General features: G+C 40.4%; 5 protein-coding genes across 7 annotated transcripts; 3 read left to right on the forward strand and 2 right to left on the reverse strand.

Moving 5' to 3' along the window:
- Positions 1-1,255: 1,255 nt before the first annotated feature.
- Positions 1,256-18,675, forward strand: gys2 (glycogen synthase 2). The gene is made up of 16 exons (XM_084573090.1): positions 1,256-1,811; positions 6,178-6,359; positions 7,827-8,018; positions 8,115-8,300; positions 9,925-10,069; positions 10,328-10,445; positions 10,549-10,669; positions 10,773-10,879; positions 11,557-11,616; positions 11,754-11,832; positions 14,784-14,897; positions 15,107-15,233; positions 15,799-15,894; positions 15,994-16,157; positions 16,272-16,352; positions 18,227-18,675. Exons 1-16 carry the CDS (start codon positions 1,688-1,690, stop codon positions 18,443-18,445), a joined length of 2,115 nt encoding a protein of 704 aa, XP_084429216.1. The 5' UTR covers positions 1,256-1,687; the 3' UTR covers positions 18,446-18,675.
- Positions 18,676-20,073: 1,398 nt separating this feature from the next.
- spx (spexin hormone) lies at positions 20,074-22,212 on the reverse strand (the record flags this gene model as incomplete). The annotated part of the gene is made up of 6 exons (XM_084573845.1): positions 20,074-20,138; positions 20,888-20,974; positions 21,086-21,148; positions 21,405-21,462; positions 21,633-21,716; positions 22,207-22,212. 6 exons carry the CDS (start codon positions 22,210-22,212, stop codon positions 20,074-20,076), a joined length of 363 nt encoding a protein of 120 aa, XP_084429971.1.
- A 6,680-nt stretch (positions 22,213-28,892) lies between these two features.
- On the reverse strand, positions 28,893-33,644 carry golt1ba (golgi transport 1Ba). The gene is made up of 5 exons (XM_084573038.1): positions 33,496-33,644; positions 32,948-33,039; positions 32,438-32,616; positions 31,937-32,018; positions 28,893-29,799 (listed from the first exon to the last, which is right to left on the reverse strand). The coding sequence occupies exons 1-5, from the start codon at positions 33,518-33,520 to the stop codon at positions 29,761-29,763; spliced, it is 417 nt and encodes a 138-aa protein (XP_084429164.1). The 5' UTR covers positions 33,521-33,644; the 3' UTR covers positions 28,893-29,760.
- Positions 33,645-33,799: 155 nt separating this feature from the next.
- recql (RecQ helicase-like) lies at positions 33,800-44,818 on the forward strand. 3 transcript variants are annotated; one of them, XM_084573111.1, is made up of 16 exons: positions 33,800-34,217; positions 34,693-34,776; positions 37,215-37,451; positions 37,650-37,829; positions 37,975-38,081; positions 38,718-38,916; positions 39,025-39,191; positions 39,608-39,689; positions 39,777-39,925; positions 40,328-40,445; positions 40,545-40,683; positions 40,768-40,859; positions 40,959-41,175; positions 41,492-41,621; positions 43,272-43,412; positions 44,678-44,818. In XM_084573111.1, exons 2-15 carry the CDS (start codon positions 34,752-34,754, stop codon positions 43,374-43,376), a joined length of 1,947 nt encoding a protein of 648 aa, XP_084429237.1. In that variant the 5' UTR covers positions 33,800-34,217; positions 34,693-34,751; the 3' UTR covers positions 43,377-43,412; positions 44,678-44,818. The 3 variants fall into 3 exon arrangements, with proteins under 3 accessions (XP_084429237.1, XP_084429235.1, XP_084429236.1); XM_084573109.1 differs by lacking the exon at positions 44,678-44,818 and having other exon boundaries at positions 41,492-43,371; XM_084573110.1 differs by lacking the exons at positions 33,800-34,217; positions 44,678-44,818 and having other exon boundaries at positions 34,572-34,776; positions 41,492-43,371.
- LOC311508855 (uncharacterized protein) lies at positions 43,677-46,231 on the forward strand (the record flags this gene model as incomplete). Its single annotated transcript, XM_084573846.1, has 2 exons — positions 43,677-43,721; positions 44,678-46,231. The coding sequence occupies 2 exons, from the start codon at positions 43,677-43,679 to the stop codon at positions 45,377-45,379; spliced, it is 747 nt and encodes a 248-aa protein (XP_084429972.1). The 3' UTR covers positions 45,380-46,231.
- Between the last annotated feature and the right edge of the window lie 25,523 nt (positions 46,232-71,754).

Raw genomic sequence — 71,754 nt, forward strand, 5'->3', positions numbered from 1 at the left:
AGTTCAAGCAGCAGACACATCGACCTTTAGAGAAAAATGTGTAAATCAAGCCTTCACGGTGGAACTGTGGCAAAGAAACCACTACTGAGGGAGGCAATAAGAAGAGGAAGAGTAATGGACATTAGACAGGTGAAGAAAACGTGTGCAAGGCTGTTATTGGAGCAAAAGGTGGCTACTTGAACCTAAAACTAAAAAAGAACAGAGAAAGAAAGAGGGTAAGGACACACTTTTAAGTAAGTGCAGGAAATAGAATGATATGGGGTGTGGTCTAGTTCCTGAACTTAAGTTATAACAACTTAATTTAATGTCACCTAGCGATAGCTGTAACAGTGATAATCTGGTGAAATAAGATGACCAATGACCAATTTCCGATTTGTCGTGGGGGTGTACACACCTGTCTTTTACGTGATCGGATCGCCCAGATCAGATCTTAATGCAACGTCTGAACAGGCCCATAGAGGCAGAAGGATTAGTGCAATCTGTGACTTGTGACGGTGTGTGTCTTGGTGTTACAGCATTCCAAGTCTGGTGCTGACCGTCTTGCTTAGGGACACCTCGGCAACTGAGCCACAACCACCCCAAAACGCAATGACAGAACTCAATGATTCTGTCTTTGTTGATACAGCCTGCCTCACAATGTTTGTCTTGCACTTCCACTGCTTTGGCATATTGGGCAAAAACAACATTATACCATTTTTAATTAACTGTTTCATGTGGGTTTGAAGTTAGTTAGAATGCAATGGATCAAAATAAACAAGATTAACTGCTCCTTCAGATTATATAGACTGTTTACATGATATACAAAGTGACTGTGACAAGTTGACTGCATCAGTAGTTAGAGAAGGTTGTCCACAAACCAGAGGGATAGTGGTTTGATCTCATGGACCACATGCTGAAGTAGCACTGGTGAGTAAATGTGTTAATGAATGGGTAGATGAGTCAATGTGACTGTAAAATGCTTTGAGTACCATTACGCACAAAAGCACTAAAGCGCAAAATACAGTTATTTACCATTAACATAAAACCATATGTACAATATGACACAAACTAGACAAAAAGGAAACTGAAACTTTCTTATCTGAAAATCGTTCAGTTTGTGAAATTGCTTAGACTGCTGTCTTCCCTATGTATCCATGATATGGCCTTTACAAGGTCTGTGAAAAACACCCGTGCCTTGTAGAATCCAGGTTTTTGGAAAGATTCCTTTAGAGTAAATCGCACTTTGTTTCTCAGTAACGATTGTCCCTGTCAAATATACCAAATAGACTATGTCAAAGCTAATAATCTCTGAAAAGAAGCACAAAATCCTTGACTGGGCCCACTGAATAGTTCATGAATATTCTGGGATTGTCTGACAGGCGGGAGTGTCTGACCATGTCCTGTGGGCAGGACTGCTTTCATTCATTTGCATTTCACAATCACATTCAGGTGATCACACAACTCTTCACCCTGAAATGTGTGTTAGCATGGAAGGTAAACGTCCCCTTCTACTGACTAGAGGTCAACCTCAGTAGGCGGGGTGGAAGCTTTTTGCCCTTCTGACTCCCTTTTATCTTGTCCTGTCCCCAATGAGAGGACAGTCTTCTCTGAGTCCAGGACCCCCACCCAGAGACCAGAGTGAAGGACTTCTGTTTAGCAGAGCTGCTTCGTTTTTAGAGGTGACTGTTGGACCTCCTGAAACTGTAGGATGCCGCTGTCTCGTTCCCTGTCCATGTCGTCCCTGAGTGGGGTCCTGCCAGCCTGGGAAGAGGACGAGCTGCCCAAGGATGACCTGCTGCTCTTTGAGGTGGCCTGGGAGGTCACCAACAAAGGTCAGTCTGACTAGAAATCTGTGATTTATCATGTGTCAAGTGTATTCATTCTTTCAATAAGATGCATGTTTCAGCTGATCTATCTACGCATTGAAACTCTGATCACCTGCTGGTGGATATTTTCATAATTTCAAGCGTTTGTATAGAGATTTAATTTTGATCAAAGTGAAGTGAAAACATCGTTGACATTATCAGAAAAACCTCTTCACAGACCATTTTAATGGAAAGAATGGAATAAATTAAAGTCAGTCAAATAAATGAAAGACCACACAGAACTTTGAAAGCACGTCTGCTTGACTGTATTTAGTAATTTTGCGTAAACCTGACTCTTTGCCCCTTCAGAGTAAATATTGAAATCCAGCATGCACGGAGACAGAGTTAAACATTAAGCTGCAGATAAGTGGTGGAGGTGGCACAGACATCTGATGCTCATGTGTAAATTTAGAATCCAAGGCAAAACTCCAAACTATTATAAACAAATCAGATGAGAGCAATCCTGTCCAGTGGACCGGAGGAATGAACATGTGCTATAAAGTGTTACTGATAGTGCCAACCTGCGTCTCCCTTTGTGATGAAATATTCAGAAACATGGATCGTGGCTTCAGCCTTGACTCTTAGATAAACTGCCGAGACACTGAGGTCACGAGCTCTGAGTCTGGAGACAGGAAATTTTTTTCAACCACAAACTCAAAAAAATCTATCAAACAAACATGCAAGGGAGACAGTATATATATAAATATATATGTTTCAGAGAAGCTGGGACATGGACGTGTTTACCACTGTGTTACATCACCTTTCTTTGTAACAACACTTTTGGGCACTGAGGACACTAATTGTTGAAGCTTTGTAGGCGAAATTCTTTCCCATTCTTGTTAGATATACAACTGCAGTTGTTCTACAGGCCGGGTCATGATGCCCCACATATTTTCAATGGGAGGTCTGGACTGCAGGCAGGCCAGTCTAGCACCCCCACTCTTCTACTACGAAGCCACACTGTTGTACGTGCAGAATGTGTCCGGGCACTTGTGGATGTGTTAGTTGACAATGGTTTTCCGAAGTGTTCCCGAGCCCACGTGGTAACATCCTTTACAGAATGATATCAGTTATTAATACAGAGGGGTCAAAGGTCACGGACATTCAATGTTGGTTTTTGGCCTTGCCGCTTAGGTACAGAGATTTTTCCAGATCCTCTGAACCTGTCGATGATATTGTGGACTGTAGATGATGAAATCCCTAAATTCCTTGCAATTGTACGTTGAGAAACATTGCTCTTAAACTGTTGGACTATTTGCTCACGCAGTTGTTCACAGACTGGTGAACCTCACCCCATCCTTGTTTGTGAATGATTGAGCCTTTTGGGGATATTCATTTTATACCTAATCGTGACACTCACCTGCGTTTTTTGAGAATTCCTCAACTTTCCCAGTCTTTGTTTCACCTTCTTTGGAACGTGCTGCAGGCATCAAATTCAAAATGAATGAATATTTACAAAAAAACAACAACATAGTTTATCAGTTTGAACATTAGATATCTTGTCTTTGTAGTGTATTCAACCGAATATAGGTTGAAAAGCATTCACAAATGTTTTACAAAACATCCCAACTTCATTGGAATTGGGGTTTGTAGATGAAATGTAGATTTTTGTCTTATTATGCAACATAGGCCTGAAATCCCTTTTCAGTGGTGGGAGAGAGGAAGGTGGTCACAGATAGCCTACCACATGTCAAATTTACTGGTGTCAAAGTTTCTGATGCTTTTACAAACATGGGGCAAAAAGATATAGGAAACGTTTCAGTGTAACAAGCACCATGGTAGAAAACTGTACAGGTTTTAATGGAATCAACATCATTTCAAATTCATTCATTCATTCATTTTCTGTAACCGCTTGTCCTCTGGAGGGCTGCGGGGAGGGTTGAGGTGGGGTACACCCTGGACAGGTCACCAGTCTATCACAGGGTTACCACAGAGAGACAGACAACCATTCACACACACACCTACGGCCAATTTAGAATCACCAATGAACCTAACGAGCATGTCTTTGGATGGTGGGAGGAAGCCGGAGTACCTGGAGAGAACCCACGCAGACACAGGGAGAACATGCAAACTCTGCACATTTCAGGTTTATTCAACTTAAAATAACCAGTGATATCGTCCCATGACTTCAGGACTAAGAAACAGGGCTAGCGTGTTAGCAGACTTCCCAGCATGCACTATTTCACACATAAAACTACTAAGAGTTCTTCTTATTAATCATGTTTTTTCTTTTTTAAATTATTCATAATGGAAACACACTGTACAATACACACATTTGTTCTTTACATAGCAATGAAAATAGAGTTATACAATGATGAAGGTTAGTAGTAAATTCAGTCTTTTCAGTATGTACATTTAACATATATCGACTTTGGACCGACTCTGGTCTCAAAAAATCTCCAGCAGCAACAGCTGGAAACCCAATGAAGAACTGTGTCTTCACATAAAGTGAAGCAAGACTTTCTGTCTCAAGATGCTGTACACAACCCATAAAGTTACATAAAGTAGCACAAGCAGTGACAGTAGCAGTTCTATTACAGGTGAGATGGCTGACTGGTATCATGTATGAATATATGAGGTATCATACCTCAACTGAGTCCAGGACCACAGATGAGAAACATGAAGCTCTGCAGATCACAAACACGCAGCTCCAGGCTGAAGGCACTCATAGAAAGACAAGGGGAGGGGAGACAGACAGAGGGACACAGAGATTGTGACATGCCATACAATAGTAGAATAGTACAAGATCAAGGGTAACCAGGTTAGTTCTGTTAGTTTAAAGGTTAATTCTGCTTGATTTCAATACAGCTGCACATTTACACATTTGTAATAAACTGATATTATCCCCAGCTAAGTTTGTTTTACATTTCAAATCTCTCAGGCAGCAGAGATTCTTGTTTCAGAATCACCTACATCACTTTCAGAAAGGAAGAATGTGCAACAGTGTGAACTGCACGTGATAGCATAAGATTCTAAAGGGTCATATTAAGATGTTGATGTGAGCTATCAGTGTTATACGTAGTAATGTCTTTCTTTTCTTCTGATTTTGACTCGACAGCGACTGCAACACTTTTTTTAACATCTGTATTTGTTTGCTTTTAATGCTGCACATGGCACTGCACACAAACAGCTCAGAGGTTATTGGTCATTGTGCTGTTTTCTCTGCCTTCACCTCTTATATAACCGCTGTGCTTTGATGCAGTTTAGACGTCATTATGCGGTCACTGATTGTTGATGGTCGGTCATATCAGTATTTGTCTTTTTGCTGGCGAGTGAGATACTGGGAAAAACATCCGCTTTAACAGAATTGAATACTGTGTCTGTGTTTGTCTGGATCACACACAAAATATTGCAGTCCACGGTATGACTATATCTGTTCACGATTACTAAAAGTTAGAATTTATTAAAAGGTATTTCAACACTGAACAACTGTCTAATGACTGACCCTGAACAACTAAAGCCTTCTTTTCATGCACTGTTCGGTTTGAAAACTGAAATGGCATAACTTGATCATAAGATCACACAGTATTTATTAGTTGTTCTTTTACTTTGCCTTTTCACTTGAATTTACTTTGATTATACCTGTGTTGACCTTAATTTCATGGCTTCATTTTCCCTCTCAGTTGCAGTTATTTACAAAGGGGAATTGAAGGTCTAAGGATAAACCTTTAAAGTCTGCTATACCGATTCGTAAATCTTTTAAAGAACATTGCGCGTTGTTTAATATTGGTCTGTATTTGTCTGAATCAACCTGAACTGACTTCAGAAATACCTTTCAGTTGACTGTTGGTCAGAGTAAAGGAAGACATTTCAATGAGTTACTGAATATTTATGATTATGATAGTCAATTGATTATTAAAGAATGATGTTGGATTTTATGATGGGTTAGTAGGTTTCAACTTTCAATTCAATTCAGTTCAATTCAGTTCACAAATTTCCATTCAATTAAATTCAGTTCAATTCAATTCAATTCAATTAATCTGTTTATGTAGTGTCAATAACAATACGAATTGTCTAAAGACGCGCTATAGAACCGGAAACCCCCAGAACTACAGTCACAAAAAAGAAGATTACATAAAAACAATTGAAAGCCAGACCTTTAGACAAATTGAGAAGAAGGAAGAATGGACATGGTTGATAATTAACTTCAGAAGTTCACATTTCTATTGCATCATATTATAGAGATAGTATAGGGACCAGAGGTACTGATGTTGATGATGGTGTTTTACTGAACCTGATAATAATAATAATATAATATAATATAATATAATATAATAAGTTAAACAGCTTTCAATGACTTTCTATCTTTTTCTTTCACTGTGTGTTCCTGCAGTTGGAGGAATCTACACAGTGATCCAGACCAAGGCTAAGATCACGGTGGATGAATGGGGGGAGAACTTCTACATGATGGGGCCCTACTTCGAACACAACTTTAAGACTCAAGTGGAGGGCTGTGAGCCACCCAACCCCGCCATCAAGAAGGCCATGGACGCGCTCATCCACAACGGCTGCCAGGTGGGAGAACGGGACTGTGTGAAGTTTGTTTGAGTATGTGAGTGTTTGTCTGATCGGGGCGGGAGGTAAAAAGCCTGTGTCCTTACTGTTGGCGGAAGTAGTAAGTTGTAAGTTAGCAAGTAGTGTTTATACTGTACATGCTCTAACAAGTAAGAACAAGTTACCAAATGAAAACCCAATGATTTCAGTGGTGCTCATTTGAAAGATCTGTAAAGCAATATTACATATATGATGCTTTTAACATAAGCACACAGATATATTTGTTTTTGAAGTTGCCTTTTCTGACCAGTTTTATTGTGACTTTATTTGTCCATTTGTATTTTAACCTTGCAATAGACAGGCAAGCTACAGACCATGCCCTGCAAAATGCATGAACAGGAGAGGACCTTTAGAAAATGGATTGATAATAATGACTCTTTATCTGTATCGTTGAATGGTGCTCACAGTGGAGCCAGAAAGGCCCAACACAGGTAGTTTAACCACTAGATGGTGTGCATGCACTGATTATCCAAGGGGAGGGACGCATCCTATTGTCCATGATTAGTGGACCAAGTGTACGTACAACTGTGACTTGCCTGGTCAGTTAGAATAAATAGATGCTGTTTTAGGGAATGTATTTCTTATACAGAAGTAGAAATGGTGTACAGGTACTGTACTTTTTATACAGTATTGGATTGCTGTACAACATCTGGCACTCTTTTAATCTACACGTATGAATGAATTGTTTGAAACAAATGTGTCACGTAAATATTAAATAACTTGAAATCTTTATATTGTACGCTGATATTTTTGTACCAGCTCATTTCATTACACATATAAACCACGGTATAAAAACAGTAGGTGTAGTGGTTAGCACTGACGCCTCACGGCAAGAAGGTTCTGACTTCCTCCCACAGTCCAAAGACCTGCTTCTTAGGCTGACTGCTGCTGACTGGCATTAGGTGTGCGTGTGAGTGTGAACGGCCCTATGACGGACTGGCGACCCGTCCAGGGTGTACCCGCCTCTCCCCGCCAATGACAGCTGGGATAGGCTCCTGCCTCCCTGCAGTCCTCTGGAGGATAAACACTGATAGATAATGGATGAATGAATGAATAAACAACCAGCATTGCTTGAACAGTTATCATTAAAAAGCACGGTAGCTGTGAAATGACCATGATGCCTAATAGTTGCTTGTCTGCAGTTTAACACTGTATTTGAAATAAAACATTTGTACTCTCCTTCATTTGAATTGTGGATATGGATGTAAAGTTCTCAAATGGTTCTTGTTCTTTGCGGAAAGAGTCCCTTTGGTGGAAATGTGAGATATACATAAGCCTCATCTAAAATCCTCATCTAAAATCACTACCATTTGCATCAAAGACTTTTCTTCCCGCACGGAGAGTAAATCTTTTGCACGAGAATGTCATTATTGAATTTTCATTTAAAAATTAGCTCATTGTCACTGATGGACAATGTTGATGCTGCAGGTTCATTTTGGCCGCTGGTTGATCGAGGGCAGCCCCTATGTCATCCTGTTCGACATCGGCTCCGCAGCCTGGAATCTGGACCGCTGGAAGGGGGATCTGTGGCAGACTTGCAACATCGGCCTGCCTTTCGATGACCGAGAGGCCAACGACTCACTCATCCTGGGCTCCCTGATTGCTTGGTTCTTCAAAGAGGTCAGCTCGCAGATCGGCAAAGTTGCTAATGTTCAGACCTTCCACCTCCTGCTGCCTATTGTGAAAACACAGTTCATTTCCTCTTTTGTTTTCCAGTTAACAGACAACCTCGGAGACAAGCCCAATGTCATCGCCCATTTCCATGAGTGGCAGGCAGGTGCTGGGCTTATTCTCGCTCGGTCCCGCAAGATTCCCATGGCAACAGTATTCACCACACATGCCACCCTGCTGGGAAGGTACCTCTGTGCTGGGAATGCAGATTTTTACAACAACCTGGACAAGGTGAGAAGTCAGCAGCCTTCGGCATAAATATGGCCACTGAATAATAACATAGCTCTGGCACAATATCTTAATCCAAAACACCCTTAATTGTGTAATTTGATATTACATTTACATGGTACAGACTTGTAAATTTTCCCTGTCTAGTTAAATTACTACAAACCATGCAATGTCCAGTTAATTTCTGAGGAAATACAGTGACTCTGGCACATGTTGTATGATTTAAATTGTACTTAAGGAGTATTTTAGGGTGGCAGGATAGACGTGCAAGTCATCTAAAGATGGTGAGTGTCAACTGGAGTCTGTAGCCTTTTTTATTTATTTTTGCACTCCAAACTCTGCAAACCCAACAAGTGTTTTTCTGGAGAAATTCTGGGGTTCGTGTCCTCTCCGTTTTTACTGGAGAAAGAGAATATTGCAAAATCTGAATATGAAAAACTGAGACAAAAGAGATATTGTGTCTTAGACCAAAGAAGTTGGGATCGGGATTGGCGAACCCTATGGTCAAGACACTACTCGATGTTTCCAGTGTCATCAGTTTTTCTATGTACTGCTATGTACCCAGCTGTGGAGAAGAAATTTGATACTGTAAGATTCTGCAGAGCCACAGATGTTTATAAAATTATTATTTCTACAATAACTGGAAAACTGGACAAAGTAAATATAGGGGTGAAGAATACTACATCAACAAACAAAGACAAAACATGGAACTCCTCCACATATAATAATTGCATCATTGTTACTGAACATGAAACTATTTAAATTTTATTTGCAAAAATCCCCCCAAAGCCTTTATACAAAAGCCCCACGGCTGCTGTCAAATTTATTTTCACAGTCAAAGGTTCGGTGCAAAAATCGTACCTTTTTACAGCCGCTTAGAACATCATTACCGATGCTGAACTGTGTGTGGAAGGTGGGATGCTTGTAATTGGCCTTGCTCTGCTCATATCCTAAAGGTCAGCGTGGAGCTAAATGTCGCTCACCGGCCGAATAATTAATTGACAGATGACCATCTGCGTCAAAAGGAAGTCCGGAGGACTTACACCGCTTCTATTGATGCACTCATATCAATATGCATTTTAAGGATTTATGAACTATGAGATGTGGTGCCATTAGCGTGGATACACAAAGCAGAAACATGAACACTCTGTGAGGTTTGCAGCTGTAAAACTACATACTGTTACGTAAATTGGAAACATTATGTTAAATAAAACTATTTGAATAACCTAAAATAATCAGAATCTACATGTTCCATGTAACATGTAGGTAGATGCCTCTATTTTCATGCTCATAGAGTCCCGAAACCATACTTGATAACACAGAGCAGGTTTGTTCACATTGATCATTAGCATTGTAAACTGCAGGGTTTTTGATTGTTTAACTAATTAACATTCACTGTGGATGGCTTTGATTTCTGGCATGTTTCCAAGGCAGGACAACAAAAACAGGGTTGAAACGAGCAACAGAATAGAATATGAACATAGAGTACAGTGATGTAAAGTTTAATAAAATACTTTAAACCTTTAAAGAAGCCACTCTTATACAAAACGACTGAATGTAGAAGTTTAAAAATCAAAACCCATGAAATGATTGCCTCTTTATCCGTTTCTATGTGTGTGCGTTGTAGTTCAACATTGACAAAGAGGCCGGTGAGAGGCAGATCTACCATCGATACTGCCTGGAGAGAGCAGCGGTCCACTGTGCTCACGTCTTCACCACAGTCTCCCAGATCACTGCTGTGGAGGCCAACCACATGGTGCACAGGAAGCCAGGTGGAAAAGATTGTCACTGCTGAAAGTTTCGACAGAAACTTTTGTTTTGTTTAATGATGGTGATGTTTGTCAGTTTGTTGGTTTGTCTCGCCATCCATCACATGGATCATAAGCAGATATCTATAAATTCCTTGGCCTTATTCACATGAAAGTCTGTATCAAGCCTCTTATCATTCTTTTATTGCCTTCATCAGGACACATTTAGGACATGTCTAACTGTCCAGCCGTTAAATCTATCCTTTTGCTCTGTTGGTGCAGATGTGGTTACCCCAAATGGGCTAAATGTGAAGAAATTCTCAGCCATGCATGAGTTTCAGAACCTGCACTCCACCAGCAAGGCGCGCATTCAGGAGTTTGTCAGAGGACACTTCTATGGGTGGGTGGGCTTGATTAATTATTTAGTTTTAAATCCATCTCATTACACTAGAGACAACACAGCGATCGTAATCATTATCATTTTATCTTTATCATGCTGACAGTCATCTGGACTTCGACGTGGAGAAAACCCTCTTCTTCTTCATCGCTGGACGCTATGAATTCTCCAACAAGGGAGCTGATATTTTCCTCGAATCACTCTCCAGACTCAACTACCTGCTCAGGGTGAAAACCTTTTGATTCTGTGAATTTAATAATGCTCTGCTGTAGGCATTAAAATCAACCAAAGCCGAAGTAAATAAAAATGCTTTCTCACTATCTCTCACAGGTCCACAGGAATGATGTGACTGTGGTGGTTTTCTTCATCATGCCGGCTAAAACCAACAATTTCAATGTGGAGTCGCTAAAGGGGCAGGCAGTGCGCAAACAGCTCTGGTATGACCTGCTGTGGCTGATAAATGATACTCTGCATGAAATATATGCACTTTTTCATCATATATGCATTCATTTCACTCTGTGACCCAGAACCATGTACATCCTCTGGACTCCTTGCAAACATTATGACTCTGTAAACTCTGTAAGACCTCCAAAGGTGCCCTATGTTATCTGCCAGCACTCCACTAGGAGTTTGTTCTCCCTGACACACTTGTCGTTATCAAACTCTAAAAACAGTGGTTATGTGATAAAAAATGGTCCTTTCTCAGAGGCAGTGGTAGCATAAAGTCACTTCCATGAAAGAGCCACAAAAAAATCCAGGGGAGACAAGGTTTGACAAAGCGTGTGTATGTGAAACATTCATTTCCTATTCCATACCAACGGTCAACACTGATTTAACCCTAACCTTAACCTCGAACAAGCATTTTTCTTCTGCAACTAAACATCATCAACCATAACAGTGGCAGGTCTGAAAACAAATATGAATCATTTTTGGTTCCTAGTGATTTGCATTGGATTTAGAGTGCACTGCCAAATGTTGCCAAGTAAAGCTTCACATTGTATAATGCTCAAATTAGTGACTGTCAATGGCAACAATACGCATTTGGAGGACATCTTTTTCATTGTTCTGTAATGAGTCTCAGCTACGTTTCTAATTACTTATGTTTGTCTCACAGGGATACAGCTCACAATGTAAAGGAGAAGTTTGGTAAAAAGCTGTATGAGGCTTTGTTAAAGTAAGTGCGTGGCCACTGTGAGTGAACCTGTAATATCGTTGATTTTGATGTCAAATTCCTGCATAAATGAGCACTGGCCCTCTGTGAGGAATACGATCATGTCGTGTCTGTTGAGTGATGCTGTTCTCTATCCTTAGAGGGCAAATCCCAGATATGAACACCATTCTGGACCGGGATGACTTCACTCTTATGAAGCGAGCCATCTACGCCACTCAGGTACCGTAGTTTTATATGTTTGAGATATTAGCTAACTGGGGACCCGTCACTGGAACACATACAGTAACTCAATGTAAAGAATTGACGTGAGGGTGCTGTTATATTGTATTATATTTATTCATGTGATGCATCAGCTTGTCTGATTGTTCAGGCATATGGAGTTATCATATGCCTAATTTTTTTCCCTCAATTTTATTGGCAACATTAGGAGAACATGACCAAGACGCACCAACACGGACCCAGTGTTATCACTGTTGCTACCCTCATTAGTTTTGTTTATCTTTTCACACACTTAGTTTTCAATGGCTGTAGTTTTGCTACCTCCATGTTTTAGCTCCACCTGGAAACTCGTTCCATCACGAGAGAGGGACACACGGCAGTTAACATGCTACACAGTAGTAGGACATAATTACATGAGTAGTAACAGACAAAAAATCAGATAAGAAATTAGAGGACAGGAGCTTGGTGCTAAAGAAAAGAAATTAGAGGACAGTAGCTCTGTGCGATAGAGAAGGGGGCACAGGATGAGTGCTTAGTGCATCATCCACCAGTAGCCTGGATTATAGCAGTGCAACTAAGGGATGGTTCGCTGTCACCTGGGCCAGCCCTAACTATAAGCTTTATCAAAAAGAAAAGTCTTAAGCCTTACCTTAAAAGTAGAGAGGGTGTCTGCCTCCCAAATCCAAACAGGGAGATGGTTCCACAGGAGAAGGGCCTGATAGCTGAAGGCTATACCTCCCATTCTACGTTCTGAAACTAGGAACCTCAAGTAAGCCTGCATTTTAAAATTGAACTGATCTATTGGGATGATATGGTACCATGAGGTCTTGGAGATAGAATGGAGCTAGGCCTTTAAGGAGGATTTGAAATTCTATTCCGGATTTGACAGGGAGCCAGTTAAGAGAAGCTAAAACTTTAGTAATATGACCTCTCTTGCTGATTCCCGTCAAGGCTCTTGCTACAGCTTGTTACATGAACATTGTAATTCTGATTGGGCCACGATAAGGATTATTTGTGGAATACTAATAATCCTTTTCATATACTATAAACGCAGCAAGTGAAATATGTTCACAAGGGTCTTTTTTTTGGTTTTACTTGTGTCTAATAAAAATTTGCACTATACATTATACTACATTAAATCCTAAACAGCAATGTAAAAATATTTTACAGAGAGAAAAACAATGAAAAGAGGATAAATCCCTGTTGGCATACTCTCATATCCTCAGCTCTGTTTTTGTGAATGGATATAGCTTTTCACCAGGAGCAATCAATGTGAGCGATGGCCACTGCCAGACATGAAATATAAGCGGACATGAGGGGGATTCCCCTGAGCGAAAAACATGAATGAACGTCAGTGCCGTAACCAAGTCAAGCGTGGGTTAATTACCTCCCTCCACTCCACACCGCAGGTCAATAGACAGGCTGTGTCAGGCGTGATGTATGTTAGAGCTCGGTGTTAGCAAAGGGTCTATAAAAAGGTCTTTCACAATGAAATTAATGTATGTCGACGTCAATATTTCAGTGGTTGGAAATGGAGTGCGAGTCATATTGACCATAAATGTGTAGAGAGTGATGGAATGGAGTCTCCTGATTGGTGATTGGAGGAAGTGCTGTTGTGATTATTTGTCTCTTTGTCATTTTTCATGTGTAACATCCCCCATTTCTTTCCCAACCCCACCATTCAATTACAGATTTGTTTACGTGTGTGAGCTCATCCAAAATAAGAAATAAATAAATGTACTTTCTTAAGTCAAGCTCAATCTAGCTATAGGTTTTTGTACATTTTCAGTGAAAATAACGAAGTAATTCAGAATGCCTGCTGGATTTTAGCCCCCAACACACAAGCTGGTATTAGCAGTGAGGTCAGATTTATTATTGTCATGTGTTTAATTAGAATAAGAAATGGTACTTTACCTATCTAAACTGCAAATTGTTTATGTACTTTCTTTTTCTACACTGGACCTTATGTGGAACTATCAACCATGACTCTATTTTGTTCACCCAGTATAAGTGAATCATGTATGCTGGAGGTGTGTCAGTGTATTATAGATGGTGTTGTACTGTTGTGACAAATGTACCAAATATGAGTCTCAAATTGTTGAGTTATAACACTATTATAGGTGCTATGGCAACTAAAGAAATACCTCTTAGGGTGCCCATACCAATGATTGTGTAAAAATAGCCCAAAATACCCAACAAGTATAACAATGCTGTTTTTGAAATATCATTCAAGAACTACTTCAGTTAAAAAGAGATGATTTTTTTTCTCTCCTTTCCATTTATCCATAATAAAACACACAGCCTTTCACATTAGCTTTAATTGCTAATTAATTGGAAGAGTAGCAGTTGATCATTGTCACAGTTCCATATTATTAGCACTTTTTAGGTGTAGTTCTTCTCAGATGCCTTCCTATGAGTTTATACCTCCTTTTCATGAAACGACAGGACACAATGTCTTCCAATAAATAGGGTTTACTGTTTTTTATTTGTGATTTGTCACGTGGTGTGAAGCAGTAATCAGATATCATTATCCCACGCTTTAGCTGATGATCAATACCTCTCAGAATCACCCTCTGAAAGGTTAGCAGTTGTGGACCACTGACTCTAAAACCCATCATGCCATGGCTTTAGGCACATGATGCATAGTACATGAATGCAGCACCATGACATTTATGGGAATTCAGTTTACATCCTCTTCTACAGAGTGTGCATATATACAGTACAGTACTGAAACCCAGACATGTTACTACCTCAGCTACATGAATTATCTGTCCAGTGTTTGTAGTAGCTTCTTTCAGTAGTGTGGGCACAAGCTAACAATCAGTTTTAAAATACTCTTGTTAGTAAGTAGTAACTGCTTTCAAAAGCAATTTGGGGAAACTTAAGAATAAACTGCTCACCCTGTTTCTGTCTCTCATTTGTTTTACTGTCTCAATCACATATGTCAGCAGAGACACAGCCTCCCTCCGGTGACCACTCATAACATGCTGGACGACTCCACAGATCCCATCCTGTCGAATGTCAGGCGCATCGGCCTCTTTAACTCCAGGAATGACCGCGTCAAGGTAGATAACACATCCTGTATGTTTACTTCAGGTACCTCAGATCATCAGATGATTGCATACTGTAGTTTAAGGTGACACTGTGGGTGTCCTACTGTGTCTTCATTGAGGGTAAAAGGAAGCATCCCCTTGAAATTATTATCATACAACTAATCTACTATGTGTGAGTGAATAAATGGCGTATTCTCATTATGCACGTGTCCACCTCTCAGATTATCTTCCACCCTGAGTTCCTCTCCTCCACCAGTCCTCTGTTGCCGATGGACTATGACGACTTCGTCCGTGGCTGTAACCTTGGAGTGTTCCCTTCCTACTATGAACCATGGGGATACACACCTGGTAATCTTTGACCCTCACATTGTACTGCATACACTGTGCTGAACATAAAATTCTGCAACAATTCTAGCATGATCATCAGTATTTTGTGTATCCAGTTAATGCAGAATTAACGGGCTTGTTTTATAATCGTTAGAAATAAAAAGTTCCTTGAATTTTCTGAAAGCAACACAAAGCAACATGTTAAGACATGTTTTAAACAACACTTTCCTGTAAGAGAAACTGGTTTGTCCAAGGGGCGATCACCAAGATGTGACGTACTCTTTGCCTGTTAGGGAATATATTCTGGAATATAATTTTTTTAAATCACCCAAAGATTGCCGTGATCCACCAAGTCATCGAGGCTCTTGTTCCTTCATGATGCTAGCAGCAGATCCTTTAAGCCTTGCAAGTTGGAGCTTCCATGGTCCAGACTGTCCCTCCTTGAATTGTTGCTCAGTTACTAGCACTTACCTTCTAATACATCCTAGGACCATTGTGCTGTTGTTACCAGATAATTATTACTTGCTGTCAGAGGTTAATCACAAACATAGTGCATTTCTGAGGTGTGTTGTCCTGTATTCTCCAGGTGAATGTACTGTGATGGGCATTCCCAGTGTGACCACCAATCTGTCCGGTTTCGGCTGCTTCATGGAGGAGCACGTCTCGGACCCTGCCGCCTATGGTGCGCAAACAGACACACACTTTGAGGTATCACATGCGTGTTCTTCCTTTGGGACTGTATATATTTGTTCTTCTTCTGGCCCTCTCTCTTCACTCTCAGGTATCTACATTGTGGACCGACGGTTCCGTTCCCCCGAGGAGTCCTGCAACCAGCTGACCCAGTTCATGTTCAGCTTCTGCCAGCAGTCCCGACGTCAGCGCATCATCCAGAGGAACCGGACTGAGAGGCTGTCTGACCTGCTGGACTGGAGATACCTTGGACGGGTCTGTAGCTATTTGATTGGAGGGAGGATAGAACATATGTAACAAATCTCAAAACTAAGAAGAAACCTGCAACGTGCTTGGTAAATGTTGTTGTCTCTGACTTTTGATTGACAGTTCTACATACATGCCCGGCATATGGCCCTTAGCAGAGCTTTCCCAGAAAAGTTCAAGGTGGACCCTATGGCCCCTCTGAAGGTAAGGAATGCTGCACAAGGGATTTTTATTTGTCATCACTATTATTTTATGTGCAGTAGTTCATGCATGTTTGTATCAAGTAATCTTTTTTTTGCTGTAATCCCACTGGTTTCCAAACTTCACTGGGAAACCGTCCGTTCCCCAGCCTTCCACTAACTGCACATGAATGTTCATGAGAATCACACTCATCCGCAGACTGACACACCGAGCGCCTACTGTTGGATTTCACTCACATTTGTCAAGTTTTAATTGACAGCCTAACATTTGGATGAATGACAAGACATCGTCAGAGAGTTTGTTGATTCCAACCCCTTCCTCATTTTGCTCCTCCTCCTCCTCCTCCTCCCATCATAACACTCTGGACTATTTTCACACTATTTCCAGCTGCATTTAAATATGGATTTCAAATTCACAGTGTGAATACACTGTGGTTAGTTCATTATAGATATTGACTCCCTCATATAAATACACCATGTATTTATATAAGAGAGTCATTATCCTGTTTGATATGGAGGAAAAGAAAAAATGTCCATGCAGAAAGGAAAGAAATGAAAGAAGGAAGGAAAGATGGAAAAATGAAACATGGACAAGAAAGAGGGAGGTAGGGGTATATAGGACACAAGATGGGAAAAAAATAGGCAAGAGGTGAGACAAAAAAATGGAATGCAAGAAGGGATAAAATAGAGGAATAAATGATGGTGTAGCAGCTTATTGGATATAGTGAGGTAAAAATGTATTAAAAAATAGACACAAAAAATACACAAAATTACAAATTTACAAAGATATATGTATATGTACACTATATACATGGACATATACATGAACTATACAAGGATATGTAAATATGAGATCATGTAAAATGTAGAAATGCTGTATACAGTATATAATTCATTCATTCATTCATTCATGCATTCATCTTCTGTACACGCTTATTCCTGTTAATGGTCGCGGTGGTCTGCTGGAGCCTATCCCAGCTGTCATCGGGCGAAAGGCGGGGGTACACCCTGGACAGGTCGCCAGTCCATCGCAGGGCTACAGTTTATAATGATATAATATATATACAATATGTAAGAGTATAAAGTATAGAGTGGAAATGAGATGTATGTAGATAAATATGTCTGATATAAAGAGTTACATACAAATAGTTTGTTGCTTTAGTAGAGCGTATATGAAACTGCTTCTGAATTCAACCCCACGGTACTGAGAGTTCATCTCTTGAGCTGTGGTTTTCGTTGAAGGAAAAAGAACTTGTTGATGAGAGAAGGACTTTTTGGAACTGACAGAAAGGCTACGGTCCTACAGTCCTTATAGCTGTGCTGTGTAGAAAAGCATCTGAGACATACAGCACAGTCTAGAGGGCACAGACTCACCAAAGGCTGGACATTTGAAGACCGACAAAATGTACTCTAATCTGATTCATCTCTATTTCTGCAGATGGTAGGGTCAAAATCTGATGTCAACAGCTTGAATACATGAACCTAACCTGCTGCTGGTCATATAACTGTGTGGGAATGTTTTGTTGGTGCACTTTGGATCTTTTAATGCTGCTTTCTTCTAATGGCACCTTCCAGCATGATATGGCACCATGTTACAAAAACTGAAGTTGTCTCAAACTGTTCAGTTCAGTGGACTGCTGTGGACTGCCCAGTCACCAGAACCGAATATGAAACTCCTTTGGGATGTGTCAGAACTGGAATGTGCAGACAAATCTTCTATTTTCTACTGTTTAACCTTTAATTTTAGTTCTTTCAAACATTTAGCCATTTAAAACTTTCTCACAATTACTTTGATCAAATTGTGATTCTTTTACACTTTCCCAACACCTGGTTGGTGATATGTGATTTACAATAACAGGAACTCCCTCGTCTCCACAGACAGAGGGCTTCCGGTACCCTCGGCCGTATTCGGTGCCTCCATCTCCATCTGCCTCCGTCCACTCCACCCCCCACCATAGCGATGAGGAGGACGATGACGACGAACCGTATGATGAAGATGAAGAGGCCGAGAGGGATCGGCTAAACATCAAGTCTCCTTTTGTGCTAGGAGGCGTGCCAAAGGGCAAGAAGAAACAACCGGGAGAGTCGGGAAACTGAAATGTATTAACTGCAGGTCATGCACAGGTTTAACCAATCGGCCCTTGCTTCTGTTGAATACCCAACAGCAAAATCACCTCCTGATTAACGGATGCACCCTACACAAGTGACAGATGCCATCATCTCCACCTTGAAAGTGCCTTGACATACTATATACAGGTCCTAATAAAGAAAAACAAGGTTTTAATGAAAGTTGGTAAAACTGTTTTTACAAAGACCCTCTCGTGTGTTGAAACTAGCATTAATGGGTCACTGTAAATCATTTCAAACTGTTTCAACATAATCTCCTCTGCTGCCCTAAAAAAACGGGAGTAACTGAATGCTTTTGGAAACATTCGGGTAGCTGAACATGAGAAAATTAATGAAATAAACATCAAGTAGAGTCAACAACTGTCTCTGACGTTTCTGATCTCTGTTTATATTTTCACAGTTTGAAGTTTCAAACCTAAAGAAACTTTGTACTTTTGCACTTTGTGCCAGAGTCAGTAAAAGGATAACACGCAAAGCTCTCAGAGACTGAAACCTCAATGGGGTTTACATTGCTTTCATTATTGTTAATCTCCTCCTCTGTCGTGGTGATAGTAATTACACACATTGTCAGCACATGCATATGAGGTATATCTACAGTCCCTCAGTTCCTTTTCTTGTTCCTTCTAATTATTTCTCTTTTTGTTTAGCTAGATCATTAGAAACTTATCTAGGACACTTCCTAGAGTCAGTATCATACTTCCTGACCGCCACATAAATCTTTATGTATAGACGTATTTAAAGTGGTATCCAGTACTGTAAATTACTGCATATTATTAAAATGATGCAATTTTTAGACCTTTTTTACCCCACTTAACTTAAGTTAGACCTATAGATAAATGTCCGGGTGATAGCTACTTCCCTAAATTCCCACTATGTGGACATTAATATGGTGTTACTATAAGAGTCAATCATCCAATCATCCAATGCTAAATTTAATTTCCACCCAAACATCTAGCCTTACAATATAACGACATACACCGACTGCAGCAGCTACAGCGAGCCAAAACACATCTCCAGGCTCGGTAAGGGCTAAGAAGCTGAATGATGGATTACTGCAGCAGATGTCTCCACAATCACTGACCTAAACTGAGCTGAGATAGTTTGGGATGAGTTGGACCAGAGAGTGAAGGGCAGGCAGCCCAGAAAATGTTCTTTGTTAGAAAAGCTCTAGGTGATGTGCGCATGAAGCAGGTTCAGAGAATAAAATGTGTGCAAAGTTTTTGTCAAAGCTAAAGGAGGCTACTAACACTCCCCCCCCACACACACTAAAAACATCTAAATGTGTCATATTGTTATTCTGATTTCCTCCATTACCCTGTTATTTAAGTGCTCACATCATGAAGCGCAGAGTACTTGATACAACAACAATGCTGTTTATGTAACGACACTGTGATCATAGTAAATAGAAAGTTGAAAACCTCAGACAATCCAAAACGGGTGGTGCTATGGATTCAACTCTTTTTATTAAAACATCCAATCTCAAACATTGTCAAAGAATTTCATTTCATATTTACAAAACAGCTGTTCCTCTCCCTCGCACAGAACGGAACATTCCAAAACAAAGACGATGTTCTCGGCAGCTTTACAAAAACAAAAAATCAGAAGTATTCTCTCTTCCACACTGGCAGCTCCTGGAAATACACTTCATCTGGGTTCTCATCAGCTAGAAGAAAGAGAGATGAAATGAATGAGAAATTATCAACATAATATATATATATTTGTAAAACGTTAAAAGTCCATGAATTAGATGGAAGGATTGTGTGCTGACTGTGAGAGGCTTATAATGATTCTGGAGGATGTTGCATCAAAACAGGTATTTAAGCTAGTATTTGGTGGCGGTATTTCACGTCATCACTGGAAGATTTGAAGTGGAAATTAGATCTGACCCTGCCAGTTTACTTGAATTTCACGTTCAGTTTGGTGAGATCCTTCTGTTTTATGCCCTGGAGATTGTGACTTCCACTTGCATCTAAACTTTTTCTCAAGATCCTTAGCAAGCAGGCTGTACGTTTCTGTGTTTAAAGAAAATCGCAAAAAAAAAAAAAAAAAAAAAAAACGGACAAGAAAGAAACGGACGATAATAGCTATCCAGAAAGATCCATATCAATTTCTCATTGTGGTAGTGGGGACAAATTTCGTGGCCTTTTTTCTTTTTTTTTTCTTTTTTTACAGTTTCTGGTTATTAAAATTCAGAAAAAGTTGGACTGTTGCCAAGATTTTGTCTTTAAGGGCCGTAAAACAAAAACAAAAAACATTATTTAAGATTAGCCTCTTAATAATATAATGTGCAGTTTCACAAGACTGACTTAAATATACTATGCATTTCTACGTACAAAAAAAAAGGATTTATGGATGTAGGCTATATTGGACTTTTGTGTGCCCCATCTCTTTTAAAACCAAACAGGTCCTCACCCCCCTCTCTGGCACGCTGCAGAAAGTTGAGCAGGACGGTGGCTGCCTGGTCCACACTCAGCTTCTCTGTGTTCTGACTGCGAGTCTCTGACAGGGAACAGACACCGCGCACAGATTATCCGCATGTCCCGAAGCTGAATCCAGCTCTAAGACTGCTGTTTCCCCACTGTGGGATAAATAAAATGAACTTCAATGTACCCAAGTGTAGCGTGTCATAGACATCTCCTTCTTTTCGGTCTTCTGAGATGAACCTGCGTCCCTCTGAAAGAAAAAGACATTCTTGTCACGGTTTTATCCAATCAGTAACAGTGACCTGGATTGTTCCCTTTACTCTTCCTTCATATACATGTCATAAAATGAATCAGGAAATAAAAACAGACACCTTGTAACTTTTGAAGAAAGGTGCTACGGTCTAATACAATTGTTCTGTATACTACAAGTGTTGCTGGAGTCTTGACCTTTTTATAATTAGCTATTTAATACTGAACATGCGATCATTTGTCCGCTAAATACATACGCGTGCCCTTGAGGTACAGCATAGCCTGCGGGGTCCAGTTTCTCCGCTGGAACGAACCCTTCATGAGGAAACAAAGAAAACATTTGGTCCATTTTGGAACTGCATGAATTGTGTGTTCCCGATTTGTGAGTCTTCTGTTAGCTTAATCAGTTTCAGAATACAATCAATTACCTTCAGTTAAATACGGTAACTAAATAAACTAAACCTAAACCAGCTTTAGAAGGCTACCTTCGGTGCGCCCCACGACTGTGAGATGAACGTAGTGAGCAGTAAAATGGTGAGCACATAAGTTAACGTGACGATCCTCAATCCCTGCGGGAGACACAGGGGACATGGAACAAATTCATTATTCAAAATTTGAAACAGAGCAACGTGCTTCTTGGATAACTCACTCGCTCAGGTGTTTGGGCTATTGGTGACTCTTTGATAGGACAGAATAATGTCACCAGGCCTTGAATTCATTGAATAACTTTTAAATGTAAGTGCAAAATAATCAATGAATATATCAGTCAATATGAATTACATTTAGATTTGCACATTTCCATGCACTGCATTTGAGAAAATAAGATTAAAAAACGGCACAATATCATATTGACTTAAAATGTCCTAAAAACTGCAGCTCATATAAGTCAATAGACTACTGTACAGTTTATTTTCTTTACAGCAGATATCTTAAATATCTGTATTTTACTTTTTAGGCTGCAAACCAAGCTTGATGATTACCTTCAGAAACATCCAAGCTCAAAAAAATAATGTTCTAAATCAGATTTTAATAGCAATAGTAAAATTTTCATGAACTTACCTTCATGGTGTCAGGGGTCCTGTGCGCCTGGATGACAGTGAGACAGTAAAGGGTTCGGGGTAATAGTTTGCGTCTTCCCTCTCCCTGTATTTATATCCTCCGGGGCGGGGGAGCCCTCTGTGCTCCGCGCTCTTTCATGATGCCAGCAGTGATAGGTCAAGCCAATTTGATGGAACGGGGGCGGTCAGGATGGAGAGTGAACAGAGGGCCCGATCAATTATGCTCCTTTCATTGAGGTTTGTGGTATACTGTAAATATTTCTGAATTAAAACAGCTGCCATAAGCCCTTTCAGTTCCCGGTGTAGTTTTTCAGAATTAGTCACGTTGGAGCTGCAGGCCGTTAATGTAAATTGTAGTCTGGCGCGGTGGGATGTCAATGCTGATAAGAGCAGCAATATTTTCCCTCTGTGGGGATATTGATATGTTTGCACCTTGCTCACTGGTGCAGAAGATGAAGATGGGAGCTGGATTTTATGAATCAAGAAGCAACAACTCCAGTAATGAAAGGGAGAATCCAAAGCCTGCAGGACTGAGTTATTGATCACTGCCATTGATGTAGGAATATCTTTAACTGCATGGCATTTACAGACACTAAGACAGGGCCACACCTAGGAACTTTACATAACATATTGTAGGTTGCTGAGGTTATGAGTTAAAGAATCCCCCCTCCCATTACCAGCAGCAAGACATACAGTAAGCCAGGGGTCTGATGAGTAAAATGAAGCACAGAGAGCGTGTTTTGACTCAACCCACTGGGATGTAGACCACTCTCTTAGGCTGTGCCATCAGAGAACGAGTTTGTCACCAATTGTGTTTGGCAACCAGACAATCAATCACCATCTATAGTGTGCAGCAACATTTCACCCACAGCACCAGTTCCACCCACCGCACCAGTTCCACCCACCATTCTGGTAGGTATAGGAAAACCCTTCACTGAGTGCTCACCAATTCATCTTCTAAGAACAACAAATGTTCATGTGGACATCTTCAGCCTGAGTAGGCATCTTCCTTCCTTTCCATTTGATCATTGGTTTGGCACATGCCCTTTCATGGTGATGATTGCATCATTGTTCCCGTTAGGATTCAATTGGCATCAAATTCAGTTGAGTGCACAACTGCATTTGTGAACTCAAACCAAACTGGTTCATGTATCACAGACAATATGAGAAGAAAACATTACACCCACAAGGACTGTATGGTTGTTTTCAACAGCAAGACCTCAGACCTACACTCCACCATACTAGGGGTACAGGCAATCTAGCTGACAACCTGCAGGAGACATACAGTGCATGGCCAAATGACCCGAATACTGTTCTGACCTGGCATCTGCTCCACCTACATGTCCATCCCATCACACTGCTCTCCCCATCTTCTGTATATTGCCCCAGTGATTTAATTACACCGCCAAGACCACAGCTACTCTGCCCATTAGTGCTGACTACTGCATCTCCTGTGCAGAATCCCATTCACCCAAACACATCAACCAGTCATCATCCCCTTGCCAGTCCCTGGTCCTCTTAACAGAAAGTGCATGAAGGTGAAGAAGGCCGGATGGCCTCAGCTACAGGATTCTCATGTCCTGAACAGAACAGCTGTACGGGATATCCAGTCCATTTCCACCTGAGTCTGAAAGGTATGCAAGTGCTGGTCTTGTGGAACACTTTCTGCATGTTCCCAAAGCAACCACAGCTAGGTACAGGTGAATTGCAGTCGGCCTGAGAGGCTTGTTTTGCCCTACCTCTGTTATCTTCTGCTCCCTTTGACTAACTGAATGTAGCTTGCATTAAAGACAGGCATCAGTGTAGACAACAGTGTCATCATCTGTGTCTTCAGCACAGGGACTCCACAGGGGGCTGTCCTGGCCCCTTTCCTTTTTACCCTCTACAATACAGATTTAACTGTAATTCAACAAAGTATTCAATTCAGTTCAAGTTCAATTTTACAGAGGCAGTTCCCATCAAAATCTTGAGCAGAAACTGGCTGATGCGGCAAGACAGAAAAAGTGGGAGGTGGAACAAAAGAGAAGGGAGGAGAGAAGAGAATGAGAAGTGTACATACAGCATAAGCTGTATATACGATGCTATATACAGTGTGCTCCTGAAGTTACTGTTAATAGAATAAACAGGAGCACCAAGGCACAAAACGTCAGTGTTTTCAAGAGTTACTTACATTAGAGGTGAGCAGCATAATTATGAATGTAAGAATTATCATAAGCAGACCAGACAAGTGTCTGCTTATGATAACCTAGGTCTATGGCAGCATAATTAAGGGATGGTTCAGGGTCACTATTCAGCTCTAAATGCAAGCTTCAACAAAAAGAAAAGTTTTAATCCTAACCTTTAGCATAGAGAGGATGTCTATGTAGCTTAAGATTCTGCCTCCAAAACAAAACAAAGCTTCATGACAAAAGTACCTGAAACAGCAGAATATCGGCTTTCGATATACAGTATGCAGACCATTTCCCACAGGGAGAACACCTACTGACTATTGCTTAAGATGGTTGACTATGAAATGGCATCCCAGAATACACTGAGAGAGGCATTGGTACAGAGTTTTTGTCAAAGAAATTTCAAACATATTCTAAAGAAAAGGGCATTAGTCATTGGTTTGTTACAATATAGTGACCTACCTACTAGTCAGGTTACTGCTGCTGGCCTAACTGAAGTCCTTCTCTTTTAGCACATAGCAGGCTCTAAGCACCATTTGAACGAAACCTAGATACTATCCTGAACTGAAAAGTGTATCCAGTCAATATTGAAAAAGATGGCAGCTAGACGAGGCGTCATGTGTTTTGTGTGAACTTGGGACAGCAACGATCAGTATCGAGTGAACATCTAATATGTAAGTGAACATCTTCAGGTGAAAGCCAGCACTTTACATGCCTGAACTTCAAAAGGAAGGAGGTTGTCTTCAGGTCCTGTTTCTCTAAGCAAGAAAAGTCTTAAAGGGGAATTACCGTTTTTTACAACCTGGACCTTATTTCTGGCATAAAATAAGATCATTTACTCACCCATATAACTTTGGTGTCATTTGGAGTCATTTGGACGATATTTAGATCCGCATGTATCCATATAGTGGGAGTGACTGGGGCACCGAAACGCAGCCTCTAAATAACGCGTCATTTGCCACGAAACCCGTTCATTTCACCAATATTTTGTTATGATACACTAGTGCTATTCCCTGTTGAGTCCAGAGTTACCGGTTATCATCATCCGGGGTCTGTAGATTGACCTAACCTCTGACCTGGATGACGTCATCTCTGAGCACTACTGCTAGTTTTTTGCAACATGGCTAAATATTTTTCCGATACTGAGGTTGTGAATGACGACTTTGTTTATGATGGACGTCCTTACCATTCTGAGCCAGAGTATATGGATGAGGAGCTCATTAAAAGGAGGATGCAGGAGCAGAGAGAGGAACAGCTGGCCAAAGAACAACAAACCGCTGCACGTCTGCGAATAGATAACAGGTAACTCCACACTCAACAGGGAATGGCACTAGCGTATCATAACATAATATTGGTGAAATGAACGAGTTTCGAGGCAGATAATGCGTTATTTAGAGGCCGCGTTTCGGTGCCCCAGTCACTCCCACTACAGTTGAGGCCGAAATTATTAGCCCCCCTATGAAATTAAATTTTTTTTCAAAATTTTCCCAAGTGCTTTTTTAGTAGAGCATGGAATTTTCAACATAGCATTTCTAAACATACTAGTTTTCTTTAGAAAGCATAAATTACTTCAATTTGCACACAATAACAGAATTGTTCAAAAAAATAAAAAATTACCACGGTCAATATTATTAGCCCCCTTAAGAACTGACCATTTTATTTAGCCATAGCACAAACCACTGTTGTGCAATGATGTGCTTTGACTTTGTAATGCTCAAAGCTTGTAAAATCAAGTTAAAATTAAGAGTTATCACCCAATTTACACACAGTATAAATCCTCCAGTAAGGGTTTTGGCTGGCACTTGAGGAAGCATCGTGCCAAAAACAAAATAAATCAGTTTAGACTTGCGAAAGAGAATTGTTGATGCTCACAAAGCAGGAGAAGGATACACAAAGTTATCACAGCGTTTCCAAGTGTCAAGAAGTGGAGTGAGAACCATCATCAAGAAATTAAAAGAGAGCCACATTGTACGGAACAAGCCTGGCAGAGGTAGGAAGCGAAGTATTTCAAAGACCCTGGAAAGAAAGATGTGCCTAAAGACCCCAGAACAACCACCAAGACACTAGGGAATGACTTAGCCTTGTTGGGAATTGTAGTCTCAAAGAAGACAATCACTAGAGTTCTGCACAGGAATGGACTGCGAGGTTGCAGACCAAGAAAAACTCCACTTCTGCAGAAGAGATGATGCATACTGGAAGCATGTCCTTTGGTCAGATGAGACGAAACGAGAGCTCTTTGGCCACAGAGACATTGCTTATGTTTGGAGAAAGAAGGGTGAGGCGTATAACCAACAGAACACCATCCCCACAGTGAAACACGGTGGAAGGAGTATTATCCTGTGGGGATGCTTTAGTGCATCTGGAACTGGGAATCTGGTCAAGGTGGAAGGAATCATGAAGAAAGAAGGATATGTGAAGATTTTTAAAGAAAATGTCAAGCAGTCAGCAGCAAAACTGGGTCTGGGTCATCGCTTTGTCTTCCAACACGACAACGACCCAAAACACACGTCACTCCTGGTGAAGAACTACCTCCAGAAGACCAAAGTGAATTTTATTGAATGGCCTGCACAAAGCCCTGACTTGAATCCTGTAGAAAATTTGTGGGGTGAACTAAAGACCAAGGTCCATGCCAGAATGCCATCAAATCTGGAAGAGCTTCAGAGATTTGCCAAAGAAGAATGGGCTGGTATTCCTCAGGAGACGTGTCAGGGACTTGTTTAAAACTACAACAAACAACTACAGGCTGTTATCCAGCAAAAAGGATACACAATTGACAATTAACATCAGGGGGGCTAATAATTTTGACCCTGGTAATTTTTGTTTTTTGTGAAATAATTTCATTTCTGTGTGGAAATTAAAATAATGTAAGCATCCAAAATAAAAGGCGGATGTTTGAAAGACGTGTGTTAAAAATTGTTTGCTCTGTTTAACAGCACTTGGGAAATATTTTCAAAAGAATCAAATTTCCATAGGGGGGCTAATAATTTCGGCCTCAACTGTATATATCTAACCATCGTCTGAACAATTCCAAATGACACCAAAGTTATATGGGTAAGTAAACGATCATATTATATGCCAGAAATAAGGTCCAGGTTGTAAAAAACGGTAATTCCCCTTTAGTTAAAGTTAAAGTTTTGTTTGTGCAATCCCACCCAACAATTTTACTAATTAATTGCAGGGCTGAATGGTAGGAATAGCTGTATATAAAATGAAGTTGATGAGACAAAACTAGTTTGTCTTTATACTGTATGCAAAGAAATACAAGAAAAAACATGGCGGTTTTGAAGCTAAATTACATCGTATATTTACAAAAGTGTCATACAGCAAAACATTGTCAATTCACAGGTAGCTTCGGTTTGGTGGAGAAAACGCCAAAACTGAAGAATCGTCTGGTGGTGGTGGCATATGTTGATGAATAATTATCTCAACAATTGCAAACAGGAGACTTTAAAAACCTGCGTGAAAAGAAATTAAAGGCTCTGGACAAATTAATGAACCAAAATTTCAGGAGTGCATATCGTCAGAAGGTGGAATCTGATGAAAGTGACGCTATCCCTGCTTTTCATTTTTCATACAACTCGTTATGCAACAGGCTGAGACAGGCTAACACTCAAATAACCTATTCAGTTCTTCAAATGCTGATCTTAAGGACAATAACAGTGTTTCCCATGTTTTCGTCCACTTTCATCCACTTTTGGATAAGTTTTAACAGTTCTTGCCTAATGTTGAAATAAAGCAAATGGTGTGGACTGATCATTTTTTCAAAGCATGTCCTGATTTTTCAGAGGGGTTTTCTACATTCCAGGCAGACGATGGTTCCAGTTAACTTCTGCATGTTGTTTTTGGGTGAAATACAGATTTGGATTGCAGAATAAAGATTAGAACCCTCAACCTCTAAAGTCCACCAAGAACCAAGAAAACCAAGAACCAAGAAATGCGCTAAAAATACTAAAAACATATTTCTTTAGGCGTACCTGCTGCAGCACATTTTAATGTTCTCTCAAATTGTAGTATACTAAATGAAACCAGTGGCTGCATGGGAGACAGGAAGTCCAAAGAAAACACAAATCGGCCTGGTCACACCAGTTTTTAAAAAGGCAGAAAATTCGAGAGAACTCAGATTGTTGCAAATGTATCACCATTTGTAGCCCTGCTCCCAGGGGTAAAGCCTGTCTGCGTAAAGTTACCATATACAGTGGAGTGATGTACAAGCACATTCATACAAGTTGTTATTAACCTATTTTATGTGTTGTACCGTCAAACCCTATCTCCAAGAAAAGATGTTCAGCTAAATGAAATTTCTAATAACACTGCTGATTGGATTATGTTCAAGGGAAACATTGCCACATCCTTCAAACGTTAAAACAAATTCGCTCAGTATAACTTATTTGTGACTTATTTGTGGCAGTTTCAGGTCATTACATTAAAAGAAAATATAATCTTGTTGCAAACAGCACAAATCATCTTTAACTTTTCAGAACTAAAACTATGTATACACATTCATGAGACAACGATATGATGCATTTTCAACAAACTTATTTATGTACTTATAGTGTCTTTGGGTGAACAACTTCACTACTTGTTTTGCCATTGGCAGTTTGCAAATGAGAGCTTTTGTGACCGACAGGAACATGTTCTTGGCTGTTTAGCACATTCTGGTGTGACCAGACTTTAATATTTCTCACATTTAGAAGTTTAGGGGAAAACATAACAAATACTAGAATGATCCTACAGCATCTCACTGAAGTCAAGCATTGGTCATTTAAAAAAAATATATTTATACCGAAACACTCCTAGCCGATCATAAACAGTAATGGCAATGTAACTAGGTAAATATTACAATAGCCATACTTGGTATTCAAATAGCTGAGAGACAAAAAGGAAACGAAGTGTCACAGAATAAATGCAAAGGGACAAAATGCTGGACTTTTGTCCAAATAAAGTTAAAGCACAGGCACAGAAATGAGACAACATGGCAAGCCGTCGGCCCACTTCTCATCATTGAGGAAGGGGGTCCGTTTTGTCTGTTAGTTCCACAGGGTGAGAAAGTCATGTAGACAGAGTCAGTGAGGCCTTGAGGGTTCTGCCATCCTTCCATCCAGTCTTCCATCCTCCATTTTCATGGCAGATGCACTCAACGGTGAAGTAATCAATAGCATCAACAGCAAATATTTATTGTGGTGACCTTCGTAACTTCATCCTTAAACAGACAGGATCGGTAGCCCTGACCAGTAAATTTACACAGGCAGAAAACAGTCTTTGCCTGCCGGAGGGGCAAATCTGAACATTTAAAATTAGCTGCTTTAAATCAGAGCCATTGGAGATTGTGTTGCTTTATAAAACCTGTGGTACTCAAAAGAGCCTTCTCTTGATACGAAAAGTCACTGTTATACCATGGTGTTGCTCTCGCCCACTTTGTCCACATACTGAAAAAAAAAAGAAAGAACTGTGTTAAGCATCATCTGGTTTCAGCCCTTGTGTAAAGCACGAGCTGACACACAAATGCAGAGGCTTTCAATGAAATGAACAAAATGTTAGTGGGATTAAAACAATGGTGGGACTTCACAGCATGGCCACTTTCCCGCAGCATTTTAAAATGCAACATGCATGACTTACAGGGATACACCACAGGTGAACAGGACAAACAGTACTGGATCCCGACATTTCTGGTGATGCCGTTTTTTACCAAATTTTAGATGCATCATTTGCCTAGCTAGCATGCTAATCTGTCAGCAGGTTCACTGCCAGCTGACCTTACAATGTTGTTTTAACAATAGCAGTGTGTCTGATGGGGTTTTAAGATATTTTTTCTTTACTATTTTGGGTTCAGAATGCTCAGTTTAAAAGGTAATGAGTTCAGTCATTTTGCTGTGTAATATATAATGCACTGCACCTGCTGTCTGAATTCTAGGTGTGTAAATTGGTTCACAAATATAGGACCCTCAAAAACTCCATGGAATGACAAGAGTAGGACAAAGGGATATTTAATCGTGATGAATGCAAATCAATCAGACTTTTGAAAAAATCTGTTTTAAAGAACCTACACCTTGAGATTTTCAAAATGTCTGCATAAAAATGACTAAAACACAGAAAGTAGATAAAGATATCAAGCAAATGAAAGAGAAATATTACACTTGCATTTATTCCTTCATGAAAATGAATAATTTGTACATATCTGTGAGTGGTAAGTGAACCCTTGTTTTCAGGATCTGGTGTGATTCTCTTGTGTAGCAATAACAGCAACTAAACGTTTACGGTAACTGCTGATCAGTCGTCTACAGCGGCTTGGATAACCGCCTCAGGTCTGAGATGTTTCCTCACATGAACTGTTTGCTTCAGGTCCTTCCACAACATTCGTATTTAATTAAGGTCGGGACTTTGACTTGACCATTCCAAATCATTCGTTCAGTTCTTCATCACACTTTTCAAAAATCTGTTTTAAACATACTTGACATCCTATTAGCAGAGAGACCAGGCCGAGGTAATAGCAAAAAACTAGTTGTATCACATCATCTACTTTAATACAGAGTAACTGCTCAGCCAGAGTATTCAGCTTCATCAAAGAGACATTATTTGATTTCAGCTGTGAGACAAGAGTTTGAGGTGCCAGTATGTCATTTTAATAAACTTTTGTCTTGTTAGCAAGCTTTTGGGTTATTTGATGGTATCTCACAAGCAAGCAACCATTTTACTTGTCAAGATGATGAAAGTGTCATTTTAGGCAATAACCTGTATACTTGTTGCACTTGCCTTTAAACCTCGTCTTACAGTAAAATTCTACATTGTCCTCTAAATGAAAAACAGGATTTATCAAGGTGCAATTCTCAAGTCACCAATTTCACCTGCGGTGTGTGCCTCTAAAATCAGATACACAAATTAAAATATAAGGTTATAAAGACATTTTCCTCTCAAAACACTAAAACATATGATTCCTCTCCACGATGACACTCATCTTCTGAATATTGTGAAGCTGTGTTAGGTATGTTAGCATGCAAGGGAAAATCGGCAGTGACTGACCACGACTGCTGATTGTCCTCAGAGCCTTACGAAGGCTTAAAAAACAAAAACACACACACACACTGAGACATTCACCTCAAAGCAAAGTTTCCCACACAACAGTATGGTAGAACAGGTAAATCAGCCACAAAATTAGAACTAATTCTAGACTGAACAGGGAGAGTCCCCGCTTGATGCCTCGTACTGCATGTTTTAAAGACTGGAGGCAAAGCCCTGGTGATCCTGACACCATTTCATTTTCAAAACTGCCTTTTAATGGTTGAAATACTGCCATGTTTTCACTGTGTATGCAGAGATCTTGTGTCAAATTCATGTGTAGCTCAATAATGTGGGCTAACCTCCAAGTGGATTACTACCACAGGCAAACTGAAAGAACTGTTTTATCAAGTGAGGTGCAAGTTCGAAGCTGTATTTTGATTGTTGCAGTTAGACTAATCTGTTGTGGTTGAGGTGTTGGAACAGGGTGATCAATGATCAAGAAAAGAGCCATGCTGCATGTAAACATAGCAGAGCTGTAGGGCTGCAGCAGAGCTGGGTAATACTCACTGCACTGATGAAGGGAAGGTTTAAGATGGAGCCAAGGACTGGTATTCTTCTGATAAAGCCTACAATTACTGGGAAGAAACCCCTGCATATAAAGACAGTAAAGAGTGTGTGACAATGGGGAAGACACAAATGTGACCGTATAACCTCTAAACATGAATAATCCCAAGGAAGCTGAAGATAATTCAGTACAATGTATATGACACATGGTGTTGACGGGTGATTATTTTTTACTTCCACTGATGGGCAAGGGATTAAAGCAAAATTGATAGTTTTATTAATGTCTGAGACACTGCAGCCCTCTTTCAGTAAGTGTACTCATGCTAGCTTGTCTGAATCAACTCAACATCAGCATGATTCTGGAACCTAAAACATATGGAACAAACCGCTCTACCTACTGAGCCACAGCCACCCCATATTACATCATAACATGTCACATGGGATCTTCACACACGCCTGCCAGTCTGCTCTGTGCCGATCTTTGTCAGCTTTCCTTTATCTTACCTGAATAAGAGAAAAAAGCCGTAGACCTCCAGCACGACTCCGATGATGGGCCAGCCAATCAGCACCACAAACACTCCCCCAAGGAAGAAACTTGTGGCCTTCATCTTATGCTTCTGGAAGAAGAAGCGGAAAGTCCTCTCCAGTCCGATGACAAAGGCGAGCCCAGCAACGAATAAGATCTGCATTGGAAAAGGAGCGTGTGGAAGAGTCGTTCACTACCTCAAGAACACAGAAATCTCTTCCTACAACTTGAATGAGTCTATTTTTCTAATCAGCATCCTATGAACAACTGGTGGTGTGAAGTCTATTAAGTATAAAAAGAACTTGTAATTAAACAAACACTGAAGGAATGACAAGCCGTTTAGCAAATTCTTTTATGGCATGGATACATTACATGTTCCACAAAAGATTACATGTGACACAGAATGTAATGTCATCAGCAGCTAAGGAAGTAGCATCTGTACATTTCCCAGCATTACTGGTGCGATCAATTCAAGCAGCACTACTCACATTTCCAATAGCCAGAAGTGCTTTGTCAAAGAACAGGATCATCCCGAAGAAGAGGAAAAACACGCCGAAGCCTGTTAATCCCATTCCAATCTCTGCAGAGCACAGATAGATAGCAGAAAGGTTAAAATATTAATACTTCTCATCTCAACTTGAGTGTTTGGCTCTAAAGCACTCACGCTGAAGCCACTTAAAACGAGATTTGAATTGTTACATAATTAAGTAAAAGTTATTGACAGTGAGAGATGCTATGGCACCATAATTCATTCTGAATGTAAAGCTTGGCCAATCGTTTCACATACAGAATTACAACATCAATTTTATTTTACACTAAGGCCATATGCCCTCTATGATATACTAAGTTTAAGTAAATCTGCTGTAACTGTTGGGGATTTGTATCAATGTATGGTAAGCCATGAGGGAACATTTTAAGCTAACTTTCTTAGCACTCAATGCTACATGCTAGTTAGCCAGTTGCTGTAGTTCAGATGAAGCCGGTTTGACAGAGATGGCACCAACTTACAATGAGGGTCAAATAACAAAGGTCTTACTTTGGGAATCCGTTAGCGAAATCATCTTGACGCCAAATAAACTGCTGGAGATAAAACAGGAGCAGGTGAAGACTTATACGGAGTCCTCAAGTATTCTTTTAAGAATATGTTGGATGACAGCTGCCACTGCAGCAACAGCCACGTCTTCCGGAAACACACCTTCTCGCGATGTCATCTTCCGGAACAGCACCATGTCGCGTTCAACGCAGCAACTTTCGTTTTTAATTATTGATATTATTGCAAGTACCAATATGGCATATATATCTTATATTTATTTTACGTGTTTATTACACATATACTTAATTGCACAATAGACGAGTATTTGTCAAAAAGTAAAATATTTTAAAGTATAACGACAATCTCTACCGAATATGATTCTTGAATGCATCACATGTTGGCTTGGTGCTATTTTTTCCTGGTTTTGATCTATCAGGCAGCAGTGATGTGGAGATAGGATAGCGTGTTAATTTTAAACGTTGACTTCGTAAGCTTAATTTGTGGAATGCATTAAAGCGATTGATTGTCAATGAGATGTGGTATGTCTCGAGCTGGCGAAGGCGTTTGTAGGTAGCCTGGTAGACTAAACCCAGGGCAAATATTCATACAATTTTCAGCGGACGTACTTTTTTTTTTTCTTTTCTCTTGCCGGGCGGTTCGCCTGCTATAGCAACCGTGAAGTGGATTCAGCAACAAGGAGGGGCTTTGGACGGAGTTATTCAGTGGTTAGTTTTGTATTTATATATATATATTTTAAAAGTCTTACAAAGTTAATTCAGCTGAAGCTTACATATTTAGCAATAGAGGACGACAAGGGGATAAGTCTGCTTAGACTCAATGTCCAAATGAACAATTTGGTGAAAATATCCATCACTAGCTACTAGCTAACGGCGATTTGCTGCTCCTGCTTTGACGAAACAGGTGCACCATTCTCGAGTCTAGCTGAGTTAGCTTACCTTAAGATACATTTAATGTAACTGGCTATGAGGCTTGATGCTAATAGAAAAACTTGATTTTGGCCTTGTCACGGTAGCCTAAACTGTAGTAACTTTTTAAAAGACTGCGCATGTACAGTGAAGTAGTTGTTTCCGTATTATCGTTCTAATGATAACCTGTTCAAGAGTACAGTATTTATTTACAAAAATAAAATACTTAAAAGTACCAGCGGCTCTTAAACACAGCATGTTTTTTATCAAACAGGAAATCAGCATCTGACAGACTGAAAACTGTCTTTCTTTTGAAAAAATCAGTCTGGGAAAATGGATGTAGGCGGTGGAACTAATGGTGAGTTTTTCAGATACTATATTTAGTCACTGAACTGTTTGCATCACCGTTATTTGCATAAGAAATGAGCAAGGCTTCATTAAAAACCAAATAGTGCAACAGAGATGTAAACACTCACAGGACTGTCTATGCCAATCCTGCGAGTTTCTGGTATTGAGGAGGATGTTGACATCATGGGGACTGACAGCAGGTAACACTGCCACTGCTCCAGAGGGATGCAGGGACAAGGAATGACATCATTAGCTGTGGAGGTGTGATCCTCAGAGGACTGGTACCCATGCATGTGTGAGACTTGATAGTCAAAACAGTCAACTGAGAGGACATTTTGCTCTACTGTAATATTGTCTACAACTACTGTACCCTGATTTAATAATACTTCTGCTATACTTCACATGAAATTATCTTTAGTCACCGCAGGAACAAATCATGCTCTTTGTGGGAAATTGAAATGATTGGATGTATTGTATAAAGTCACACACCTGTGTGTGGAAAAGCTTCTATAGCTGGTGAGGCATATCTTGGGGATAATTTCTAAAGCTTTAAACGTTCTCAGAAGCACATTGTTCAATAATCGGACATCTTCTTAGAGTTGTCTGTCTGACCAAACTGAGTAAAAGAGCGAGATGGGCCTTAGTCATAGAGGTGTCCAAGAACCCAACAGAACTGCAGAAGTCCTCTGCAAGCAGAGGTGGCAAAAGTACTCACATTCTGTACTTAAGTAAAAGTATGGATACTTGTGTAAAAAAATACTCTCGTAAAAGTAAAAGTACTGATTCAACTCCTTTACTCAAGTAAAAGTAAGAAAGTACAGGCTCTGAAATGTACTTAAGTAAAAAGTAAAAAATTTTGCCAGATTTTGCATCCGTTGATAATTTTGCAAAATGAAAAAGTTCTGGCAGAATAATCTAGACTTAATTGATCAGAGGTCCTGCATGAGCATCCGGAATAATTTTTAATAATAAATTGAGGGTTACTGAGTTGTTTTAAACCGCTAGCTAGTGTTAGCTATACTATCAAAACGGTGTGTTCCCATAGCATTGCTAACGTTGTAAACTAGCTTCCAAAAAATCCTCAAAAAGCTAATGATAGCAACAGAAACCACACCATACCAGACCAGTACTTCTCAAATAGTGGGGTCAGGTGGACTTTCAGTATTAGTGTCTTTATTGATGCTTGAACGATAAACAAGCCTCCAGTCACTAGGTGGCAGCAGAGCTCAAACTAACCAACAGACTGCCTGTTCAAAACAGTAGAAGAAGAACACAGGAAGCGCATCGTCGACTTTCCTTCTCTATTCCGATGCTCTAGTCATGTCCGATCATGTCACGTCTTTTATGTCTTGTCATCCGTGGAGGTTAAAAAAGTAACGAGACTGTTTTTCAAATGTAAGGAGTAGAAAGTACAGATATTTGTGTACAAATGTAGGGAGTAAAAGTAAAAAGTCGTCAGAAAAAGAAATACTCAAGTAAAGTACAGATACCTGAAAAATCTACTTAAGTACAGTAACGAAGTATTTGTACTTCGTTACTTGACACCTCTGTCTGCAAGATGGGAGAATCCGCCGCCAGGTGGACAACTGCTTTAGGTCTAATACCTACGTCTTCTACCTAAAGCACCTACTGTAATGTAGTATGTTCTGTATCATAGATACAGGGACTGTCACGATTTCAGAATTTGGACATGAACTTGGTCCTTCTGACATCCGTAAACAAGATCAGAGTGGCCTCAGGATAGGTGGTGACCCCACCAAATCCATACTTTAACGTCATAGTACATCCAAGCAATAAATGCTTGCAAAGGTGTTCCTCTAAGTACTGTTCAATGATCAAATACTTTTGTAAATGACAGAATTATGTTTTTTATCTTTAATAAACTGGCAAAAAATCTAAAGAGATGTTTATGGAATTTAGATTAATTTGGAAAATTTCAATTTTATGCATTTCAAATAAATCTATAACGTATAATATTAAAAACAATATGGGCTCTAATTTTGATTAGATACATACAGTTTGATACATTTGTTTTTATATGTCTCTATGATGTACATGGGCACTCATTTGCCACTCTTCCTAGAGGACAAATATAAAAAAAACTAAACGATATCTATTCCAAAACACTGGCATCAGTTGTTAGAAATTTAACATCTCTTCAGTGCAGCCACTGGATTCCTGTTTATTGTGCAATTATGTTTCCTATGCAGGAAAACAAAGGTAAAGTACGGGTATTTCATAATTTTGAAAAGAAAAACAGTTGTGTTTACATTTTAACAACTAAATCAACCACTGAAAAAACATATTTGTCAGTTTTGTTTATTTCTATCAAAATAGAAAGCACCACAGTAGTGGTTAAGTTTAATGCACTATCTTCCAAAGAGCGTCTCTGCCACTTGTAAGAGACTGCAGATGACCTCTTGCAGTGTTTCTGGTGTTTTTGTTCAGATGTGCAGGCAGAGCTGGACTCAGTGGAGGCTGAGCTGGAGTTGGTGGAGCTGGAGCTCACAGAGCTCCTGGAGAAGCAGGCCAAGCTGACCTCTCGGAAGAATGAACTGTTGCAGCAGCTGGAGGAGGCCTGTGAATCTGCGCAGCCATCATCTTCTTCGTCCTTGTCTTCTTCGAAGTCATCTGGAGGTGAACCACTGATGAGCAAGCAGGAGATGCAGCGCTATGATGGCACAGGTACAGGGAAGACACGGCTACACAACTAGTTATTAAAATAAAATGTGACCAAGCATTCAGTTATGAAGGAAGGCTAGTGTTTATTTGCTGCAAAGTTTGTATTTACCTCAAATATGTAATTTGATTGTGACGGTGACTGTTGCATAGAATGGCAATAGTTCCTGTTTTTGACCTGCGTTATCTGCTAATCCTGGATAGATTTCCCATGGTCTAAAGAAGTGGAGCAGCACCTGAAGGACTCATTCCATCTCTCCAAATTCAGACCACTGCAACTGAGAGCTGTCAACCTAACCCTAACAGGCAAAGATCTGTTCCTGGTGATGCCTACAGGAAGAGGAAAAAGTCTCTGCTACCAGCTGCCGGCTGTCTGCTCCAAGGGTACACTGAGACACAGACACATTATTTTAGAGTGAAACCTCTGTCCTCCCACTGTCCACTAATGCTCTCTGACTAGACGGTTTAATCTATTAACTGCGTAAGCACATTCACATTTGACTCATTTGTCTTGCTGTAATCGTGTCAGGTTTCACACTTGTTGTCACTCCCCTGGTGTCCCTGATGGAAGACCAAATCATGTACCTGAAGTCCATCAGCGTGTCAGCAGTCATGCTAAATGCATCCAGCACCAAGGTATAACACATTTTTGGCTTTAAAATCTTCCCCCTGTAGGCCCTCTGTTCCTCTGGTATTTCATCACCACAACCCTGGTTTGCTGATGTTTGCTCAGTGTCATTGCTATGGGGTGGGGGTGCCTGGTCTGGTCTAGGTGGGTGGTACATGTCTGAGTAACATCCACACGGACCACACAGGTCCAGACGTTTTCCAGCTGAACATTGCATTGTCATAAGATGGTCAATGCTATTTACTTCTCCTCTCAGTGGTCATAATGTTATGTCTGATCGATGTATGTCAGTACATACAGTGGCATCCATTTTTTACCTTTAATTCAGTACACATGAGTCTGGAAAAATCCAGTCACTTCAGTTTTAGTTCAGTAATAGCTATTTCTGTTCTTGGTAATATAGGATAGTAGTGAGTCAAAAAGTATTTTAATTTCGTTGTACTTGTGACAATGACAATAAAGGCCTGTTCTATTCTATAGCCGAGGGGCCCTTGATCATTTGGATCACATAAAAGGCAAGAAAATAATTGTATGGTGGTGACAACAGGTTGTTTTTATCAAAACAGTTCAATAAAAAAAAAAAAAAAAAAGAGCGTTCTTAGTGTTATATTGTTTTTATCAAGTATTTTTTAATGTGATTACAGGAGCATGCCAAGACAGTCATGGCTGGAATGATGGATGCAAAGGCCCCTTTCAAACTGGTGTATGTGACTCCAGAGAAGATTGCTAAAAGCAAGCTGCTTATGTCTCGTCTGGAGAAAGCCTACAACACAAACTTGCTGAGTCGTATTGCTGTGGATGAGGTGCACTGCTGCAGCCAGTGGGGACATGACTTCAGACCAGGTGAGGGCTTCCCTAACCAGACCTCAAATCATCTTCTTTCAGGCAAGAACAAGCTGATTTCGAAGGGTTTGGTCTTAATATGCTGCATTTTTCTTTACTGTTATGTAGATTATAAGCTTCTGGGTATCTTGAAGAGACAGTTCCCCAAAGTTCCCCTGCTGGGCCTCACAGCCACGGCAACCAGCAGCGTCCTGAAGGACTGTGAGAAAATCCTATGTGTGCAACAGCCAATCACACTCACTGCCTCCTTCAATCGAACCAACCTCTACTACGAGGTATCCATGGCCACCACACACACACGCACACACACTTTCAGCCATCTGCTTCATACACACAACAGACTGAATGTTTCTCTGTCAAGCCACCTTTTAAATGCTCAGAACACTCTTCTGAGCATCAACTTGTGTAATGTTAAAAGAACCCTACTGGTATTTGTTTTGTTTTAGCCCATTACTACAAACTGCATGTTCTTTTGACTGGTTATATATCTGTGAGTGTTATTAAATTTGTTATTAAATAATTGTCTGTATAAAGTTGAAGCCTTGAAATACTCAAATCATTTTGATAGCTGATGCCTGTAGCTGATGCATGTTGCATTGTTGAAAACCAGCTTGTGACTTTACAAGTACAAACATGAAAAGAACTTGTGTACTCTTGATACTCACTAACAACTGTAACGTTTTTCCCTCAGGTCCGTATTAAACCTGCTGACAATGAGGCCTCAATAAGTGACATTACCTCTCTGATCAAGAGCAGATACAAGGACCAGTCAGGTACTGTGATAAATAAGGCTTGGATAAGTTTATTTTAGATCTGCCTGAACAGATTGCAAACACTCTCTGTATGTTTGTATGCCACAGGGATCGTGTATGTGTTCTCCCAGAAGGATGCAGAGTTGGTGTCATCTGAACTCCAGAAGAGAGACATAATGGCGTATCCTTACCACGCTAACATGGACCCTGAAGACAAGTCCCGGGTTCACCGCAAATGGACCTCTAACAAAATCCAGGTAGTGATTCTGAACACACACTGGTTGTGTTTCTGGTATGGGTTTCTAGAATATCTAGGTCTCGATTTGCTTTGTAGCTTGGTTTATGGTGGTTAAAGTGATCCCGATAGAGAAAGATGTTTCCTCTGATCATGAAATGTTTAGCAAAACTAAGTTAATTGCTGCTTTATATATACATATTTATATTATCTATTTATATATTCTGCTTTATAATCGAATTGTTCTTTCAGTTTACCATTACTTCCCTTTAAACTATATGAAGTAACTGCAAGAGGGAGCTAAAAACCCAACCAAATATGAAAACAGGCTATACATCTCCTGGCTTGTATAAAAACGTCAGGGTAAAACATAAGTACTGCTGTCGCATTTATCATATTTGTATATGATTGTGTTGTCCTGTAGGTGGTGGTCGCCACAGTGGCGTTCGGCATGGGAATTGACAAGCCTGACGTCAGGTTTGTCATCCACCACACCATCAGCAAGTCCATTGAGAACTACTATCAAGAGAGTGGACGTGCAGGTAGACACCCATAATTTTTATCAAGACACAAGTACTTGAAGCATTATTATATTATTGCAAATACATTTAATTCATTCTGTTTATGTCTTGTGTCTCTAGGTCGAGATGACAAGCCAGCAGATTGCATTGTCTACTTTGGCTTTGCTGACATCTTCAGGATAAGCACCATGGTGGTGATGGAGAATGTTGGTCAGCAGAAATTGCTCCAGATGGTTGACTACTGCCAAAATGTTGACAGGTAACAGGCAATGTGATATACAGTACTACTGCTTACACACCAGAAGCCGAATGTCCCTTGAGTCTGATGTCTTTTCATGTGAAGGTGTCGGCGCTCTCTCATGGCTGTTCACTTTGATGAGGTGTGGGATGATGAAGGATGCAGCCAGATGTGTGATACTTGCCGCAATGCAAAAGGTGTGTATGTTGTATGTCAGAATTCATGGCTTCATGTGTGCCATGTAGGCCACATTCTCTAAAGTAAAGTTAGTGATCATATGACCTCTGCGTCTTCAGACTACACCACTGTGGACATTACCCAACATGCCAGGGAGGTGGTGCAGATTATGGAGGTAGCAGCATCCATGGATGAGAAACTTACTCCGCTAAAGCTGGTGGAGGCATGGATGGGTAAAGGTCCAGCCAAGCGGAGGAAGATGATCCAGACCACTACATTGTCTCGGCTCCAGGCTGAAGCTGTGATTGTCCGCCTGCTGCTGCAGGGATATCTCAGGTGACTACTGATATATTTCAGTTTTCCGTCTGTTGTTGATTTTTTCCACTGTCTGTTAAGGCTGTTTCATGCTCCATGAGAAGTTTGTTCTCGCAGCCCTCGTTTGGGAGTCCTCATCAGCTTTACACTTATTAGAACGTTTTTTTCTGATAATTATTAAGTATGTAAAGATTATTTGGGCTGCTCCCAGTAGATATATAAATACAGACACAAAGTTATGCTATTGAAGAACACAGTTGAGACAGCTGAGGCTGTCTGACACTAGTAAATGATTCTTGGCTATCTGCTCTTTCGGCTTTCCCTGTGTTGATCTCAGGGAGGATTTCAGCTTTACTCCATACACCACCTACTTCTACATGAAGCTTGGGCGCAAGGCCCCTCTGCTGAAGAGCCAAACACATACACTCAGCATGAAGATGAGGACAACAGGAACCGGAGCTGCTGCGGTGAGTAAATGTCACAAGACAGTGAAACAAATGTTCTTCTGTGCCTGTGCACTGTATGTGTTGTATGCTGTCAATAATAATAATAACTATTATTATTATTATTGTGCACAAGTCAGGTAAAGCTAGCAAAAAAGGTGACTTATATAAGATTTCACATCTGTAGACGTAATAATACGTGTATTATTCCTTAACCATTTGTTATAGGAAATCTTGTTTGACACTTGTGTAAGTTTTATCAATTACCTACAAATTTTAGTAAAATAAGATGACTGTGTCCTCATTAGTGACAACAAGAGAGAAAGACAGTGTTACTGTATGACATATCCTGCTAAACATGTCTGGCCCAAGGACCAAATCCAGACATCTGCATCTAAATTAGTTTGAAAGAAAATGGAGATATAATTTTGAATTGGAGATATACTGCTCATATAATCACAAATGATCAAATATTTATTCAGTCATGTAGGTATCAGAAAACAAAACCTTTAAAAAATACACAGTCACTGTACAAGGCGACACAGAAATGTAATTATTTAACACTTTTCAGTTCATTTTTGATTATTAATTATTATAGAACTACAACAATAATATCCTGTTATTCAGTAAATATGTTGAAATAACACAGGTATATGTAGCACCTGTCTTGTAATGGTCATTCTTTCTGTATCTCCTGTATTTGTGTATTAACGTGATATATCTTCCAATCTTGTGTGTTCTCTGTGAAACCTCTCTAACCTGTTTCTTCTTCTTCCAATGTGTCTCTCCTGTGTCCTTCCACCATGTCACTTTAAAATGTTTTCGCACATTTTCTTACTGTTTGTATTTTTGTAAAGGTAAGTGAGAACTCAAGTCAGATTTTCCCTTTGGTTGGTCGTCAGTACAGAATCTTGTTTGTCCACATAAGGATGAGTGGATCTTTGTGTTTTTAATCTGTTAAGTAGAAATAATCCTTACCTCACACAGCTTCTGACTCGTTGCCATCAATACACTAACTTGAAAAATCATTGATGAAATCTTTGTAGTTCCACTTCTGTTCTGCAACTAAAATATTTTGTACGTTATTTTTCCACTGTGATTAACATCTGTTTTTAACGGATAAGGTAAAGGTATGACTGGCTGAAAGAGTAATGACTAATAGCCACTCCCTTGATTTATTTACCAAATACATTTCTGCCATTGAATGCCTCTTAAGCTTATGGAAGTGTTTGGTGATTTCATTGAAAGTTAATTGTTAAGAATAGTGTGAAAATAAAAACTTGGTGGTTGAAAGTTTCGCGCATAGATAATTACCTAAACTACTTAGATCAAATAATGTTTCAACGTTAGCTGATTCCAGCTGCAGGTCGATTGATTTGCTGCTCTTATTTTATAAATAAAATTATGCTATCATGCAAATTGTTGAATAATAATTAGTGTTAATAATATTAGTGTTGAAATCCTTACGATGATGGCAGCAGTGATCTCAGCACAATGAGCATTTTGGGGTCCCCATCATGGGCTGTTGTGGTGTTAAAATGGATGAATGAATGCTTTGGTTTACATTCCTGTCCAGACTTGTCCCATGTCCTCCCCTCTAGTGTTCCCTCGTCCACTCCATGTACTGTAGCTGTGAACCCTCTCAGGTAAAAGACCTTTGTTGATGACCTGCAGGTAAAAGCTGCGAGTTGCCAGGGCAAAGCCAAAGAAGGAAAAAGATCAGTTCAAAGCGCTGGAGATGCCCCTGTGTCCAAGAAAGTCAAGAAAGACCTTCCCTAGCCCCCTCCCTCCCCACCCAGAAGACAAGTTGACAAAGTACAGTCCATCATTCTTTACTCTGTTCACCTCTGCTTCTGTTGGCATGTCCAGACTTTTACTTCATGCTTCATATTGGATCAGACGAATGTTGGAACATGATTAAGCTTTAAATCCACTTTTTATTTATATGTGCAGATGGAAAAACAAAACAAAACTTTATCCACAAATTCTTCATTGTGTTCTGTACAAAGTGCAGTCATTCATGGCTTATCGTGTAACTTGGAGTTATGGTTCAAATTTTTATTTAATTTTGACAGTATAATGGAAAAGGAAAAAGCCAAAACAGCCAAACTAGTTAATGAGGGAGTAAGTGATTACATTTCAGACAACAATGCAGGCCTTAAGAATATTTGTTCATTTACCAGATAGTACAGCTATACATCAGTCAAAATCATGAGAAGGTATTAGGGTTTAGATTTAATGTAATCAATATGAGCTTCTATAGAAGTGTCTGTATAGGAATGTCAGATGTGCTGTAACTTGCATGAGAAAATGTAATGAAGGCAAGGATACAGTGAGTTACACTGTGGGCTGGATTTTATATTTATATACAGTTTGGCTTACTAATTGCCCTGCATCGGCTGTTAACAATTTCTTATAGCTGCGTTTCATTGGCTGCACTGAACTGTTCTTTTCCTTTGTGAATTCATAGTAATTGCTTAAATATTAAACCACTTTAATGAATGGATGCTCTTGGATGCTCAACCAGCTGTACCTTTGTCTACGATTTCTCCAAATACTTTGTCCAGAGAGGTGCCAGGATTATATACTACTGACAGGAAGACGACATGCAATAGATCACAGTGGCCTTAGACTTTATGAATATTCAGAAATCTACTGTATTTTGAAGCAAACACATTATTACATTTGGAACAGTAGTTTGAATTTCATTTCATTAGAAATTCTTAAATTGCCCACCAGGGACAAATAAAGTTTTCTGAATCTGAATCTGTCTCAAAGTTTGAGTTCCACCCAAGTCAGTTGCTCATTGTCTTTGGTGCCAGTGTCCACGCTCAGCAGCATGCTTCAACTAATCATCACTAACATTTCATCACACTCTGCTAACATGGTCGAGGTTTTCTCACTGACTGCATGGAGAGGTTAACTATCACTCTCTCTACTTTTGCCACGTGTTAAAAGCAACACGGTAATTGAGCCGTGTGATTTGCTGATCTATATGTGCACATCTTCTGTGTTATTCCAGAACGAATATTCAGTTCTTTACTGCTGATGTTAACTAACTCTGGATTTCATTGTTACAGGACACTGTTGACGCCAAAGACGAAGAAGTCAATATAACTTTTGACCCCGTTGTCATGGAGAACGGCTGCCCACCACAACCAAAACAGAAACTATTTAAGCAACAGAGAAACCTGTCCAGGAAACAAGACTTGAAGCCATTTAGCCAGATAGACAGACAAACAGAGAGAGTAAATAAACAGCTGGTAGACAAATATGGAGAGGAAGAAGAGAAGAGGAGACCTATCCTGTCCCACCATGTAGTTGAAGTTAATGTTGAAATTAATAGAGTAGATAGCATCTGTAATGAGAGTCAGAAAACACCATCACACCCAGTTAAAACTTGTTCCAAACGTAAATCCCCTGCCTCTCAGAGAGTGAGGAAAAAAACCCCGGACAATGTAACAGCAGCAGGTGTTGGCGCTCCGCCCCCAGGCTCTGACACCTTCACAACTTCTGTGCCCAGCTCTCCATCTCAGGTGTCTATCATCTCTGATACGGCAGTCGAGGAGCTCTGTGACCTCAGGAACTACTACAGCAAACAGCTGAAAAGAATAAACTACATTTCCCATGAGTACCTGGGGCAGCCTGCAGAGCCAGGTGTCCTGGCATGTATCTGGGAGCCCCTGAAGAGCCTCCGCCTTCCCCGCCGGGTGACCATCGCCCAGACGGCCCGTAGCTTGTGGACGCGTGTCAGTGGCAGAAGGAAACTTGTCCACCGCTGATGTTTCATGTTCTGCTCTCTATGTTAAAGAAGCCACTATGTGTAGGATTTAAAAATATGACTTTGGAGCTACCTGGTGCTTCAGTGGAAAACATTCATGCTGCCAACCACCAAATCCCTACACACATCTGAGTTTGGAAACAATGGTTGAATGAAAGCAACATAGTATTGTTTTCTTTCACTATCACTATTTGAATGATGCTGCAAGAGAAAGTGCACAGCTCTAGAACAAATCAGAGGAAATTAACAAAACAGTACAAGTTGGGAGAATAAAAATAGTAAAGGAACTCATGATTATGGACGTGATGTTTAGAAACAACTCAAAAAATCCGTGAAGAACAGCACAAGGTGTTGACCAGGCCTCTGTGGGTCTACAGAGCCCCCTCCCCTCAGCCCATAGGACCCAAAGGCCCCCACTAACATTCTGTTGAAGGCCCTTGTCCATTCTCTGATGAGTCACAACTGTTTTGGCAGCAAAATGGAGACCTACAGGTCATAATGTTATGTCTGTTCAGTATAAAAAGTATATACAGCCCTGTTAAAACAGAGTGTTTTTGTGATATATTTCTATATTAAAAAAAAATCAGACAAAGCTATCATAACTTTTTGTGTCTTTATTTCAAAATTTACAACCTATGCAATGAAACCAATGTGAAACATCTCTGCATAAATAGGTGCACTCCTTACCTAAAACTTGGTTGAAGCACACAGCCTGTCTGGACTACAAGTCTAGAGTCTATCTGCTTGGGAATATTTTCCCACTTGTCTTTTTAAAAATGTTGCAGATCTGTCACATTATCAGGGCATCTCTTGTACACTGTGTAGGATTCAGATCTGGGCGCTGGATTGGCCATTCCAAAACCACATTCTTTCTTTCTCTTCTTTCCACCAAACATACCTTTTGCAATATTGGAGTATATCTATCGATCTGTCTAGTGTATTTATATGTGCATTCACATTTTTGATATTCATCTGTTTCATATTTTAAGATTATTTTTTTTTATGTCACAAACCTGTCGTTACAGACTTTTTATACTCGCTGTACTTTCCCACAATTTTACACAAATTTCACACTGAGATGATGAAACACAAGAAAAGGACAGAAAACGTTCCTAGGGCAGTAATATGAATCTCAAAGCTCCAGATAAGATTTAAATTACAGAATGAGCGGTGACTTTGCTAAATAAGGAACTTTCAGCAGTAATTATATCAGTGGAGGGGTTGGAAAACCACATACACCCCCCAGACTGGATTTAACTTTAAGATGTTGCCAAGTCCTAATCTTTTATATGTAAAGCACACTTTTCAACTTTGGATTGTGTGAGGTTTATGTGTTTCAGGCATTAGTTTAACATAACAAAACTTGCTAGTTAACAATGTCAGAATATGGAAGAATATTGTTTACAGACTGAGACAGATTTAGAGTAATTAAATTAATGTTTTATTTTATCTTTCAGGATAGAGATGCGCTCTGTAGATTATGTGCCCTAGACTGTCCTGTGGTGAGGGAAAGAAATTGGAACCCAGAGGAAGGTACTGTATGTTCATGATGGGGCCACCTGTTCATATGTTAACTAGAAATGTGGATGGCTCTCTGTCCACATGGATCTAGAATTTCTTTTCACATACTAACAAACACTTCCTTATACTGTAAATCTACCCAGCTTGCAGCAGTAACATCACCTTTCTGTGACTGTAAAGTGTTTTGAGTAGCAATTCACACACAGGCCTCTAAATATAAGTGCATAACTAATGGTTTTACTGCCATCAAGTGGCTGGACCATAGCTGGATGTCTTAAAGGTTCATATTTGAACTTGTAGTGGGATAATGTTATCTTTATAGTGATACCTGGTGGAGAATCAAACTGTGGGGAAACACATGGGCTTTATAGTCATTATTACCACATTTGTAATTAATAATGGCCATTTAGGAAGCATCCAGGAGACTTCAAATCCATGATCAATAATCGCCTCAAATGATGTCAGGTACTGTAGCCGAGGTGACATGATTTTCACTGGGTGATTTTGCCAGGATTAAAAGCCTGTCTGTAATGATAAATACAAATTGAAACACAGTAACGGAAACTACTTGTCAATATGTTTGTATGGTTAGCAGCTCTGCCTGACAACCTGAGAGGTCCAAAATGTTCAGATAGTGGACGATAACTCCTGAAGAGGGGAGAGTTTGAGGAATGCCCAACTTGAATTAAAGTGAAAAATCGCCAGTGCACACAGCCTCAGTTGGTTAATTAATTCAATGACACTTCTGTTATCAGATCATCACAAGGATTAAAATGGATACTATTCATGATAAACACAATAAGTTATAAGGAACACACTGTTTCCTCATACATAAAAGGTACACTAACATTATCACACATTACATTATATTATTACATTTGTGATTAATTAAACATTAATGAAAACTCAGAAAAGTTCTACCATTGTATGCATTTAAATGCATATTTTGCAAGTGCATGAACCCACTGGTCTCTCACTCTGAAAACCCAGGCTCTGTTGATTTCTGAGTATAGGCCCCTCAAAATGATGCTGATACAAAAATGATGATATAAAAAACATTTTAAATTAGTAGTAATTTCATTTCTCATTTTCCTGTCTTTTGTTCTAACTGAAAGTCACTGGCGCCCCCTCCTGTTAGGCTTGTGTATCTGCAGTCTTCCCGTGGTCTCTCTGAGCCCTGTCCTGACAGAGAAATAAGCTGAAGTTGGAGTGGCTGCGGGGAATCTGCAGTTACATGTAATACTCTCCCAGCTGATCGTAAAAAAAAAAACGTCTAAAGTGTCAAAACGGACCTTATGCAACTCTGTGGCGCTCTGTGAGGTGAGCTGCGAAGTGTCCTTGTTTGGCTTTGATGGCAGCTTTGAACGCTATCCATTCTCTCAGCCAGCTTCACGAGGTAGTCACTTGGAGCTTTTCATCAGTGTTGAAGGCGTTCCCCTATATGCTGAGCATGTGGGGGCTTCTTTTCCTTTCTATGCAGTCCAGCTTATCTCAGTAAACCATCTCAGTAGGGTTTCAGGTCAGGTGCTTGCATCCAGGTCATCTAATGCAGCACCCCATGCTTGGTAAGTGGTTTCTTTAACCCTAAGATACTGTTCACATTTAATGCCTTCAAAGTAGGTCAAGAATTCTGTTTCGAATGTCCAAATTGCCTATGTGCCATGAGTAAATGTTTCAGAGAGCAGGGAGAAATTGATTCAAATGAATAAGTACAGTGTATAATCCAACACAGGAACAGGTAGACTTTATGGATCTACCTTTGGGGAAATTTAAATTAACACAACACCACACATACACACACACACACACACACAGGTTGAGCCACAGTAATTTCATCTATTCACCTCTGAACTTATTTGCATTTATACATAATCACTGAGCTCAACCCACGTGTAACTAACTTCCCACACACTTTCCTAATTGTTTTTTGTACCACTTTATTGCTCATATTTATTCACACACAACAGTACACAAGGCAATTCCCCAAACTGTATTTAGAGTAGATGGTGCATTCGGCATAAAGCTTCCAATGAATAACTAATGAGATGGATTTTGGTATCAGCTTCAAAGAGAACCACCTAGAGAGCAGGAGCAAACACTCTCCCCAGAGTGTGTTTTATAATCAGCTCGAAGAACACCTGCTAACACGTTTCATGTCTGTCTGTCTCAAGCGGCAGTTTTATATATCTGATAAAATGCGTATGATATACTATCAGCAAGCCATTCATTTTATGTCTCTTTAATATAAGTTCATTGGAAATTTTTAAAAGTACAACTTACAAAGAAGAATAAGTATTTACTCACTCTAAATGCATAGCAGATTTTATTATTCCAACAATTTCACTGCTGGAGTTTGTGTTTAGCCACCCTACAGTTAGTTGTAAGTAAATCCCTTTCTGCAACACACCACTAGTGTCTGTATTCTTTACAGTACTCGTTACATTGTCTGGTCTCCAGTCCATCGCAGGGCTAACACAGAGAGACAGACAACCTTTCACACTCACATGCACAATTCAGAATCAACCTAACAGGCATCTCTTTGGACAGTTGGAGGAAGCCGGAGTACCCGGAGAGAACCCACGCAGACACAGGGAGAACATGCAAACTCCACACAGAAAGGCCAAGTCGGCCCATGGATTCTTGCTGTGAGGCATCAGCGCTAACGCCACTGTGCCGCCCGTGAGTTTCACTATGTATGAGGTAAACTGCAGGCTTGTGCACAATTCAGAATTGAATTGAGAATGACTCCTAAATTCCAATTCAATTCTTGAATTTGAATTGAATTTGAATTGATGTCAAAAACAGGATCTAGAATTACAATTCGAATTTGAATTAAAGGAAGCAGAATTGCAATTCAATACAAATTCAAAGAAATTCATATACATAAGTGAAGTGTTTAACAATGAAGCTTTACAATATACAGCTCTGGAAAAAATTAAGAGACCACTGCAAAATTATCAGTTACTCTGATTTTACTACTTATAGGTATGTGTTTGAGTAAAATGAACATTTTTGTTTCATTCTATAAACTACTGACAACATTTCTCCCAAATTCCAAATAAAAATATTGTCATTTAGAGCATTTATTTGCAGAAAATGACAAATGGTCAAAATAACAAAAAAGATGCAATGTTTTCAGACCTCAAATAATGCGAAGAAAACAAGATTATATTCATTTTAAAACAACACAATAGTAATGTTTTAACTTAGGAAGAGTTCAGAAATCAATATTTGGTGGAATAACCCTGATTTTTAATCACAGCTGTCATGCGTCTTGGCATGCTCTCCACCAGTCTTTCACATTGTTCTTGGGTGACTTTATTCCACTCCTGGCGCAAGAATTCAAGTAGCTCAGCTTTGTTTGACGGCTTGTGACCTTCCATCTTCCTCTTGATCACATTCCAGAGGTTTTCAATGGGGTTCAGGTCTGGAGATTGGACTGGCCATGACAGGGTCTTGAGCTGGTGGTCCTTCATCCACACCTTGATTGGCCCAGCTGTGTGGCATGGAGCATTGTCCTGCTGGAAAAACCAATCCTCAGAGTTGGGGAACATTGTCAGAGCAGAAGGAAGCAAGTTTTCTTTCAAGATAACTTTGTATGTGGCTTGATTCATGCGTCCTTCGCAAAGACGAATCTGCCCAATTCCAGCCTTGCTGAAGCACCCCCAGATCATCACCGATCCTCCGCCAAATTTCACAGTAGGTGCAAGACACTGTGGCTTGTAGGCCTCTTCAGGTCTCTGTCTAACCATTAGACGACCAGGCGTTGGGCAAAGCTGAAAATTGGACTCATCAGAGAAGATGACCTTACTCAGTCCTCGACGGTCCAATCCTTATGGTCTTTTGCAAACCTCAGCCTGGCTCTTCTTTGCTTCTCATTGATGAAGGGCTTTTTTCTAGCTTTACACGACTTGAGCCCTGCCCCTAGGAGACTGTTTCCAACCGTTCTTGCTGTGCACTTCACCCAAGCTGCCATTTGCCATTCTTTTTGTAGGTCACTTGATGTCATCCTACGGTTTCTGAATGACATTCGAATGAGTTGACGGTCATCCCGGTCAGTGGAGAGTCGTTTCCGCCCCCTGCCACTCTGTAGCTTTGTTGTCCCCAGTGTCTGCTGCTTGACCTTGTTCTTATGAACAGCCGTCTTAGAAATTTTAAGGATGGAAGCAACCTGACGCTCACTGTATCCCTCTGCCAGTAAAGCCAGAATTGAACCTTCCTTTTCCTCACTCAAAACTTTTCTTTTCAACTCTTTTGGCATGGTCAATAGTTATTATTTGATTCCAATTATTTTTGAGGTACTAATAGCACTGTTTTTGACATCCAGCTGATCCTATTGCAACAGGATAGTGATGAACACAGCAGTGGTTTTTATACTTTTCCTCCTTAAATAAGATTTGGTTCAGGTGATCACCTAATCAGTACCTCATTATGCAGAATGAGGTGTGCTTGTGATGGAATTCAACAGACGCTGGAATGGAATGGCTTTCATACATGTAGAGATGCTGATTTCAGAAAAAAATGCAGTGGTCTCTTAATTTTTTCCAGAGCTGTATGTCAGATATGATTTCATTACATATTCTATAAATGATATTAGTTTGAACTACTTGTTCAGATTACATTAACAGGAAATGTTTCCCCCCAGCAATGAATGTTAAAAGCTCTAGTCACAGAACACATAATTAAGTTTGATTTATTGGAATTGTAATTTTGTGGAACACAATGGAACGTGACTACATATCCCAGAATGCTTTGCTTTAACCAAGTATTTAAAATGGTTGCCAAACAATTTTTGAGGTGGACATTTATTTGAAAGCTTCTTTTCTACACAATTTGATGGTCAACACCGGACCGAACGGTGCAGACTCAATGATAAAACATTTGAGGAGCTATTGAGAATTAGATGCAACAGTGTTGCTCAATGAGTTTTGCATTGGAATAAATGACAACTGCATTTACAACGACTTTGTGTTATTTGATTACTTTGAGATGAAAATAACATTTTGAACAAAACTAATCAAACATTGAGGGAGTAATTTATTTCAAGAATTTGATCATTATCTATATGTTGGAACAAAACGTATGCAGGGTTGAGGAGTGACTAGTTATGTGTAATGACATTATGCTATTAAATTACAAAATTAATGTAATTGTATGTGAGATTCAACACATTCTTTCTGTTGTGGAATTTCTTTGAATTGCCATGAATTTAATTCCTCTTCCTGTCATTCCAACTCCAATTCAAATTCAACTTCCTGTGGGGCGGAGTCAATTCAATTCAAATTCCAACTCATGAATTGAATGGCGGCCAATTCTGAAATTCTGAATTGTGCACAAGCCTGGTAAACTGAACTTTACCAAAACAGTGAATTAAAAAACCTGCTCAGGTCTAGCTACTAGGTCTACTACTCTTCACTGTTGTGATGATTAGAATCTGACCCCTACTACAGCCTTGTCAATAGATCGCACCAGAGCCTCAGCAGTCTTGACTTTTGCCATGGGCTCAGATTCCCACTTCTTTCACCTTCTGACACCTCCTGCAGCATCAGTATCTACATACATCAACAATCTTAAGGAGGAGAAAAAAAAAAAGAAGCATGCATTAATAATGTCACACACTGATAACCCTTGGTCTCTGTTTTACATTTCATCGTCTTTTAGCATGCTGTTTGAGTATATTCATTCCCTTTTTGACTTGTTTTTAAATACCATTGTTTTTTGTGCAGTCTCTCTTGTTTTCCTCCGTTGTTCTTCCTCGTGGCCTCAAGAGGCTCCTGCCAGACACGTTGTGTGCTGGAACTGTCAACACCGTAAACTCTCTTAAAGGTAGATGAAGCTGCTGTGATGACATGAAGAACATCGCACACATGCACACACGCGTGCGTACTAATAGCTGAACCCTTTGTACACTTCTTTTTCCCGGCAGTCATTAGTGAGATAAATCATTAAAAATCCTCTTGTGCACACGTGTGTGGAAGGAGAATGAAGATAATTCTTAACATCGGTAATGAATATATGCGAAACACATGTTTAATGCCATGAATGTTCCCTCCAAAACCAGTTGTGTCTTGACATCAGTGGCATCTGTCTATTCCTGCGGGTAGGTCACAGCTGACGACTTTTAGGGTCACGTACCTAATTCCTTCGTCTTAGCTGGTTTCTCACTGCCGGTTTTGACAATCTACAGGTAGTTGGCTACAGCTGACAGTTTTACCACCTTCAATGACTTCCATAGGATGGAAGGATGCCCAAGTACTAGTGGCTATCATGTATGTCTCCTATCATCTCTGGTAACAGCACCTCTCTCTGTTCACGTTTCCTGTCTTCACCACCACACTTATCCAGTCTAAATGACATCCTGGTGTCCTCACTATAGATTCTGATGAGGTGGTTGGTTGATGTCTCAGTCACTCCTAGCATACAGCTTGATGTCTGCCTAGTCTTAGAGTCTTGAATGACTGCTCTGCTGAAATATAGCTAGTACTTTGGTGTTTTTTCCAGTGCACTTTTGAGCTTTGCTCGTGCACTGACTCAAAGTGCCTTCCCAATTTAGCTGCAGCGTTGCGTGGAGGAACTGTTTTTTTGTGGAGACGCAGGTTATTGACCAATAGTTCGATGATGTTGATGACGTTATGGTGAAGCTTTGATTAGGGCCCTATTCAGTGATAGGCTTGAATGACTGCAGCGATATATCTAAAATGTGCATTTTAGTCGTTCAGTACACGCACAGATGTTCAAAAAAACAGCAATCTGACACATGCTGGTTGTGAGAGGCAGAGGAAGATAAAACTCGTGGTGTCTTGTGTTCTCTCCCTCGGGTGAGGCTGATCCAGCTTAATCAGAAGAATCCAATAAATAGGGGGAGGGAGCTTGGCTCTCTTTCATTCTCATCTCCTGTGCAGCAGGAGCAATGGTTTATTGTTGTGGCTCTTGCTTTGTTGATTTGTAATGTTTGATGGGTCTGGATGTCTTCTTTTTTTTGGATCCTATTTCTGATTAGGGGTTTAGTTCTGATGTATAGGGTTAGAGCGACACACCGGGTCCTTCTCTTCTTTTAGCTATGTTGGCCCATCAGGATCAGTTTTATTGTTTGGATTGCCTATTTTTTTGCTGCTGTTAATGAATCATACTTTCAGTGAAATTCCTGCTTGTGTTACACCTATGTGCTGAGAGCCTTTTGCAGGGGATCTGAACAGTGTGCATGTCCTGGACAGAGTCTGTCCTTTCTGTGAACCCCTGCTCTGCGTTTCACCCCCATTGCAGATCTATAACTGTGATAAAAGCTGCCTGATCCAGATCTTTGTCACGGGGAAGCCAGTCATTAAATGGCACGTTTGATTATATTTAAGCTCTTCCCAGCGGACATTCAGCAGAACATCAAATAACTAAGCTCAGTACTTGATATGCCCATTAGATGGAGTTGTTGCCTACCCAACCGCAGCAGTTCCTCTTACACTTAGTATGAGTTAAGTATCTTTTGCATCTTGTATTCTATTGCTGTGAGCGTGACTTATCTGCATTTTGGGTGTATCGTATCAAAGATAAATGTCAATAGACTATCACCACGACTATAAATGCAGTGTGATATATATCTCTTTGACCCATGGGGAACTGCCTCAGGTCTTGTCATTCTGTATTTTAATGACTTCTATCAGCATCATGGGACTGAAACACAACATACTGAGGCATGTTCAATAAAAGCATCTCTGCTGATTCTGCATCGCTCTTTCTTAAACTTGGGAGAACAGTGAGAGGCAGAATAAAGGCAGAATGGTCAAAATAGAAACAGGAGCTGATGTAGGGTGCACCTTGGACAGGTCATCCATCACAGGGCTAACAATAATCCCGGTGACCGGTAATAAAAGCACTTTCCAGACTTTTGGCAGTGCAATGCTATGAGCACCTATTGTGTGGACACAGAGCTTTTGTGGCTCACTAATGCCTTCTGTGTAAGCACAATGTTATATGTTATATGATACTGAGCCTGTAGCATTTCTGTCTTGTCAATATTCTGATAGTTATCTGCACCTTAGATAGATCAGTAGTCTATGTAATACAACTGAAGAATGAAGTACAGTGAGAGGTATGATGGGGAAGAAATGAACAGACCAATCAATAAGTCTTGAGGTGCCCCAAGTACTTACAGAATTTGCAACACAGGAGCATCTGCAACCACTGCAGTGTGACCCATTCAGTTTTAAAGAAGGCCTTAAAAAGATTATTATGGCCAGTGGCAGGGATGCAAAATAACTAAAAGCATCTGACGACCAACATCAGCTGACGGTCATTCATGTCCCCATTTATTTAACCTAAAAGACATTACTTGTTATATAGGCACAGTTATGATGTGTTGTTTGCCAACGAGTCGGTTCTATGAGACGACTGTTTGTGGAGAATGAGAAGAGCCGATTCCTGTCGAGGAGGAGAATCTTCCTCCTGCAGGCAGAGTTGGGACTTTATTTTGATGGGCACACCATGCAGCCAATCACACAGAGCGACAGAGAGACGGGGAAGCCGTATTTAAATGCCAGCATGTTGGGAAAAAGTGAAGAAATGAACGAAAACTGGGCATCCAAGCTGAGGCATCTGGCATTTCTCAATGCCAACCTGCACTGAAGACTTTTACCTAAAGTGTAACAATGTAAGGATTTTGGTCTGTGTTTGTTTAATTTGTTTGCTGAGGTTCAGTTGTTCATTTCAAGCTTTGATTAAAATACTAAACAACGATAACTGAAAATGCATAAAAATAAAGAGTCGCAAAATAAGCAAGAAGGTCGAAAAGAGTTTTCCAACTGAACTGTGAGTTTGGAGACTTTCGTCTGCTCCCTCATATTTTTATTAATCCAACAAAAAGCAGATCGATATGTTCGGCTTGCTGACCTGGTATGGTCACTGTGACAGTACTAACAGACTAATGACAAAAGCCAAAAATGCATACTCTTTGAGCTTAACATGGTGGCGATATGCGATAACCAGACTTCCTTTCTGGTATACTGTAAGTTAGAAACAGTGTCCCTTCTTTGATAATGTTCTCTGCCAGCCTCTTTGAATAAATGTATAAAAAAGAGACCTCCAACAGAGGCCTTCTTTGATAACGATCTGTATCCTACTGTCATGCTGCATAAAATTAAACTGAATCTGATTCATCCCATAAGACTTGCCTCACGCAGAGAACAGAGCCCCACCATCTGAACTGAGACTCTGAAACTGTGAAACGTTAATGACACTTTCAAAAAGAAAAATTAAGCTGACTTGAACGCAGACAAATGCTTCAAGGCAAAGATATTTTATTAGTGCTATAATTCCACTTTCATTTCTGTTTCAATGTTGAGTTTTCCGCTTGTCATGTACCTCCATGGTTTGGACCAGCTAGAAAAGCTGAACTAAATTAAACAAACAATACAGTACTGTCCCATGAAAATAGTTCAGTGGCATGTAAAAAAAAAAATAACGTCTGCCACTTCTGCTGGACTTCTAACTTCCTGTGGGGAATCAGCACACATGAGCGGGATAAAAAAAAATATATTCATAACTTTTTTATTCTGCCACAGTGTTAAAGAAGAAGACCCTGTTGGCTGGACATGACAGCCGGATAGATATTAGCCAGGCTAGGTGACGTGATTAAACTGGACTGATTACAACATCAATTTTATTTTTGAAATCCTCCCTACAACTGTTGTCACTTGCCATCATTCATTGTTTATACTTAGACTTTTAGGAGAAACAGAAATAGAGAGAGAGAACAAAAGACAGATGTTCACTAGTGAGTGATTAATGTAAGTTAGCAGGAAAGGAAGAAATGAAGAAAAGTGTGGCAGTACTGTGGGATCCATTAATCACTCAGACTGCATCTGGACAAGGCCGACTCCACTGGACACTGCAGCTCTGCCTTGTAGAGACACTCTCTGAACACCATAGTTCATACCTTTGCTTTGAATGACTGCAGAGGGGCACTGAAATAATAACCAGGCACATCAGTCGATAATGTCCAGCATGGAGGGGAGACCTGTCTGCCTGATGGGAGGATGAGAAAACCCTTGATCAGACCTGCCCGGGGGAGCAGCAGCACCCAGCAGGGAGAAAGAATAAGCATAGTTATTAGCAGTAGCTAGCTATGACAGGGCTGTGCTCATTAGGCGCAACTGGTTTGACAGATCTGCAGAGGCACTCAGCACGAGCCATCAGTCATCGATGTCACAAACTAAACAGATGACAAAAAGTTGAACTGAAGTGTTTGCAATGTTTACATTTTATCATAAAGACAGCTATGGTTAGACTATCCTCCATCTTGTGGCCAAGGTTTTGTACTCTGGTCATTTGTTATAAGTGCTGTTTTATGAAATGACCTCCTTTTTCTATGTGGGGTTAGTGACCAGTGTATGTTCCAGAGCTATTGTGGAAGAAGTGGTGGTCATTCCCTGATGCAGTGGTTAAAAAAGGATGCCAAAAAGGATGATATTAATTTTACTGAGAACAACCCTAAACCGAGGGGTTTTCAACTTTGGCATAAGGTCCGGGTAATAGCAGATCTCAAATTGATATTTCTTATGAGTGAGTCACAGATGTTCAGAGATGTAAGTGAAGGCTTTGGTGATAAGGAAGTGGTCATAGCTCAGTAAGTAAACAGCCATGATCTGCAGGCAGGGGAATTTGGGAATTGGGAAATCGCTGGACTAGTGAGTAGGACCTCTGTGACCGTGCGGGGCTGACCCTTTTATTCCCAAGTTTCTTCGACAGATGTTGGCCATTCAGGACAGCTGAGTCCAGGTGGAGCGGTGACAGCTCCATCAACTGTAACCTGGAGGCCTTTATCTCATCATCGTCCTCATCCTTGCGGTTTAGTGAAGGTTTGTGTCAAGCGAAGATAGCTGCAACGCTCACACGGAGAGCTGAGTCGTAGCATGCAGGAGACGAAAGATGGCTGAAAGCAGAGAAAATGACTGTTGCAGTAGAGGTGTAGGTTTAGGCAAAGGTTTGATTGCAGACAAATGGTAAAAAACTTAGGGCCTGTTCAGACCTTACATTAAGATCCGATCTGGGCGATCCGATCACGTAAACGTCAGGTGTTGGTAGCCAAAATTCCAAAGAGACACTGACCTCACCAACTGCACCAATCAAGCATAACATTATGACCACCTTCCTAATATTGTGCCTCCAAAACAGTTGTGACTCATCAAACAATGGACATTAGCCTTCTGAGGGTGTCCTGTGGTGTCTGGCAACAGAATGTTGTTAGTGGGGGCCTTTGGGTCCTACGGGTTGAGGGGAGGGGCCTCTTTAGATCATCCCACAGATACTTGATCAGTTTGGAATCTAGTCAAATTGGAGGCCAAAAAGCACCTTCTTTGACAAGCTAGCAGTCCTGTTTTCCTGGAGAACCCTCCCTCAACTAGGATTATTTCTACCAGAAGTTTGGTTTGGTACAAAACTGTACATATACAACATTAAACATTATGGTTGTCATATAACAACGCTGTCCAACAAAGCAACATAGTCTATGGCTGTGACTATTGTTGGAGGCCAGGTTTCATCCTCTTGACTTTATGGGAAGGACAACATACTCTATTGTAGCACTGTACTGTGGTGAAATTATAAAATATTGTGTGGGAATGTAGATTTCCATTACATAAAACAGGCTGTTTGTATCTGATAGTGGTGAAGTGAATGATGAGGTCGTTGCCATGTTGTAGAGTGAGACAGAGGTCAGGTTGTGTGGGGACGATAATACAGAAAGCAGGGTGTAGACACCGCCCAGAGACTATTTAAGAGATTGCTAACAGTTCACAGGGCCACAGAGGCTCTGAGCCAAAGCCCCCTGCGGGAACACCTGTCTGTCAAAATGTGAGTGACACATCGTCACCTTTTTGAATATTATTAGGCTTGATAAATAAAGTAATAAGGTTATTCATGAATCTGTGTGGGAGACAAGCCTCCCAGCGTTCTAAAATCTTTAATTTACCAAAGTTTTCATACTGCCGTGGCTCCAACTAGGTTTAGCTGGATCTCTTTTCCTTTTATTTTTCTTGAGATGTCAAGGGGTCAGCCTGGCAAACTGAAATGACTGAAAATAGTTTGGAAAGGGACACACTTGTGTATATAAGATGTGACATTTCACTCGGCATGTCAGGATAAATGCTAAGCCATGAAGTCCAAAGAACTAAACTAAACTTGTGGCGAGGCATAGCTCAGGGCATTGATAAAAAACCTACTTTCTTTTCAAGAGTTGGCTGTCTGTTTGGCCAGGCTAAGTACCGAAGCAAGAAGTATGAGGATGCAGACCCCACGGATGTGTAGAGTCTGGTGACTGCACGCAAGTGTCAAGGCTGGTATCAATCTGAAATTGTGCCATTCAGTGGCCATGTAGACCCAGGTTCCAGTCAAGCTGGGAGAAGCACCACTCTTTAAGGTGACCAGCAGATTTGTAGCTTCTGCAATGAAAGGAGTGTTGTTTTTATGTGACAACTGCTCAACTTCAGTCACTAGTTTTCTCTGCTTGTAAACTGCATGGCAAAAATTCCCGTCAATTTTATTAAGAGGTGGAAGTGTGTGAAAGAAAAGATTTTACAGGGTTGGCACAACTGTAGTATTTAACAAAGAGACATAAGAACTCCAAAGCAGGTCAACTCTAGTTTAACTCCACTCATTTCTATTTCAACCCATTATTTTCAACTGGGAGTTTGCATGTTCTCCCTGTGTCTGCGTGGGTTCTCTCCAGGTACTCCGGCTTCCTCCCACCGTCCAAAAACATGCTGGTTAGGTTTACTGGTGATTCTAAATTGGCCGTAGGTGTGCATGTGAGTTTGAACGGTTGTCTGTCTCTCTGTGTTGGCCCTGCGATGGACTGCCGACCCGTCCAGGGTGTACCCCCGCCTCTCGCCTGATGACAGCTGGGCTCCAGCAGACCCCCGCGACCCTTAACAGGAATAAGCGTGTTCAGAAGATGAATGAATGAATGAATGAAATTCAGTGCAACAGTGAACTTTACCTCTCTTAGACATTTTTACATTACACACTCATTTATTCTGTATTTATTCTGATCCAAAATGCCCAACTACAGACAGACTTGTCTGCGAGGCACATTTCCAGATGCCAAAATTCTTGCCAAATGTACTTGGCATTGCCTAATGTGGAGCACCTCTCCCTACAAGGCATTTAGTGAATCAGAACCATCTTTCTGAATGAGTGAACAACACTTCTGAGTGTACCGGATTCTGCTAACTGCGTTTCTTTGAATCCAACAATCTATACTTGCACATGCATTTCTTATTTTTTATTTCTTTTCTTTTTTATAACACATACACATTAGAAGTGAATGTGTTATATGGCAGAAAATTAATTTAAACATGTCACTCTAAACATACTGATCATTCAGAGAGGTTTTTTATTGACTGCAGAGGGCCTTAGCGAGTGTGTGGCGGAACCCATTCAGATGATTGTTGTCTGTTTATTTTTGTCTTTTTTGCCCAGTCTTTGTAATGTTTATTTCAAAATGCTAAGGAAATAACGATTACTTTTATTATTGTTGTTGTTATTAAATCTAAGTCAGTGCAATATCCTCCGAAGTGAAATCATGGATACACAACTCTCTTCGTGTGCTGCAGCTGCACGGATGCTCAAGGTTGCTGCAGTTAGACATTCAGCTTTACGGGTGTGAGTAGAATTTGTGATTTCATCTTCCGTTTGTGAGAAGGAAAGAGAAATGAAGAACAACTGAGAGAGGCAGAGAGATTTAAAGCTCTCCCACAATCTAAACTCCCACAGGGCCTGCAGAGTCATTGGCCTCCTACTATTTTTCAAATGATTCAGTTGTAAATTTGGCGGGCCCAAGATTTCATTCCATCATGCAGAACACAGGCCTCTCTTGTGTTTTACTGTTACTTGTGCCAGCTGCAGCGTGATCGATCCCACAGAAATCCAGAGCACTGATATCACTATGCATTCAAGAGTAGAAGGCCGTGTGAACTAAGTTTTTGTGATAAACAAATCAGGATCTCCTCAGCACAGATGTAGCCAGTGATCTGACACTGTCTTTCAAGCAGCTTAGGTAGGACAAACCCATTCAGTGGTGTAATGGTGTCTTTGTAGGGGTGTGCCTTTAATCTAATGACCCCCCCCCCCCCCCCCCCCCCCAGATGGACGTTTTCTCTGTAAAACTTTATTTTGTATGGGAACAAATTTCACATTGCAGTGTAGCTGCTCTGAATACGTCTTCCACCACATGTCATAGTCTTCTCATCTCCCTCTAGCTCGCAGCTATCATCACTGTGTTGGCAGACATTAATTTCTTGTTGACAAGGCACACAGTGAATAAATGTGTTGGCTTTATATTTAAATATGTCTGAGCAATGACACTTGCAGATTATGAAACAAGGAAACTAATATTTGTTCTCAGAGTTTGTCCTTAAGGGAGAGCTTCCACCACATAGACTGTAAATAAAGACGGATGGAGGAACCGCGCCTCAAAAGTGAAGCCAAAGCAAGTAGAGCTCCCCCTGCTGGCTGGCTGTAGTATAGGTAATAAGCTCCACCCCCTCCATGTTAGTAGATGGGACTTGGGCCAAACTAAAACACTAAAATACACATCAAATATGGACGTCTATTTTCAAGGATACAGTAGTTTCTGTCATTTTAGGTAGTCAGTATAAGTCTGATGCATGTTGTGTGTCTGTTTTACCAATAAGTTTCATTTTTGTTAGTTATTTGATGCTATAGAAACAGGATGTGACACCATGATAACTACCAGTTGCCAGGCCAACCGCTCCGTAAAGTGGCCTTGTTGGACCGTGAGAGCTGGAAAAATAATATGAGTACAGTATATAATCAATCAACATGATGCCACCTGTATCCCCTGGAAAGTAGCGTCAGTTTGGCCAAAATAAGGAAGTGGGGATGCATTGTCCATATTTCTATACAGTCTATGTTCCACCGGATGTGTTACAGTTACAGCATATCAGGATATTTATGTTGCCTTGGAGGACAAGTTTCCTTAAAGCCTAATGCCTGCAAGCAAGACTGTCATAGTAAAGCTCGAAGTTTGTATTTTCAGCCCACTTTGCAACCTGTTGCTTTATTAATTATGGCATTAACTCTACAGTATTATTGTTTCATAGAGTGAGAGAGTTGCTCTAGCCTGCTTTCCAGAATATTCTATGATCGAATTTCCTTTCCTCTTGTCACAGCATGTTTGTACTGGATATATTATGTTCTCTGTGCCACATCTCTTGACAGACACATGTCTTTACAGCGTTCCTTTGTTGAGCCAGTCTCCACTTCCCCTCCTGTGTTTGTGACATGGCCTCCTGTATGGCTCACAGTGGAGGGAGGATGACTGACAGCTAATATTCTCAGCTGTGTCATTCATTATGCTACTCTCCGCTCACTCTCATGGATCCCTCTTGTTCCAAAGGAGGAAGAAAAGGCAGGATTTACACATCAGCCAGTTGACTTTTTGGCTTTGTTGCTTGTCCATGGGAGTGGTTCCAAAAGCGGTCTAAACGGTCCCGGTTTCCCTGGAGCACATTGTGAATCTCTCATTGACCTTGGCCCTCACTAGTGGGTTTTCATTAAAGAGCTTTATGGTTGCCAAGCAGGGAGTGGAGAGCTGTGCTGTGGCTCTGTTCAGGGATGTGTTTTAATCTGCAGACTCCCGGGACTGTTCAAGATGACGCACTATTTCTAAAAGAATACAATTATATTTCAACACTGCACCCTTGTGCAGAAGTATAACATGTCAAGTTTACTCCATTACAAATAGGCCTACTTAAGTAACTTTCTGTGCAAATCTGTAGTTTACCCAAAGTTTTACACAATAATCTGAACTCAAACTTGAGTATAGTGATGAAGAAAAACTTTGCCCATTTAAATTCAGTGCACGTATGAGGTTTCTGTCATTGTCAGACACTGCTTTAGCTCTAAAGCAGACACAGCCTCGCCCCTCTGTTTCAGGGTTTCTCCCGGAGAAGAATGCAGTCATGGTAAAATCAACAGGGGGAGATTTAGAAGGCTCATCCCTGGCTCCACATTCAAATGCTGTTCTCTTTTTAGTCTACCAAAACCAAAAGCTACATGATGCATTGCTGTCATTCTTAACCTAAAAATGTGGGTATTACAGCTTGCAGGAACTCAACATCCCACCTACAGAATACTAGTTAATACTTATAGTATTTCTGCTCGGTAGCTCCTGCAAAATCTTTCAAGGTGGACAATTCGACCAGGACCATTATATTCACAGGCACAAAAAAAAAAGACACAAAAGTGTCTGTGGTTGAATGTAGTAGAAATCTTTTTTAACACACGTTTGCAAAAGTGAAAATCCATTTGTCAAAGAGTCCTCCATAAAACACTTATTTCATCAATGAAATCAGAAACCTCATGGACAATAGGACTATATTCCAGCATTCATGTACTACTCATGTCCAGTCCCAGTATGGATCTTTTTTTGAACTCACCAAAGGCCTCCCTGCATCTGCAGCCTGCGAACTTCTTAGTCATGCAAATGCACTCCTGAAAGATCGAAGCTTCACTCCAATGGTCTCGAGAGCCAGCTACTTTTGAAGCAGCACACATTGCAGCTGCTGAAAGCACATTTATCACAAAGAATTTGATCTTCTTTGAATGGGCCATTTTTAGACTACAGAATATTACACTTCAGTACACACAGGATGCGGTCAGACAACTTTGAGAGCTGGGTAAAGTTGGTGATAATAAGATGTTTACTAATACGTTTATTTGCCCCCCTCCCCCCAACCAATAGGACCGAAAGACCCCCACTAACAACATTCTGTTGCCAACACAACACCCTCAGAAGGCCCATGTCCGTTCTCTGATGAGGCATAACTGTTTTGGAGGCACAAGGGAGGTGGTCATAATGTTGTGCCTGATCGATGTATCTTTAATCTTTTTATAACAATAGATAATATAAGACAAGACAGATGTCCCGACTGGCTTGTTTCAAACTTGTATTCAAATTATGATCTATTCTAAATCTGGGGGAATAATAAGTAATGCAAAAAAAAAGAGATTTAAGATTAAAGATTTAAGATTTAAGATATTAAATAAAAACAAAAAACAATGTTCAAATGTTCAAAACATTGCCAGCAGAATCACGCATTATACAGAATATGAAATATAATGTCTTCAATGTAATCCTTGTCGAGTGTCCAACTTCTCTTTTAACCATACACTGCTACTTACAAAGTTGCCTTCTTCAGCTTTTACTGTTCCTTAAAAAATGTCAGCTCCTTCATGCTGAACAGAGACAGCTGCTGTAGTGATAGTAGTAGAGACTTGAATGCTTCATGCATTTTCCAGCAGTTATAGATGCTGCATTCTCTGCCTTAGCAAACTGGAGCAGAACGCAGTTGAGTGAAAAGGGCACTTTGAAGTGCTGACCTGTTTTCACTCTGTAACACAGGAGGTGGACAGGTGCTTCTGTGTGGTACCACAGTAGCGAGGTCTTTGCTCATCCTCTGGGAGCTGCCACCAGGACAACTTGCCGCTCCAGTGTGAAGCGTTGAGTGTCGTTTGACTTGAATTTTGGATGCAGGTTTACTTGAAAGTTTTATCTGTTTCTTGTCCTCTCTCTTTCTGTTAGTTCTGGTTCCCCTGTGTTTTTTCCGTCTCTGTGATTGTTTGCTCCTCCCTAACTGGTTTCACCTGTGTCCTGCTTCCCTGTTATTTCTTTTTGTATACATATTTCTGTCTTTCCCCTTGTCCTTTGTCAGATCGTCTCTGTATGTATGTTTCTAATTGTGCTCTGTTTATTCCCAGTTCTACCTGCCTGTTTTGTTCCTGGATTTTTCTGCTTTGGTTTCCTGCAGTTTTTCCTCATGTTTTCTCATTGATGTCTTTTTTTTGATCTCTTTGGTTTTCTGGTTTCCATTTTTCTTCAGTTGGATCATCTTTTCCTGGCTTGTTTTGTTTTTCGACCATTCATTAGAGCATCTGTTGTTTGGATTTACTCACATATGATCATATTGACACTGTTGAGAAGGGAGACTTTAACAAGCTACTTCCTGAAAGAGCCACTGTTTTCAAATGTCATTTTGATTTTACATCGATCAGCCGCAACATTATGACCACTGACAGGAGAAGTAAATAACATTGAAAATAACATTGACCATCTTGTGACAACTCAGTGTTCTGCTGGGAAACTTTTGGACCTGGCATTCATGTGGATGTTACTTAGACATGTACCACCCACCTAGAACAGACCAGACCAGGCACCCCCACCCCATAGCAATGACACTCCTTGATGGCAGCAGCCATCCCCAGCAGGATGCAGCCTGACACAGGCACACACACAGAAACGCTTTAGGAACAACTCAAAAAACATGAAGAACAGCACAAGGTGTTGACCTGGCCTCCAAATTCACTAGATCCCAAACTGATCCAAGTATCTGTGGGATGATCCACTGAGGCCCCTCCCCTCAACCCATAGGACCCAAAGCCCCCAACTAACAACATTCTGTTGCCAGACACCACAGGACACCCTCAGAAGACCCATGTCCATTCTCTGATGAGGCAGAAGGGAGGTGGTCCTAATGTTATGCCTGACTGATGTATCTTTAATCTTTTTATAACAATAGATAATATAGATAGATGTCTCGACTGGCTTGTTTCAAACTTGTATTCAAATTATGATCTATTCTAAATTTGGGGGAATAATAAGTACTGCAAAAAAATGCAATCCAAAAACAAAAACTTTGTGGTAGTAGAAAACATGGCATCTTAAATTAAAAGTGTCAGAAGTCATGGCTGGAGTGAATATTTGTAAGGAGGCAGTGAATGGAAGCGTTTTGTGGAATAGAAGCCCAAACTAACTTCCAATTGCTATTATTATTTGTAATGAAATATTTTCCATCAAATTCAAATTGGCTGTAAAATGGAAATATCTTCACTAGTGGCTACTGTTAATACGTAACATGTACTGGTAATGTTAATAATACATCAGGCTGGAATGACATTTCACAAACCAGCTTATTGTGATAAATGTACAGATAACTGTTCTATAAAAAGACTCTGTGTTCAGTTACCTTTGGAAGCCAAGTGGTTTAGAGAGTGTAGAAATTGCTTTGCACTTTCTCGTATTTGTGTCACAGCCTCTGTGACATGATGTATGCGCGTATAAATAATGCAAAGATGGGATGCCATCACCACCCAGTCCGAGTCGCTCTTATCTGACTTCCTCTTTTTCATCATTACATCTCTCCCTCCAGCTCCCATCCTCCCTTCATAGATTTCTTTTGAATGTTATATCTACATATCTCTCCCTCTAACTTCCCCTCTATATATTTATGTACTAATATGTATCGCTCCTCTCTAAGATGGCAGCAGTGTAAATAATGGATTCACAGTGTTGGCAGCTCTATACTGCCATTGTAGAGTGGCTGAAGGCAGGGGTCAGACTGTGAAGATGAAAGAGGAGGGCAGAAGCTGCATGGACAGGATTTAAGAGCTTCCTGACAGCATACTGATAAAACCCTGCAGGAAGATAAAATCCTGCTGCGTGGAATGTAATTGCATATGAAGCCACCTCTGCAACATTTTGATGATGATGTTTATTTTATGTGATGGTGCCAACTGATATCAGCAACAGTATGAGGAGGCTTTTCCCCAACTGTTGACTGAGCCTAAGAAGAGCCATTGCCTTTTCCCTTCTCTGTCCATTCAGCACTCAGGACACAGTGGCTCGATTTTTAAAATAAGCTGAAGTTCACTGGGTGAATGTGGCTCGGTAGTTAGAGCAGGATGTCCACGAACCAGAGGCTTAGCGGTGCGATGAGCGGTACATAGACCACATGCCAAAGTGTCTTGAGCAAGACAGAACCCAGAGTTGTTCCTAGTGCTTGGCACCGGTGTGTTTGTGTTTATGTGTGCTTGTGTGCATGAATGGGTAGATGAGTAACTGTGAAAGTAAAGCACTTTGAGTACCAATAGGTAGAAAAGCATTATATAAATACAAGACTATTTAGTTTGTCGCTTACATCCATTTGGAGGAGTCTTTCCAAGGCCTACCTGCGGCCTTCATTGAGAGAGAGCTGTGCTCTTTAATCCATGTGACAAAATAGTTTATTAAATTATCAAAGCATTGCTCTGTTTTCGAGAGCAAGCCACTGAGTTATTAATTCGCCAGGCAGCTGTGTTTCACAATGCAGAATGCGGCAACTGAAGGAAGCCAGGTCGATATTATTACAACCACATATACCTCTACACACATAATCAGTTTTGTGGAAGTTCACACTAACACTTTTTTTTTTTTTTTAAATGAGCAGCTTCGAGGTATTCTTGTTAAACAGAATCTCTGACTGACCTGCTCATACATCTCCAGCCTGTCATATTTTTTTTTTTCTGCCAGGATCTGCACTGCTTTTTTGAATAACCATTGACTGTATATACTAGGAAACAACTGTTTGTGTGTATCAGCTGCTTCATCCATGCTGCATGCCGTAAATCGCAAGTCGGCTGGCATCTGTCGTGACACTTTTTGTTCTTTTTTTGCCTGAATGTGGGTGAACACCATTGTTTCCCTCCAGATTGAGCGAAACTCACATCTGCGCTCACAGTTGGAAAAATGAGTTCAGTTCACAGTTCACAAAAGTATGTACGTGTTCAATGAAAGTCATTCATTGAATGTGTTCATGCGCAATACTGCACATAATACTAGTTGACTCATACTAGACAATGAATGCTCTCCGCATTTAGATAAACAGCTGCTTTGGTTGCAGAGTTTTGCCTGTCCATATGGGTTAATCAAATGGCAGATTCACAGCATGTGCATATAAGACAATCCTAAGCGGCCTGTGTTTTAGGAGCATTCGCTTTTATAAATGCTGGGTGTTGATGTGATGTTTTTTTTAGACCATCCAGCTGGACCACATTGCCTGGCTTTCCTAATTTAGGTTTTCCTCTCTGTGTCTACCACACCTACTTATCCTCTGTCAAACTGTGCGAAATGAGATAGATTTGTTTGCTAAGACTAGTTAAGAACGCCAGCTGTTGCCTCTTTTCTTATTCCTTGGTGAATGGAATATGCCAACAGACCAGTTTCTAAGACAACAGGGAAGGTGCTTTGCATATAGCTGTATGTAAGGGTTAGGCCCCACTGGAGATACAGTATTCAACATCATTTTACTGACCTTTTATGACGACCAGCCACAGCCCATATGCAGCTGAATATCACTATAAATTGAGACTAAACAACACAAAGGCTGAGAGAAGAGAGATATAGGTATGCCATAGTAGCTTCTGCTTTTATGGCAATGATTTCACTTAATCAAACAGTATGTTTTTCCAACTTCTTGTTGAGGTTTGTCGAAAATACTACTTATTTGTTATTTTCTTGTTTCATACAATAGCAATGAGGATGGAGATTCAGAGGGCGGAGAACTTGTGCAAGAGCAGCAGGAACTATCAGGCAAGCAACAAAACCGTAACAAAAACAACACATGCATTTCATGGACGATATGTGTGATTTCCAAAAACACATTTATGACTTGTGGCAGTGGACATTCTGAACAGGATCTACCGATTAAAACACTTTCCTAGTTAACCATACTGTGTATGCTGTTTGTTTGACAGTACAGGGAGGTGAGAGAGGGAGAGAGGGAGTTATTAAAAGTAATTCATTAAGTGTTATTGTTGTGGCATTAATGTATTAATTGCAAGGTCTGAAAGTCTGATCTGATCCCCTTTCTTATAAGTCTGCAACCTTTGTTAATTCATTTTAATTATTATTATTTTTTTTTTATTAATTATTTTATTATTTAATATTTTCTTCTATTTTTCTTTTTACTTGTGGTCCTCGAGTTTTTTTTTTTTTTATGTGCAGCTGAAACGTATGGCATTTGCATCCGTGGCTGTCTGTCACATTGCTGAATCGGTTTAGATGCAGCTTCAGTCAGCGACTTTAAAGAACACAAACCTAACTTTAATAACCACATTGTGACAACTACAACAAATGAATTACGTCTTTGTAGTGGGATTGACCACTGTAACAGTGCCTTTTAGGTACTGTTTATCAGACAGCTGCACCTGCTTCTGAACTAACGGCTTTTAGGTCAAAGAAGGTGGATCATATCAGTCCTTACAGTGGCTTCCTGTGTCTTAAAGATAAAGGACCTTTTTCCTGTTCTTGTCCTCTGTCATGAACTTTTCAGATCCCTTAGATCATCTTGGGCAGGTTTTACTGTCCCCGGAGTTCTGACTAAACCCAGGAAAGCAGAATTCTTTTTTTTTTTTACACCACCTATCCGGGACAAACTCTCCAAAAAAGAAGTTTGCTACAACTTATAGTTTAAGACTTTTCTTTTTCAAATGTTTGCTGCTGCATTTTAATAAATCAAATTTGAAGGTATTAATGGATATATTGTTCTGGACTGTAGCTGCACTTTAAATGCACTTCTCTGTCTGGGTTTATTGATACACTGGAGCACCATGACTATTTAATGCTTCACCAAACTGTGAACGTTTTCCTGTGAAAAATGTGTTGGTCATAGTACAACTCCACTGTCTTTCTTAGTCCTCCTGTGATTTCTGTCTCCTTTCAGCTCATCGGTTTAGTTTATATACCATAAACATTCTCGTTAGCATGCGTTTCAGCAGCAACAGACAGCTACTTACAATGATTAATGTCTGAAACATCCACTGTACACTAGTACCTGTTCAGCAGCAAACGGCTGGCAGACGCTGTTACAGATGAGTTGGCAACTCACTGCGGCATTTAGCAGCTGAAGAGACAGATATTTTCAACAAGAGATTAAAATAATGCCTAAAATTGAATATGGAACTTAAAGGGGAATTACCGTTTCTTTATAACCTGGACCTTATTTCTGGCATAAAATACGATCATTAACTCACCCATATAACTTTGGTGTCATTTGGAGTCGTTTGGACGATATTTAGATCTGCGTTTATCCATACAGTGGGAAAGACTGGGGCACCGCAACACAGCATCTAAATAACGCATTATCTATCCGTTCATTTCACCAATATTTTGTTATCTTACACTAGTGCTATTCCCCGTTGAGTCCGGAGTTACCTGCTATCATCATCCGGGGTCTGTAGATTGACCTACTAACCTCCGTCCTGGATGATGTCGTGCCTTGTTTACCTGTAATTTGCTACTGCTAGTTTTTTGCAACATGGCTGTTCCGATTCTGAGGTTGTGGACGACGACTTTGTTTATGATGGATGTCCTTACTGTTTTGAGTATATGGATGAGGAGTAGCAACGGGGAATAGCACTAGCGTATCATAACAAAATATTGGTGAAATGAACGTGTTTCGCGGCAGATAATGCGTCATTTAGAGGCTGAGGCCCCAGTCACTCCCACTATATGGATATATGCAGATCTAAATATCGTCCGAACGACTTCAGTATATACCAGAGGTATGTCATTTTGTTTAAAAGCGACAAAAACAATTTGAGGGTCATCGCAGCTTTAAGGTCCATCGTTCGCCCACCTGTGTCAGAGCTTTCCCTTTAAAGATCTCCTGGAATCTTTTTTTATTTTTTATTTATTCAATTTAGTGTTGACTCAGGCGTTCATCAATCACCCCTTTTTGAAACACTTTTACTCTCCCTCATCCCCTTTGTACTTGATGACGAATAAAAACCGTGCCTCTGTGGCTGATTCACTGAGGATGTCACACGTTCTCCATCTCTTTCTTGAAGTCAGACACATTTCCGGAAAGCTATGAATCATGCTGTCAGTTTTTAGATTGTTAAAGTAGACAGTGTGGAGATTTTATTATTATTTTTTCTTTTCATTTGTGGGAAGGTGGAGAAGATTTAGTTTGACTCATTTCTGTGCTTCTATATCCGACAGACCGCAAAGGACATTTTATTTTAGACACATCTGTAACAATGATGTCTGTAATGTATTCGCCCATATCTCACATTGCTGCAATACATTTTCCTCTTATTAGCCAGCTGTGATAGGTACACAGATGTACAATATGCATGTCTGCATCTGGACTTTTAATCTGCCGATTACTGCCAAACCTTGAATGTGTATTTATCAACCATCCTTACTCATTAGCATACATCAGTCAAACTTCATGAATTAGCTGCAGCCAGGATAACTGAACACCTGCTGCGGTGGTGCTCTATTTTTGGAGAGTTAGAAGTGACTTACCACAGATTTGTAATTAGTCACTGATGAACTGCATCTGGATGAGACTTTATTACGATAAAGGAGGTTAAATGAATTGTAAAACTGTAAAACAGTTAGGTAGGTTGTTCCAGCTGTTAGGAACCAACAGCAGCAGAATAACGCAACCATTCCCCGGCAGGTTTTGAGGTGGAGAGAACGTCAAACGCCCCTCCAGCTTTAGCCAACAACAGCCAGGCATTCATCTTAAACTCAGTGGATGTGAAACACACATTCTGTAATATCAAGCAACATTATGTCCACTGACAGGGAAAGTGAATAACACTGAGAATCTTGTGACAATTCAGTGTTCTGCTGGGAAACCTTTGGACCTGGCATTCATATGGATGTTACTTAGACATGTAGCACCCACCTAGACCAGACCAGTCACCCCCACCCCATAGCAATGACACTCCTTGATGGCAGCAGCCATCCCCAGCAGGATGCAGCCTGACACAGACACACACCCAAAACCGGTTTAGGAACAAAACATGAAGAACAGCACAAGGTGTTGACCTGTCCTCCAAATTCACAAGATCCCAAACTGATCAAGTATCTGTGGGATGTTCCAATCCATAGGACCCAAAGGCCCCCACTAACAACATTCTGTCGCCAGACACCACAGGACACCCTCAGCAGGCCCATGGCCATTCTCTGATGAGTCAAATCTGTTTTGGAGGTACAGGAAGGTGTAAGCCTGTCAT

The sequence above is a fragment of the Chelon labrosus genome (genome assembly GCF_963514085.1).
Source record: "Chelon labrosus genome assembly, chromosome: 23".
Classification (NCBI taxonomy): domain Eukaryota; kingdom Metazoa; phylum Chordata; class Actinopteri; order Mugiliformes; family Mugilidae; genus Chelon; species Chelon labrosus.

What these genes read in the sequence shown, in the direction of transcription:
- golt1ba (XM_084573038.1), bottom strand. Translation starts at nt 33,520, where the DNA reads ATGATTTCGCTAACGGATTCCCAAA. An exon ending in TTCGCTAACGGATTCCCAAA is followed by an intron (nt 33,040 to 33,495) that starts GTAAGACCTTTG and finishes TGTGCTCTGCAG; the next exon opens with AGATTGGAATGGGATTAACA. An exon ending in CACTTCTGGCTATTGGAAAT is followed by an intron (nt 32,617 to 32,947) that starts GTGAGTAGTGCT and finishes TTTCCAATGCAG; the next exon opens with ATCTTATTCGTTGCTGGGCT.
- gys2 (XM_084573090.1), top strand. Translation starts at nt 1,688, where the DNA reads ATGCCGCTGTCTCGTTCCCTGTCCATGTCGTCCCTGAGTGGGGTCCTG. An exon ending in CTGGGAGGTCACCAACAAAG is followed by an intron (nt 1,812 to 6,177) that starts GTCAGTCTGACT and finishes GTGTTCCTGCAG; the next exon opens with TTGGAGGAATCTACACAGTG. An exon ending in GTCAGAGGACACTTCTATGG is followed by an intron (nt 10,446 to 10,548) that starts GTGGGTGGGCTT and finishes TCATGCTGACAG; the next exon opens with TCATCTGGACTTCGACGTGG.
- recql (XM_084573109.1), top strand. Translation starts at nt 34,752, where the DNA reads ATGGATGTAGGCGGTGGAACTAATG. An exon ending in GAACCAACCTCTACTACGAG is followed by an intron (nt 39,192 to 39,607) that starts GTATCCATGGCC and finishes TTTTTCCCTCAG; the next exon opens with GTCCGTATTAAACCTGCTGA. An exon ending in TACTGCCAAAATGTTGACAG is followed by an intron (nt 40,684 to 40,767) that starts GTAACAGGCAAT and finishes TTTCATGTGAAG; the next exon opens with GTGTCGGCGCTCTCTCATGG.